The following is a 72,089-nucleotide window of genomic DNA, read 5'->3' as shown; positions in this document are numbered from 1 at the left end:
AGCTCCCGGGAAGGCCTGGGCACGGAGCAGTGGGGAGCGGCCAGCCGAGCACAAGGCACCCTGACCATGGCCGTGGGGAGGGCTGCAGGTGTGGCCTGTCTTTGCTTGGGCCAATCAGCTTTTATTCCTGACTCCTCGCCAGCCAGCCTTCCTTTCCTCTCCTTGTTGCTGCCCCCAGGGACTTGCCAGCTGGATGCTTATCCGTTGCAAAGGACAAAGGCAAGATGTTGGTGGGTATGCGTAGCCCCAGGCCTGGGTGATCCAGGAGGGCACCTGCTCTGTGGTCTCTTACCAGTACTTGCAGATGTCCCAGCAGACCCAGCTCTGCCTCTCGCCCGGGGTGACGGATCGGGGTTCGGGATGTCACACGTCTGGGAACTCCCCGGTGCATCCTGCACCCCTGGGCCACAGGCTGGGCTGTTCAGGTGAAACAGTTGACCTAACTTGTCAGGGCTGTGACGATCGTCCCCTGGTGGTTTCAAGCATCAAACCAGACCCAGGAGGGCCTCAGCCTCCTATGGCTAGAGGAGCAGGTGGATGAGGCCAGATGAGAGATCAGGGCTGGTCAGGGCAGATCCTGCTCCACATAAAGGGGAAAATACTGTTATAAAAGACATCCCAGCCGACTCTAGGATGCCTCCTTCCTGGGGAGCGCGTGGTATGCTTCCCACCGAGAGAGGAAGTGAATGTGTGTGTATTTCCTCAGAGATATGGGCTCTCCCTAAGAGGGGGAACCGGGGGGCTCTGGGCTTCCCCCCTCCACCCACCATGCATTCTGTGAGTAGCCGGCTCCCCCGCCATGAGGGGAACGGAGCCTGAGATGTCCCCGGAGAGCAGATTCCCATCTGAGCAGGCTGAGTCTCGGAAGTGCCTGTTGCCATGGCAAAGAGCCATTTGTGGAGAGCCACGCTGATCACTGCAGAGCCCCGCCCCGCCGGTTACCCTGTGACCCGGCACAGGGAATGGGCTGCATTTTGAAGATGGAGATGCTGAGTCTCCAACCCGAATCTGAGCTCAGTGCTCGGCCTCCCCTTTGATGGGCAGCAGCCCGTGGTCCTGCTTCGTAGCTGGAAACAGCGTCCCTTCGCCGCTCTGTTGTGGAGGGTGAGAGTGCGGTGTAGACATCCACAACCCGTGGGCCTTAGGAAAGAGCCATTACTCTCCGGGCTGTTGCGCGGGGTCCTTGTGTTGGAGCTGCCACCGAATGCCAATCCTGGTCGACTTTGCCCTCTGGGCCTTGCACGTCCCTACATCAAATCCTTGGGACCCCTCAGGGCCAGGGACTGAGGCTGGGCTGTAGTTGTGTTGGGTCAACCAGCACCTCTTCCTTTTTTGGGCTGCTGGGTGGATAGAGTGAGGTTTGGTGTACCCAGGGGCTAGCACAAGGCCTGGGCCTGGGGAGGAAGGGGAGGGAGGAATGGTCGGGGGAGGAGGAGGGGGAGAAGGGGGAAGAGGGGTCATTAATTTCTGTGGGAACTAGAGTGACCAACTGTTTTAGTTTGCCTGGGACCAAGGGGGCTGGGACTTTGAGTTTGAAAACTGAGGGAGTCCTCGGCAGGCGGGGACGGTTGGGCCCCTAGGTGGAAAGCTGGGGTGGGCTGGGGCCAGAGTCAGTGCCTGCCTCCCCGCTCCCCTGAGCCTCTCTGGAAACGCGGCTTTGTGGTCACTCTGTCATGTCAACCCGGGGTGGCCCCGGGGGATAGGTCTCCTCTTCCTTCACTCTGCCCCCGAGTCCCTCTGTGGATTCTGTGTTCCAGGAACTGGGTGCCCTGGGGACCTTGGCAACGCCCTGAGGACGAGATGGCCCCGTTTCACGGGCACCGGCCCATCCCCAGGCGGGGCCCGGAGTCTGTCCCTGAGCGCCGAAGGTCCAAACCAGAGAAGCAGATGCACCGTCAAGTCCAAGGGTGGGGGTGACACCTAAGGAGGTCAAGGGCTTCTGAGGGCGTGAGACAAAGCCACTCAGCAGTTGGGAAAACGCAGAAGCAGAGCCGGTGATCTGGCCATGGGGGCCATGGGAGGGCGAGCTTTGTGAGAGGCGGAAATGGACAGGCAGACAGCAGGAGTCACACTGTCACATGACGTCACGGCTGGACTTGATAGAAAGCGCGCAGCCTAACGGATGACAGTGAACCTCGGCTGTGTGTCAGCGCCGTGCTAGACGGTGAGTGGGACGCCGAGGGGAGTCTGTGAATACAGGCTCCGTGATGCAGGGAATCGGCTCACCTTCTTTATCCCTATTGTCCTAGCACTGAATAAAGAATACCAGGCATTGTCCTAAGACATTTTAAAAACAGGTTTATTGAGATAGAACTCATGTACCATATGATTTGCTGATCCAAAATGTACAGTTCAGTGATTTTTAATATATTCACAAAGTTGTGTAGCCATCATCACAATCAGTTTTAGAATATTTTCATTACACCCAAAGAAACCCTGGGCCTATTAGCAGTCACCTCCATCCTCCCACCCCCAACCCCCCGACACCCCTGACAACTGCTAATCTACTTGCTTTCTCTATAGATTTCCCTGTTCTGGATATCTATGTATATAAAAGCCTAAGCGACCATTATGACCAAATGACCGGAACAACCAGAACAACCGGTCAACCACTCGCTATGATGCGCACTGACCACCAGGGGGCAGATGCTCAATGCAGGAGCTTCCCCCTGGTGATCAGTGCACTCCCACAGCCAACCTCCGGCAGCCCCTCCCCCTGGCCGGTCCCCCCCATCAGCCCTGATTGAGTGGGGGGGGAGGGGCTGCTGGCCAACCTCCCAGGGTCCCTTTCCTTGGCCAGCCGTCCCCTGCCCCCCCGATAGGCCTCAATTGCCGGCCAGGCCGAGGGACCCCACCTGTGCACAAATTCGTGCACCAGGCCTCTAGTTTCATATAAATGGAAGTGTACAATATGTGGTCTTGCGTGACTGGCTGCTGAGCATAATGTTCTCAAGGCTCATCCTTAGTGTAGCATTTGTCAGTACTTCATTCCTTTTGTTTGCTGGATAATCTGTTGTATGGATGTACCAGCTTTTATTTATCCATTCATCAGCTGATGGACATCTGAGTTGTTTCTATTTTTTGGCTGCTATGAACACTGGTGTGCAAGTGTTGTGTGGATGTATGTTCTCAGAAATTTATATATATCACTTAATCCTCAAAACCTGTGAGGTAGGAAATATTATCCCTAAGGCTCAGAGAGGCGAATTAACTTGCCCAAGGCCACACGAATTGTAAGTGGTGGAGTGAGAGAGGAACCCAGGCAGTCTTGCTCCAGAGCCCGTGCCATAACCACTCTGCTATAGTCCCTGGAAGAATGCCTGGCGCGTGCCATAAGTATCAATGGAACGAGTCGCTGAACTAGACAGGGGCCCTGCTCTCAAGACATTCATAACGTGGTTGCCGTCTCGCAGGCAGCTTCTCTCTAATTAATCTCTGCAGTCCTCTCGGGATGGAATCGGAGGGGAGAAGGTTGGCTGGAATCAGCTATTAACATGTTGGATGTGGTTGGTGTCGACGCTTTCACTCGGGCTGCAGGTTCCTAAGGGAAGGAAGGGCCAGCACTGGGGCCTGAAAGATTTGAGAAGTTACAGGCAACTTCCTCTTCAGAAAGGTTAACGGGAAACCTGCTTTCTTTTCTTTCTTTCTCTTTCTTTCTTTCTTTCTTTCTTTCTTTCTTTCTTTCTTTCTTTCTTTCTTTCTCTCTCTTTTTTTTTTTTTTTTTGGTTAATCCTCACTCAAGGATATTTTTCCATTGATTTTTAGAGAGAGTGGAAGGGAGGGGAAGAGACGGAGAGAGAGAAACATCGATGTGAGAGAGAGAGATGCATCCTCACATCGATTGGTTGCCTCCTGCAGGCGCCCTGATCAGGGCGGGCCTGCAAGTGAGGTACGTGCCCTTGATCAGAATCAAACCCGGGACCCTTCATTCCACAGGCCAATGCCCTATCCACCGAGCCAAACCGGCTGGGGCTGCTTTGGTTTTTTCCTAAGTGAGTAATGTTGAGGTTCTTTGTGTGCCGTTAACATCTCTCTGTTGGCAGGTGCTGCTTGCCTGGCTAATCTTTACTGGGGGAGGCTTCTAGAAGCTAGCGCCTTGTGGGTGCAGGGGTGAATTCTTTGGATCCGTGGGGGTTCTCCGCTGGCCAGTCCTCTGTGTGAGCAATCTGGTTCCCCTCCACTGCACACCTAAGCTGCCCCCTCCGGCAGCCACACCTACAGGTCCTTTGGCCTGGAGGCAGCCACCTCCCACCATGTCCGCTGGAGGCCTGAGAAAGTCACACACACGTGGGTGTTGAGGGCACATGTGGGTAGACAGGCGCCTGCCTCGCCTGGCCGCTTCTCTCCAGCCCTCTTCTCCCTGGCTGGGCGAGGCTCATCTGGAGATTAGCCCTATGTGATCGGGTGAGAACCGGGCTCCCCTCGTGTGGCCATCCAACCCCTCCCTCCAGTCTTCTGCAATCTTTCTCGTCACTGGGCTTCGTGGCACAGTGAGAGGAGCTGCCCCTCCTTCCCACATACACACCTTGAGTGAGAGGGAAATTGCCCTCCCAGCCCTCCCTCACCCGGTACAGAGCGACTCCTTGTCCTCATCAGCCTCGGGCCAACAACCAAGCACTTCTTGATCCTCTGATCAAAGCTTCCAGGCCCGCAGGCTCTGCCAAGGGCAATGAGCCCATGCACCTTGAGAAAGCCAGGTGCCTATCAGAACAACAATAAAATCATTCGTTCCTCCATCCCCACCTTCCTTCTTGACTTCTTCCATGGCTGAAGGAATATAAACGGACTTCCAGGAAGTGGCAGGATCCTGCCTTCCTTCCGATGGCTAGAAGGTGAACATGATGGACTCGGCGGCCGGAGCTGCAGTACTAGTAACTACCTTGGGCTATAAAGTAGACTCTACGTGATATTGGCGCCAGAGCAACAAACTAGAAGGAGTCTGGGTTCCTGACAATCATCGAACTGCCTTTCCAACCATGAAGTGTTTGCCTCTGGTTCACGACATGAGAGAGAAACGTGCCCTATCTTGTTCAACCAATCTTGTCAAGCCTTCTGCCTCTCACAGCCAAACCTCACATGCTGAGAGTCGAGCGCTTAGCTGGAGGCCTGCTCTTTTCTGGAAAAAGTATTTTCTTAAGATAATCAGGATTGAAAGATGAGTGGAAAGGAAATGACTCTTGCATGATGACTTGAAATTCTTTTTTTTTTTAAATATATATTTACCAGAGGCCCGGTGCACGGATCCAGAGAATTCACGCCTGCACCCACAAGGCACTAGCTTCTAGAAGCCTCCCCCAGTAAAGATCAGCCAGGCAAGCAGCGCCTGCCAACACAGAGAGGACCGCCATGCACCAGCTACCCTGCGAGTCCTCTGCCCTCTCCCCGGAAGTGCTGGCTCCCAGCCCCTGACAAGCTGGGGGAGGGAGGGTGTCCTCAAAGGCAGACCGAGCTCCCCTTCACTCCCAGGCGCAGGCACAGGGATGAGGTGGAAAGCAGACCACCTGCCCCCACCCAAGTCCCCAGAGCCCTAAACCCAATTGTGATGGGAAAGGGGCGACCTTGGAACCAGAGAAGAGCTTAGCGTGCTAAACCAGGCTGGGCTGAGATTTAATAGCGAAGGGGATCCTAAACCTCTGGAATCTGCCCAAGACCTCGTTAAGGAATGGGAAAAGAAGACTGAAGAGGCTGATTCATTCTTTTACTCATCACATGTGCTTACTACCTACTATGTGCTAGGCACTGCCAGAGGCATCAAGGAGTGGGAGAGACAGATGATGGGAAGTGGGCACACTCCAGAGGCGGAGAGAGAGAAGTGCTATGAGGGACCAGAAAGCAGATGGAGGGAGTCAGCTGCCCTGTCTTGAGCAAGGGCTTCAATGGGAGAGAGAGGGACTCTTGTAACTGCAGGGAATGCTGCTTTAGGCCGAGACTGGCATTTTCTCCTGATTTCCTTCTGGAGATGGCCTAGCCAGGCTGGTGGGGTCTCCCCAGGGGTGTCAAAGCCAGCTGGTTATTAGAACCTTGGATTCCCATGCCCAGCCCTGGGACTCTGATCCAGTTGCGTAGGGGGAGGGGCCAGGGACCTTTCCCAAAGCTCCTCATCTGCTCCTGGTCCTCTGAGGTCTGAGAGCCAGACTTCCTCACTGGTCACATCTGCTACTTCCCAAGCACCTGGTGCACCAAGGAGGGAGTTAGACCCAGAAGGATTGAGAGTTATGCCCGAACCATTGGACTCAGTGGATAGAGCGTCGTCGGCCTGCAGACCAAAGGGTCCCGGTCCAGGGCATGTACCTCGGTTGCAGGCTCCTCCCCGGCCTGGGTACTTGTTGGGGGTGTGCAGGAGGCAACCAATTGATGTGTTTCGTTCATATTGATATTTCTCTCTGTCTCTCCCTCTATCAAAAAAAAAAAAAAAGAAAAGAAAAGAAAAAATCAAAGAATTGAGAGTTCTCACCGTATACCAGGAACCCTACTAAGAGCTTTGCTTGCATACATTTTTAAGAATATATGTAATATTTTCAAGAACACTGAGATAGGTACTATTATTCTACCCCTTTTGTAGATGAGGAAACTGAGGCTCAGAGATAATAAATCACTTGCTTGAGGTCACAAAAGGACGTGGGAAGGCAGGTTCTGTCCCGGGCATGAAACTATGGCCCTACTTTCTCCCTGCAGAGATGAGATCAGCACTTACTAACAAGGGAACCAGCCACACGAGGCAATAATTCCAGGTGGCAGATGCGGGTAGACCATGTGCAACCTTAGATTTCGAAGGCCACAACGAAGCCAGTGAGGTCTGGATATTCAGAAATAAGGGCTGGACCGTCTCCAGCGGGGAGCCAAGCCTGCGAGGGGAGAAGCAAGCAAAAGGCAGCAGAGCACGCCACAGTCGTCCAGAGAGACCACGTGGGCTCTGGCTGGGGAGGTGGTGATGGCACTTGCCGTGGGGATCTGGACCCTCATCCCAGCACAGAGGGAGATAAATGGAGCATGGGGGTCGGAGTTTGCCTGAAAACAAATACCAAACCCAGCAAGCCTAGAGGTATTCAACATACTTAGAAGATTAACTCAGTGCAAAACGGAAATAGACAGAGTTCTCCACCTGCATCTTTGTGATGCCCCATTGACTGGCACTCAGGGACCTGTGTCCCCTCTGTCCCCCACCCCTTGCTATGCCTCTGATCTTTTGCATGAGCTTGGATGTATGTTGTTTTCTGTCTCCAAAGTCAATGAGCTCTCGGTAGCCTTATAATAGTTTGAGTGGTTTCTGATCTCTGCAGTCAACGTATCCCTGTCTAGAATAGAAATGATGAATGAATCTGGTTCCTGATATACGCCAGTTGAGATGTGGGGGTGCATCAGACAGGTGGAACTCTACTAGGAAGCCAGAAATGAAAAGATGGAACCTGAGTGAGGTATTAGTTAAGATAGCTGCTCTGACAGATACACCCTGAAACCTATTGGGCTTAACACGATAGAAGCTTATTTCTCACACCATGGTATGTGGGCGTTCCTGGTCAGGCATCCTTCATCCATGGCCCAGATTCCTCCATCTTGTGGCTCCTCCTTCTCATACAACTCTAGAGTCCCTTGTGCTCAGCCACAAAGCTCAAAGCTGAGGAGATGCAGTCTTCTCTTGAGTTTGGATGTGGCTTCTCTTGCCTTGGTGATATATAAACTAAAAGGACAAGTTATCTAAATCCCTTCACCTCCAAACTCAACACACAGAGGCTGAGCAGAAACAGCACGAGTACAATACATACATGTGTTCAGAAAGAGGAAGGACAGACCGAATTGGCCCCTGACAATTGTGGGCTCCTGCTGGACGAGCTCTGAGGAGGCTGGACCCTGGGTGGAGAGTTCCTTCATTAGATCCCACTCTCATTTCTGGAAGGAGGTCCCTGGCCCATTGTTCGTGTTGGCCCTGACTCCACCCCCTGGGAGATTTCTCCCTGACCATCATCTCTTGGGCTGCGTCTAAAGTGAATGATGGGAAGTTTGCCCTACTTAGAGGCTGTATGTCTTGCACAAACCGACTTCCTGCCTGTGCAGTCTCGGGGCCCCAAGGTTCGTTTAGTGCTTGAACAGTGAAAATCTTTGCTAATTAGGGCTCATCATTTCTTTGGCAATAAAAAACCCTAAAATCGTAGTAGTCTTCTTGGTAGGCACACAAGAAAATGCATTGTGTATGATGTTAGTTATAGGATGTTCAAGAACAGGCACAATGAATCCGTGATGACACTGTGTTTCATTGGATTCCTACAGATAAGAAGACAGAGACTCAGAGGGGCTACGTGACTTGCCTAAAGTCACACAGCCAGCTTGAGCAGAGGCAGGACTAAAACCCAGGTCTCCGAACTTAGAACCCAGGAGCTGCCTTTCATACTTGGCTCTCACAGGGAGTGAACAGACACAGCAGTTTCCAAATGCAGCCTTTTCATTTGATGCTTTTAATTAGCACATATGAAATATGCTGCCAATCTAATTTAATTATGATTAGGTAACCAGAAGGCTGATTATGTTGTAAATTTAGATTAAATAGCTGTTGTTTTCAATTAGGCTTGATTGTAGAGGGCTTTGACACTTTTCCTTGCCTCAAGGAAACTTCATTATATAACTTTCCACTTTGTTCACTTGCATTTCCCCCCTAGGTCTGGGGTGTTAGTAACTGAAGTTCTCAGGGCACCCCCAGTCTGGTGCAGATTTGAACCTCAAACCATCCCATTGGTGGCAAGGACCGCCAGATGCTGCTGAGATGTTGTATTAGGGTACTTTCAGCATGTAACAGGGGACACAACTGAAAAAGGCTGGAACCTCAAAGCGACTTCAAGTCCTATGCAATAAGAAACATGGAGGTAAGGCAGTTCCAGGGGTGGTTAACATACTTCCAGAACTTCCTTGAGGACCTAGGCTCATTTTATCTTCCTGCTCTACCAACCTGAGCATGTTGGCTTCTGACCTCATGCTTTTGACTAAGTCAGTGGTCGGCAAACTCATTAGTCAACAGAGCCAAATATCAACAGTACAACGATTGAAATTTCTTTTGAGAGCCAAATATTTTAAACTTAAACTTCTTCTAATACCACTTCTTCAAAATAGACTCGCCCAGGTCGTGGTATTTTGTGGAAGAGCCACACTCAAGGGGTCAAAGAGCCGCATGTGGCTCGCGAGCCGCAGTTTGCCGACCACTGGACTAAGTGGATGTAGGATGGTTGCTGCAGCCCCAAGCTTCCCCATGTCCCCAGAAGAGGACAGTCCTTCCTTGCATCCACGGAGCCTCTAGTTGGCGTCTCACGACTCCTTGGCCAGGCTTGCAGCCCATTCCCAAGTCAACTCCTGTTCCTAAGGAATCTCCATTGGCTTGGGAAAAAATCTAGATTCATTCTGCAGAGCCTTTCCTAGAATCCATGGTTGCCTGATGCCTGCCTTCAAATGAGTAGAGGCTATGGGGACAATGAGTGACTGTTAGGCTCCCAATGGTCAATGCCTGGAGCCAGTGTGGACACGCTCTCGGCAGGTCTGGCTGAACCCAGCCCGGTCTGCAATATCATGACCAAAGGAATCCAACTGCAAATAATTGCTTCTTGACTCTCCATCAGATAAATGCCATCTCCGTGTTCCTGCGGACTAAGCTTGAGCATTGTCTGTAGTTGCTGTTGGCAGTCTAAGGTATAGTTAAGAAGGGAGAAAGAATGGAAACGAGAGGGCCTTTTATATATTTTTTAAAATTTTTATTGATTTCAGAGGGGGAGGGAGAGAGAGAGAGAGGGGAACATCAATGATGAGAGAGACTCATTGGTCGGCTGCTTCCTGCATACCCCCCACTGGGGATCGAGTCTGCAACCCCAGGCATGTGCCCTGACTGGGAATCAAACTATGATCTCCTGTTTCATAGATGGATGCTCAACCTCTGAGCCACACCAGCTGGACAAGAGAGGGTCTTTTAAAATATGATGAAGGCAAGCTGATTGGAAGGTGAGAGAAGTGTATATGGCTGTGGCCAAACTGCCCTAGTTGTCTCTGGAAAATATTGAGAGATTTGCCTTGGAAAGAAAGAGAGAAGGGGATGGGCCCTCAGCATTTCAGGACTACTCCCAACAGTCCCCCGAAATGGGTATTATCTGACCCAAACGCCACTGTTCTGCTGTACCAGGCTGTGTCTAGGAGTGACCATCCTCTTGCTGGCCGACCACCCGAGGCTCCTGCTTCTCTCTGCTGCCCTGTGTGACCCACTTCTGGACAATGGGGCTATGTGGACCTGGGGTCAGACTTCCTGTGCTCACATTCCAGGGCTTCTCACACCTGACCTGGGGAATTTCCTTCAGCTCCTTTAGCCTCAGCTTCCTCATCTGTCAAACTCTAACTCAAATGTTCTAGTGAGGATGAAATGAAGTAATCCATAGAAAATGCATAGCACCGTGTCTAACAGATAGATAACAAGCAATGAGTATTTGTTATCTTTATCACTGTTATCAGTAACCTTATTATTACTGATATTATTATTATTCATGGTGTCCTGGGCCACATGGACAAGCTGGCCAAGGCTGTGGCTGTCATGACGGCCAGCCTCCTTTGCACGATTGGTTTGGAGGGTGGCTCTGAGTCTAGAGGAAAAACAGCTCCTGGTATGGGCCTCGCACATAGTAAATGCATGGCAGCTGCTAGCTGCCTTCCCTGCCCTAGGATTATTAACCAGCTCAGCGGTCTTCCCATGTTCTCTCCTGTCCCCTTGGGGACATTGTCTTTCCGAAGAGAGGTTTCCATTTTGAATCTCTGCACAGACAGCCTCTGCTTCCTTATAAAACACATTCCTCAGAACGTTGGGATAACTGAATGCGTGCAAGCGAACAATGGAGCCACCTGGTTATAAAAGGCCGTTCCATTCTCAGAAAGCTGAACATATTACAAAATCCTCGATCACAACTGTTTTTTGTCGACAGGTCTTGATCGTATCTTGTTGCCTTTTGAACCTAATTTTGTTCTTTTACTTTGCAATTACACACGTGAGTAACCAAAACCCAGTGCATGGCTGATAGCGATTAGAGTTTCTGTTTGCAGCACTTTTAATGGTTTCCATCTGTGTCTAAATGGGATTAACTTTATAGCTTTTTAAAATCACTGGTATCAGTGCATCCAGTTTTCCATTTTCTACTCATTTTTACCAAACAATAAGGTAAAAACATGCAATTTTCATAAACATACACTGTTTTCCAGATAATCAAAGGGAGCTGCCAAAATTGACCTGTTGGCTGGCAAGAGGCACCCCTGTGCCAAAGCTAAAATGTTTGGGTTTAGAGTATGACAGGCAGTTTTGGGTATACTGTATGAAAATGTCGATTGTGGGAACTCCCTTCTATTTGCTTGATGGGCTGCTGCCTGATTCATGAATCATTCAATGAAACCAATTAGGTCTTCAAAAAAATTTAAGAAAATTTGATTGTGTGTGAAACATGGAGTTGGTTTCTGCCCCTTCTTAAATATGACAAGATAGATACTAACTCCTATCAGTGATTGGTGTGGCCTCTGCCCAGGGCGAATCCATTGAGAGTGTTGGCCCCAAGATCATGAAGCATCTTGGTCCAACCTCCTGGAATGCCAATGAGAATTTCCTGGATTGACTGGCCATGAAAAACCAGGTGTTTTGTGCTCACTGCTGCCAACCACAGACATGCCCATAGGACATGGCAGTGCTGGCTGATGGCAGAGGCCAGTCCTGAATTTCAATCCCGGGAAGGCTTCACTTTCAGACCACAGCTGTGTTAGGCCCAGGTGTTCCCTTCCCCTAAAACTCCATTGGGATTGGATGCACTGGATCGTCCAATGCTGTTTTATCACCCAAAGTGCAAACAATTCCTTTTAATAACCTGAGTTCTCATTTCCAAACTTCTCTGTAGTCTCCCCTGGAACAATCCTTTAGCCCTTTCTCCCTTTACAGTCCCTTTCGCTGCACCTTCTAGAACACTTGCTCTGTGGTCAGCACATTCTTTGTATTGTTTCCTCAAATACTCTCCCATGTCTTTGCCTTAACTCAAAACTTAGCTGAGCACAGCCTCCCTTAGCCCTGAGCACAGCCTCCCTGAGGCCTCTGAGCACAGCCTCCCTGAGGCCTCTGGAGGGGACACTTAGTCCTCATACCCTGCATTTCTCCAATGGGGAGGCGGTCTTGCTGTCCTTGTTCCATTCCATTCCTTCCTTTTCCCTCCTGTGGGCTCCCCTGAGGCTCACACCATTGGATTTTCCCACCACACCTCCTCATGGTGACCATCTCCCGGGTGCTACTACCTTCTCACTTTCACTTCTGGATAACCTTTGTCGTCACGTCCACTCCTGCCGTGAGGGAAATTTCAACAGCCACGTGGATGGCCCTTCAGTCCTCTGACTCTATGTCCCTGGTCTCCTCACCAGGCCCAGTTCTCATATTTGCGGGAAGATAGAAAGGGAGGCTCATCTGTAAGTCTGAATGTTTAAATGTTATACATCCAGCTAACAAACTATTAAATGGCACGTATCCTCTTCCACTTCCTTGCTAAATACACCTTCATATGATGACAAAAAATATGTGAAGTTAGGGTAAAATGTCAAAGATGACTGAATTTAATTGTTTTTGTGTGTCTGGGTGCTCTTTCCAGGAGTTTATCATTAGGATAAGTAATAAAATAAAGTCATGCATAATTAATAAATTATACTTACTCCATAAAAGTTAATTTTTTAAGATTCATCTAAGTAAGTTACTAATTATGTTGTTACAATCAAGACTTGCACATAATTTCTGTTCTTTTGAGAGTAATGACTAATTAGAGAAACTTCTGGGGATATTGTGATTCCTAGGGTGTTTTTCATTAATTTCAAAAATGGGGAAACTGCTGGGTGGCTCAGTTGTTTGAAGCGTCATCCCGTACACCAAAAAGGTTTCAGGTTCGATTCCCAGTCAGGGCACATACCTTGGTTGCGGGTTTGATCCCCAGTCTGGGCGCATATAGGAGGCAACCTTGGTGTTTCTCTCTCGAATAGGTCGGTTCCCCCCGCCCTCCCCTCTCTGTCAACATATTCTCAGGTGAGGGTTTAAAAAAAAGGAAAAACCGTGTTTGGCTGAGGTTGAAACAACTGAAATTGCCAATTAAATTCTTACATTGGAAATGAACCATGAATTTAATATATCATGTTCATGTGATCATGATACATCATGAGTTTAATATATCATGTTTAATATATAACATTTTGATGGGGTTAGGTTGTAATAATTAAGTATTGTCACAGAAAATAGTATAAAATATCTTTATTTTATATAAATTGCTATCACCAATATCAGGAGTTTCATTGTCTCTTAAAAGCAATATCAAGATCCATACAGTATTTTAAATTATTTTCCTTTCAAATCCTTCAATGATGGGATACAATAAGAAAACTGACAAAGCATCATGGTTTTGATCTATACTGGCCAAAAATAGTCTCTATAGAAATTAATTTTGAGAAATTTTGTATGAGTCTTCTTCATAGTTATGCAAACATTTTTGTTTCCTTTAAAATTTTCTTTAAATATTAAAAAATATAAAGAAAATATTTTCAAAAGTGAAATAGACAAACTTAACTCTATATGGTTTTCTTTTGGAAGCAACAGTTCATAACAAGTAGCTGTGGATAGTGCAAATATAAAAGTAATTCCATTTTTCACTGAAGATGACAATTCACTATATCTGAGGATCTTCTAATATTTCACTTAACTCTTCAAGTGCATTTCATCTATCTTGTTTAAATGAAATCAAATAGCTGTAACACAGAGAGTAGCTCCAAGACCAGGAATTAGAACATGCAAATGGACACTTGGCACAACTGGGAAGTGATGCTTTGTTATGTAAGAATCTATTGCATTAATGGCACGTGGAAAGGTTCTCAGAATTTAACTTGTTTTCTCTTTTACTTAAGTGCTTTTGTGCTCAAATCCTCCCTGCACTCTGATATGCCACTGTCTTGTGTGTGGGTGGTAGGTACCATCCAGAAAGGTTGTTGTGAGGATCTGAGGTGTAGAGAAGCAATCCTGATCGCTTAAATCAAACATTCTACCTTTTGGTGCAGACCTATCCTGTTGGTTTCTTGATTAAGGACAGCCATCTTGCAATAGCTCTTCAACCTCATGGAGGTTACCTTTTCTCTAGCCACCTGCCCCATATACCTTTACTTTCTTATCCAGCTAGGAGTTCATGGCAGATTCATCATTTCCATCACTCGGCCACCTCTCCTTCCATTGTACCACCTGATAAAACTCCAGCTTTGTATGAACATGATGATCTATTCCGGTCTATATCAGAGCAGCTGAGTCATCTTTTAAACCTTTCTTTCCCTCACCTTCAATATTTAGGGCATCAAGTCCTGTCCACCCTAACCCCCAAATGAAGTTGCATTCTACTACTTCTTTCTGTCCCCACTACCGTCCCACTGGTCCACACCATCATCATCTCTTGACTGAAGTATTGCCATAACTCTCACATTGGTCTTTCTTTTTACTTTTTCTTTCCTGCAGATCACGTTCTTTAGGGCAGTTGGTTGCCCTTATAAATTGTAAGTCACATCTTCCTTACCTCTTTTCCATTCAAACAGAAACACTGAATCCTCAATTGGACGTACAAGGACATGCATGACCTGGCTATTACCTACCTTTCCTTCATGTGCCATAGCCTTTCCCTCTCCTTCACTCATTTCCAGTCTCATTACCTTTCTTGCAGTTGCTAGGTGATGCCAGATGCCTCCTGTCACGTTTCTTCTGCTTGGAAAGTTCTCTTTCTAACTTGTTGACTGGCTAACTTATAACCAGCCTTTCACCTTAGCAGAAATATGCTTTTTAGGAAGTTTCTCCTTGGTCACCCAAAGTAAAATAATTTTCTCTGTTTTTGCCCTCTCCTAGTAATCCTACCTAATAATAGAGTAATATGCAAATTGACCGTACCTTCGCTACACCCACAAGCCACGCCCACCAGCCACACCCACCAGGAAACCGTCACAGGGACGTTGGGGTGCGGCGGAGGCTTTCCCGGCCTTGGGCACCAGCGGGGAGCCTGCACGGATCGCAGGCAACGACCAGGGGGTCGGCTCCTAAGATCCGTAGCAGGGACGCTGGGGTGCAGCAGAGCCCAAGGCCGCCGCCCGGGGCCAAGCCCCGACCCTGAAAGAAGGCAGAAGGCGGTGGCCACAGCCAAGGCCTGGGTCCCCGGTGCTGGCAGAAAACTGGTGCAGGCAGCCAGGTGAATGAAGGTCTATTGCACGAATCTTCGTGCAAACGGGCTGCTAGTTTCCTTCATAATGCTTGTCATGGGTTTGCCTAATGTGGTTAATTGCTTAATACTTGGCACCTCAGTGGAATGGAAACTCCATGAGGGGCAGAAGCCCTTTCGTCTGTTTACTCCTGCAGCCCCAGCACAGTGCCTGCACAAATATTTGTGAATGACAGAGTGAAAGGGACAGGCCTGCAACAGAGTGCTGGTGGGAAAAGCTTTTGTTCTATAGCCTCCTTCAGCCTAAAATCATTTCCTTCAGCGCCTAACTTCATCAGTTATGGAGAAAACCTGCATCATTATCTCTGTTCCCCAGCTAGGATGGAATTTAGGATTCAAACGATAAGCTGTAAAAGGAAGGAACAAAATCCAATATGGAAAGAAATACCAAATAGAGAATACTCCCCCGAGTGGCTACACATCTTCACTGTAAGCAGTAATCTCTGTGTTCAGCTATTGAGACTAGAGTTATTTACATGTTTCTAATCCTCTTACCTTCTAATCAAGATCATTCCAATAGCTTTTCATTTAGACTTTCAATTGCGTTATGCATTCACAGGCATTTCTTTGTCAAGTGCTGTATTGGTGCCATTATAATCTCCTGGGGCTTAAACAAGTATTCATTCTTCTTACTTCTAATATAGTTCAGCTCTATCAGAGCTACGTTTTTAAGTTTTCCATGCTAATGCCTTCATGCAACTAATAGTAAATTTAAAATGAAAATAAATCACCTATATGTCTGAATGTTGTCTATCACAATCTTCTCTGATTTAATTCGTTTTTACTTGGCTACTTAGAGAGGCATGTACAGTTTTTGGATTTTTTCATAAGACTTTTCTTCTCTTCTTTCCTCTTCTCACTCTCCTCTGAGCAATTGTATTTTACTAAGAATTATGTGAGATAGGATAGGAGAGATGAAAAGAATTATGTGGGATAGGGTTAGAGAGATGAAAAGCTGTAAAAATGGCAATAATAAACTTTGCTTTTCCTTAAGGAAAAATGTATCTCATAGTACAGGCTATGTTTTAAGAGCTGATGAAAGGAAAAAAGGACTGTTGATGTGAAATAAGATTTAAGATAGATTTGAGTTAGTTATGCATTTATTCATTTAAAAATATTGAACATTTGCAATGAAATATTCTGTGGGAAAAGTGACATTAAGGCATTTAAAGCCATACAAATAGTAATTCTTAGTGACAAAGTCTTTGTGCCACACCTCACCCCAAGTTTTAACTATTTTTAGACAATTAACCCCATATATATTTTATAGTTAAATAAACACAAGTTGCCTGGCCGGTGTGGCTCAGTGGTTGAGCATCGACCTATGAACTAGGAGGTCATGGTTCCATTCCCAGTCAGGGCACATGCCCAGGTTGCAGGCTTGATCCCCAGTAAGGGGCATGCAGGAGGCAGCCAGTCAATGATTCTCTCTCATCATTGATGTTTCTATCTCTCATTCTCCCTTCCTGTCTGAAATCAATAAAATATATTAAAAAAAACCCCACAAGTGCCCTGACCGGTGTGGCTCAGCGGATAGAGCGTCGGCCTGCGGACTGAAGGGTCCCGGGTTCGATTCCGGTCAGGGGCATGTACCTTGGTTGCGGGCACATCCCCAGTGGGGAGTGTGCAGGAGGCAGCTGATGGATGTTTCTCTCTCATCGATGTTTCTAACTCTCTCTCCCTCTCTCTTCCTCTCTGTAAAGAATCAATAAAGTATATTTAAAAAAAAATGAAAAAAAAATGAAAAAAAAACCCACAAGTATGTCTTTCTTGATTCTAATTTTGCATAAATATATTGATAATTCATAATTATCAATTGATGATTCATAATTTTGCATAAATATATTGATTAGGGAGGTATTTCTGAAGGGGAGGGAGTGGAGAGGTTGGCATGAGGTTGTGTAATGGATAGGCTCCAACAGATTAGGTACTTGGGCTTATAATGGGCATTGTTGCCCACCCAGCACTCATTTAAACCTCCCATTTTAACCCTAGTTTTTGTTCTTGCATCTTCCCTTCTCAGCCAATGTACTTAAGGAGAAGCTGATCCTACTCTGAATTCCAGGGGTAGGCCTTATTGGAATAAATCCCAACTCTTGCCAGTAAATGGCTCTGGAACACAGGTCTAAATATTGGTTTAGGAATGGGCCAATGAGACATTGAGAGGAAGTTTACTGAGAGTTTTTGGGAAAGAACTTCATCTTGACATTGTTGACTAGGTGTAAGAGGCCTGGGGCCTTTGCTGGCAGTCTGAGGATAACGCCTGCATAAGGGGAGATGAGGACAAAGAGCATGGCAGAGAACAGAGCTGACTGAACTACGCCTTCGCCTTTGCCCTTCCTACACCTTATTATTGAGCCAATGAGTACCCTTGATTTAAAAGCAATTCTTACTTGAGATTTCTATTTCTGGAAGCCAAAACAAACGTTTTATCATATAGGATTCCAATGTATACTTCCTTAATGTTGTTTGTGGTTTGTTTGTTTTTTAAACTATAAGGTTTGGAATATTGTTCTGATTGTAAAACTAATACATGCTCATTGTAGAGAACATAGAAAACGTTGACAGATACCAAGAACCATTAAATCCACTCAGCATCTCCTTACCTAGGTACCTGCTATTAACGTTTGGAATTAGTCTTTTCTTTACATAAACAAACTTACATATATATTTTACATATATATTTATCCTTCTTTAGAGGAACTCACAGCCTAGTGGGAAATAGGAAACAAACAAACCAAAAAGCCAAACAGATTAATATCTGTGACTATGCACAGTTGTAGTAATTATAACTGCCCAATATTGTTGAGTCAATGACTGATGATGGTAACGCTTTTCCCCATCTCCATGTACCAGAACAAATCATCGAAGATTTTAAATAATAACTATTCAGATATGTTTTTAAGTGTAAAATAATAAAGTCTCATAATGTCCATAAAATCAACCAGTTATCAATATGTACATTTGACTTCCCTTCAGTAGATGGTGTTTCTTCTTACTTATGGCAGGTTGCACCCTGTCAGTCACTGCTTTGGCCCAGTCATCATTAGATTTTTTTCATTGTTGGGGAGAAAGACACCTTCCTCTATCCTTCAATGTTCTTTTCACTCGTCTAATAATGAAATATACATGAGAGAGAGTGACAAGAGAAAATAAATCAAATTTAATTACGTATGTACACACAAGAGAGTCAGAGACACCACATACATGAGAGGTTCAGGGACAGAAAGTCCCTGAGCTGAGGATGAAGATGCCTTGTGGCTTCAGAGGGGAGTAAGGTAATATGCAAAATGATAAGATCAGATGTTCAGTAATTAGTAATTTGCCATGCCCTATGGATAGGTCATTGAAAGTTATTTTTGATTAATAACTCTTATTATGGGCAAGGCCCTAATTTTATTTATTATAGGTGGTTAAAGTGTGTGTGGGGGAGACAGAAGTTTCTTTTGAGCCTACAGGATTTCAGTTTTTTTAGCTCAAAATAATCCACTTATCACAAAGGCACATCTTAGGGTGACTCTTTCTGAACTCTGATACCATAGTGGTGTATCTAACCAATTATAGTAAAAATGAATGTCTTATATTGATCATTCTGGCAGTACAATGTGAAGGGTTTAGTGTTTACCAGTGTGCTGGGTACAAATCCCTGAAGTAGGGCCTTACTGGAATGGAAGTCATCTTACCTAATAATAGAGAAACATGTAAATTGACCGTACCTCCACTATGCCCACAGCCAATCAGAGTGAGTATGCAAATTGACCCAACAAAGATGGTGGTTCATTTCCATACATATCTGGGTCCCGGGAACCTCCTTGGCACCCAGGTCATTCCCAGCCAGCCATTGGAGGGGTGGGGGGTGGGGGGGGGGGGGCCCTTCCCAAGCCTAAAGCCTGGGCGGCCCTAGCTGGTGATCAGAGGGGCGGGGGGGGGAGGGGCCGAGTCTGGGATCAGAGGGAAGGGGAAAAAAATCAATGGAAACATATCCTCAGGTGAGGATAAAAAGAAAAATAAAGAAGAAATGTCATATCCTATGAAAGACACATCTTGAAAATACCTAAAGAAAGTGTCATTTTTTCATGGTGAAGGGACTGGAGTCCATGTTGATGAAAATACCTTGGCGGCTGCGGTGACTGACAGTGGCTGCAGCAGTGGGGTGATGGGGCTGGCACCTTCCCCTGATCAGCCCAGTCACCTCCCGCAAAGGGAGGCCAGACTGTGGCTTAGGTCCGCTCCCAACAGGGAGCGGGCCTAAGCCATCAGTAGGACATCCCCTGAGGGCTCCCAGTATGTGAGAGGGGGCAGGCTGGGCTGAGGGACCCTTCCCCAGTGCACAAATTTTGTGCACTGGGCCCCTAGTCTATATATATAAAAGCCTAAGCGACCATTAGGACCGGAACGACTGGTCAACCAGTTGCTATGACGCGCACTGACCACCAGGGGGCAGACGCTCAATGGAGGAGCTGCCCCCTAATGATCAGTGCACTCCCACAGCCAACTCCCATGGCTGGCCAACCTCCCGTGGCTCCTCCTCTGCCCAGCCGGTCCCCGCATCAGCCCCGATGGGGGGGGGGGGGCGTGGCCGGCCAACCTCCTGTGGCCCCTCTCCCCAGCCGGCTTTGAGGGCTCCCCCACTCCCCATGGGCCTCGATCGCTGGCCAAGCTGAGGGACCCCACCTGTTCATGAATTGCTATAGTAGTACCAATCCCTTTATTTCTAAATGTCTTCTAATTTCCATTTTGATTTTCTGACCCATGAGTTGATTGGAAGAGTAGAAATATAGGAGTTTACCTGTTATCTTTTGGTGGTTGATTTCTAACTAAACTACCTAGTGGTCAGAGAATGTAGTTGCTATGATACCAATACTTAGTCATGTAGAGAGACTTGCTTTATGAGCCAGTATGTTTACTTTCTGTAAATGTTTCACATATTCTTGAAAGGAATGTATATATCTGCAGTTATTGAGTGTAATGTTTTACATGTATTCATCAAATCAAGTTTGGTAATTGTATTGTTATTTAAATCTTCTAAGTCCCTTAAAGATTTTTTGGTGCTCTTGATCCATGTGTTAGTTCAAAAGGGAGGCTTTGAACAACAGAAATGTATTCTCTGACAATTCTGGAAGCTAGAAGTCCGAAGTCAAGATATCAGCAGAGTTGCATTCTCTCTGGAGTCTCTAGGGAAGAACCCATTCTTTGTTTCTCCCAGCTTTTAGTGGCTGTCAGCATTTGGGGGTGTGTGTGTGGCTTCATCGCTCCAATCTCTGCCTCTGTAGTCACATTGCCTCCCCCTCTTCTCTGTCTTACCTTCTGTCTCAGATCTCCCTCTGCCTTCCTCTTTCGAGGACCCCTGTCATTGGATTTATGATCCACCTGGATAATCCAGAATGATCTTCTCAAGATCTTTTATTACATCTGCAAAGAACCTGTTTCCAAATAGAGTAACATGCACAGGTTCCAGGGATTAGGACATGAATTTATCTTATGGAGGGTTACCATGAACCCACTGCAATCTAATAGAGAGATGTGTGAAAATCATCTGCTCTGATGGTAGATTTCTTTCTTCTTGTACTTGCCAATTTTTGCTTTATGTCTTTTGTGAACGTTATCAGACACATTTATGCTTTTTATCTCCCTTGTGTATTGAATCTTTTATTATGTAAAGACCTCCATCTCCAGTCACACACCCATCCACCTACCTAGAAAGTCCATTGATGACAAACTCAGCTATTAGTCTGAAAAGACTAATTCTTCCTCCTTCTATTGTTTTTGTTGTTGTGGCTGGGCATAGAATTTTACATCCCCCCCGCCCTCAGTATTCCATTCAATTGTCTTTTACTTAAAAATGTCCCCCCTTAGTTTGTATTCCCAAAATGTCCAGGCCCAGAGAATTAAAAACATGTGCTGATTTTAAAAAAATGTCTTTAATTAATATAAGGGAGCATTGTCTGAAATTCATTCCAAGTTATTGATTAAAAAAACATTCCATTAGGATTGTGCAGAATATATTGGGAAACTATATAGAAAAATGCTGAAACAAATGAGGACACTGAAGTACATTGGACAATTTCTTAGTGGCTGAAGTGATTCTTCACTTCTCACTAATTACGTATTTGTGGAAATAAAGATTTATTATCTGCTAGCTTAAATGTAATAAAGGGTTTTTCTAGGCACTCCTTAGCACCAGTAGTTAGAACGAATCCCACAATAAGCAATTGTAACGTATTTTGATATTACTGCTATTGCTATAATTTGAGAATGCAGAGGAATTTTTAAAAAAGGAGAGTTACGTAATCTTTCTCTCACCCTCAACTCTTACTCTCAATCTTGTAGTCTGATTTGTGAAATAGGGCACGGAGCTTGGTATTTTAAGTTTGCTAAAATTTCTGGCTTCAATGTATAGAGGAGTTAGAAACTTAAAAAAACATATCCATGAATATTTCCAACGCATTGATTTTTTTTTTTTTTAAGTCACCCTGCTAAGTTTCAGTTTTTATTCTCGGTTTTGAGGTTTGGGTGGTGTGGGCTAAGGCCGCGAGCAGCCCCATAAAGGAACGTTTTCAATGGGCGACTCGAGCACTGTGGTGGCTCCCCGGCTCCGTCCCCAAACCAAGGCCGGGCTGCGAGGCCCTGGACGGTGCGAAGGCCCGGCAAACCCGGTGAGCCCCCCAAAACCACCACCGAAAGGGTGGCGGGTGGCACTAGACTGCCGGCTGGGGTTGGCATTCAGCTGTCGGAGGCGGCCAGGCTCTCGGTCGTCAGGGCAACCAGACTGCGAACGCGCGTGCGCAGCCAAACTCCCTTGTGACGAGAGGCCGGGCCGGGGGCGAGGCCGGGCCGGGGGGCGGGGCCGACGAATGCTCACCCCGACCCATCGCCCCTCCGAGTGCAGCCCCGGCCGGGGCGGGGCGAACCCTCTGCCCTATTGCTTGGGGGTGACTCACAGCTCCCGCCCCTTTTCTCTTTGCTTTCTCGCACCACGTGCTCTCCGGGCCGCGCCTCCAGCAGCTGCCCTTCCCAACTGCCTGTTGGAAGCTGCTGTAAAATGTCGTGAGGGGCGTTGCCGCTTTACGGTCGCCTCTCCCAGACGAGCGCCCGGGAGCGCCCACCGCCGTCAGCCCCGTCTCCCAGAGTCAGCCCGGCCGGAGAGTGAGCGACTCGGCGCCCCGCCGCCCTCCCCGCCGCGCCCGTTCCGGCCCCCGGCGATGTGACGGCGAGGAGGCTGCGCTGCCCCCTGGCCCGGGGGTCGAGACGGGCGGCAGGTGCCTGTGAGGCAGGCGGGCGGGTGCTGGGGGCCGGCAGGATGGAGGAAAGCATGGAAGAGGAGGAGGGGGGCAGCTACGAGGCGATGATGGACGACCAGAACCACAACAACTGGGAGGCTGCGGTGGACGGCTTCCGGCAGCCCCCGCCACCCCCCTCGGCGATCCCAGCCCCTGCCCGCGAGCCGCCGGGGGGGCCGCTGCTGGCGGTGCCAGCGGTCTCGGTGGACAGGAAAGGCCCCAAGGAGGGGCTCCAGCTGGGGCCGCCACCGCCGGAGTCCAATGGGGTGATCATGATGGTGAAGAGCTGCGACGCGGCCGCCGCCGCGGCCAAGGCGGTCCCCGCCCCCAACCCCGGCTCCACCATCAACATCAACACCTCCACCTCCAAGTTCTGTGAGTCCCGCCGCCCCCGGCAGCCTCGGCTTCCCTCCTCCCCACCCGGACGCCGCACCCACCCTTTTTCGGAGCAGCCCCGCTTCCTTTGTTTCAGGCCCGGGTCTCCCCTCCCCTCTCTCGTCCCCGCCTCCCTCCTCCCCGCCCCCGTTCGGTGGCTGCGGCCCGGGCGTCTAGGGTTACCTGGCCCCGAGCGGAGCCCGGTGCGCACCCAGCCCGACTTCTGCGGACGCGAGCCTTGTCGCCGCCGGCTGTCACTCAACGCGAGGAAGCTCTGCTCCTCTCCGTACCCCCTTGAAGTTTCACCCTCAAACGTGAGAGGAAAATAAGGCAGTTTGAGTTTCCATAGGGAGAGGCCTTCCGTCTTTTTTTGTGTTTTTTTTTCCCCCCCTTTTTGCAGCCAGAGAGGAAAATCTGGCAACTTCTGTTCTTGCGCTTTTAGCCAGTCTGCGTTAAACAAGTCGGGGGTTAAGAAAGCTGACCGGACCTGCACCCGTTCTTTCTCTTCTCCAGTGTCTGTACACCTTCTGCATCCTAATAGGAACGTGCATGAGTTGCTTCTTGAGTCAACCCATGCAGCGGGGAGCTGTGACATCCGTTCTGAAGCTCGTAATCTATAACATTATTTTCAAAGTCTACACTGATAAGAGTAAGCCATTGAGCATGTGCCCCGATCCAAACTTCGGTTGCGTGTTGGATTTTTTTTTTAGCGATTTGCCTCAACGTGCTGTTGCGGGCAGAAAAAAATTAAGACCAAAAATCTGGAATCCGAAACTGCCCCCGATCGGGAGGTATGCTTACATAGTTAGGGGGGGGGAAAAAGTGTTTTTGCTTTGAGAGGGTTTTTTGGGGGTGTGTGAAAATGGACCATCATAGACAGATTTTTCTCTTCTATTAATAACTGCAGTTTTTGAATGGCATCTGGTAAAGCAACTGGAGATGGCATTTCTAGTTACTAATTTTATCAAACTGCACCAGGAATTGTCCAATTAGCATTGCAGAAAATGATGGCCTTGATTCAGATATATAATCACTGCCTTACACTTTTGTGTGTGTGTGGGAACAGCTCCTAACCATACATCTTCAAGATACTGCTTTAATCAAAGACATTCATGTGTAGGTATGATTGGTTTTAAGTTTGCTAAAATTTCTGGCTTCAATGTATAGAGGTTGTAAAGATTTGTATTTGATTTTTTTCCTGTTATGCATGCATGAGAATAATACTTACGTGTATAGTTAGTTTGTGTGTTGAAATTTGTGTGGTGAAAGTAGACCTTGGACAGAGTGGCAGGGTGACTTACCTAAATGCTGAAGGAAGCTTGCTTTAGTGCTTACACAAAGTTCACTTGAGTTCAAAAAACAACATAAAAAAAGCAGAAATTAGTGAAATTAAGGAACAAGTGACTTGCCAAACCAAAAGATTGTTCTTTGAAAATTAATAAGCTAGACAGACCTGTGTTTAACAAGATTGACAAGGAAAAATGATTGCAAATAAAATAAGTGAAAAGGGGAAATAACTACAAACATGAGATTTAAAACATAATTTTATGAATTTCTGTAGGTTAATAAACTTGAAAGCCTAGATGAAATGTATAAGTACTTAGAAAACTGTAAACTCTGAAAGTTGGTAACAGAAGAAAAAGATAGCTTGAACTGCTTAATAAATATTTAACAAACTGAAATGGTAAAGACCTCCCCTTTCAAAAACTCTGGACCCAGATAATCTTATAAGTGTGTTGCATTGAACTTTTAGATACTAATACTTAATTCATTTTTACAAGTTATTCATTTTTACAAGTTGTTCTGGGAAACAAACAAAAAAAAAGAGATACCAAGTTCATTTTATGAGGTTAGTGAAATATGGGTTCTAAAACTAGATAAGGATAATATGAAAAAATTAGAGATCTGTTGCACTTATTAGCAAAGATATGAAAATCCTACACAGTATACTAGCTTTTAACACACTGTTGAGGCCCAACAGTGTGTTAAAAAATTATGATCTTTAGAGTTTGTTTTAGAAATGTAAGCATGGTTTAACATTTATTTATAATGTAATTTATCTCATTAATAGGCCAAAAGAGAAAAACCATGATTATCTTGATACCATAAAATTATTTAATAAGATCCAGCTCAAAATACAAGATAACTGTGTAAATGTCATTACCAAAAAGCTGCAACAAATAATACTTAATAGAGAAATTTTATGTACATTCACTTCAAGATGGGTAATAAGGATACCTCCATCACTATTACTGTTTAACATGATAAGAAAGGTCCTAGTTAAGACTATTATAAAGGGAAAAATAGGTATAAGGATAGGAAGGGAAATAATGAAATTCATTATTTGCAGATAATATTACATACTTATAAGAATTAGAATCAAGAGAGAAACTATTAGTAGGAGTTTATCAGGATTGGTGAATTAAAGATTAGCCTACAAAAGTTAATAGCATTTACTACACTAGCAAGCAAAGGTAAATATTGTATAAAATAACTAGAGGCCCGGTGCATGAAATTCATGCATGGGGGGGGGGGGAAGGGTCCCTCAGCCCAGCCTGCACCCTCTCACAATCTGGGCCCCTTGGGAGATGTTCGACTGCCATTGGGTGAGACCCAGACCCACCCGGCCCCACCCCTGTCATGTCCCCGGGATTGGGACGTAGTGTCCCTGGCTGGCGCCCCCACCCACTCACGAGTGCCTGCTGTGCAGGCAGCCTCCTGTTGATCGGTCGTTATGGCGTGAGGGCGTCATGACCATTAGCTTATTAGCTCTTTATTATATAGGATAGCAACAAAACTATAAAGTCTCTAGGAATTAACCTAAGAATACATAAAACTTTGAAGGAGAAACTTTAATAAGGAACTAGAAGAGGACCTAAATAAATAGAAAAACTTCATATTCTTGGGATAAGATTACTTATAAGAATGTCAGTTTTCTCCACTTTTAATCTATAAATTTAAAGTGCTGTCAAAATTCCAGTTGGTTTGTCTGACAAATGCGGTCCCCCAAATCTAAAATTTATATGGCAGGCAGGATAAAGCTTGTGAGTAGCTAAATCGGTCTTAAAGGTTTGCTTTAATGGGACTTGCCTAGCAGAAGTTAAAATATTGTTTCAAGGCTGTAGCAATAAAAACTAGTGTAAGAACAAGAGAACAAAAAATAGACCGGGGGAACGAGTTAGAAAGTAGAGACTTACCTGTATATGTTCAGAACTTAAAGGTGGCATCATAAGTCACCGGAGAAAGGAGTGATGTTGTTAGGGAGGTGGTTCTCTACATGAAGAACAAACCTACCACCACAAACAGGATGGACTCTGGATACATTAAAGATCTAAATGTGAAAGGGAAAACTGTAAAATTAATAGAAGACAGTGCTGAAGGTCTTTACCCAACGACAGAGTAGGACTTCTTAAACCTTTACAAACTGATAAAAGTGAAAAAGCAATAACTTTGATTATATAAAAATCAAGGATTTTTATTCAGCAAAAGACAGGTGAAGGAATGAGAGAACATATTAGCAGTGCCTAAAGTTAACCAGGGAATCAATAAAAGGAGGGCAGTGACACCTGTAGAAAAACGGGCAAAGGCTATTAATAAGTAGATGACAGAATAGAAAATCCTAACAAGCATAGAAAGAGATGTCTGAAATTATTAATCACATAATGCAAACTAAAACAGTGAGGCCATGTCTTTTTTTCACCTATTAGGTTGGGAACAGTGAGAAAGCTACATAATGTCAAGTGTGGGTGGGGATATGGGCTAGAGGAGGTGACAGTGTAGTGGACCTGTGAGGTGTGGAGGTGGCCAGGTCACTGTGGACCGGGTAATGAAAGAGCTGGAGAGTCGGTGTAGCTGTGAGCTATGGTGGTGAAAGTGGACTTTTGGGTGGTTAGGTGAAAACAGCTTCTGGTGATCTGTTTTGGAATAGATTTTTAAAAAATCATGTGTGAGCTTGGTCGATGCTTACTAGATGCTAGTTACTGTGTTTTGTTTCTGTAAAGAGATCATATCTGGAACGGCAGCTACAATTGTGGTCACCTGATTTGATTCACTATACATCCTTCAAGAGCTATCTCCTCTGCTCTGGCCAAATAGGCTAGTGCCGTGGTCGGCAAACCGCGGCTCACGAGCCACATGCTGCTCTTTGGCCCCTTGAGTGTGGCTCTTCCACAAAATACCACGGCCTGGGCGAGTCTATTTTGAAGAAGTGGCGTTAGAAGAAGTTTAAGTTTAAAATATGTGGCTCTCAAAGGAAATTTCAATCGTTGTACGTTGATATTTGGCTCTGTTGGCTAATGAGTTTGCCGACCACGGGGCTAGTGAAATCAGAATGCCATACAGTCACCACCCCTGTACCTTGCAAGTCTTTGCATTTACTGAAAGATAGTTCCTCTGCAGTTTCCTCAGGGATATGCTTTAGATTTATTATTTTGGTAGGAGGGGGCACAGCTAAGGGGGTTTACTTGTCCCTTCCTATACTGATGGCCCTTACTCACCCCTGAAGTTGAGATGAGACCTGGAACTTGGGGTTTGGCTCTACAAACTCTCACACCTCTAACCTTATTGCCAGAACCAGCAGCAGCAGCATAGCTTTTTCCTCGCTCTGACCTTCCAAATCTCACGCAGGTGTAATTATTTAGTTTAACTTTTTATACTGTGTCAGTCAGTTTTCTATGATGATAGTCACCAAATCTCAGGAGCTTACAGAACAACAAAGGTTTGTTTCTTGCTCATGTTACGTTAGTGGCTGACAGTTGACTGTGGCCCCTCACAAGTCCTCTCGTTCTGAAGAGCAGCTCTTTTCTGGGTCCCGTCATTCTTGGCAGAGGCAAAGAGAAGAGTGGCCAGAAACATAATGGCTTTTACAGCTTCTGCTCAAATGTCACATCTGCTCATTGTCCAAACGTATTAAACAGAATAGAATGGTTCCGTCTGAATGTGTTGGGGGGACTAGGGTAGGAGGATAAAAGGCAAAGAATGGATGGATGGGAGGGAGTGAGGGCGGGAAGGAAGGAAGGATCTTGAGTTGATTGATCATACTGTGCCGTGATCTCTTGAGAATTATTAACCCAGTGCACCAAAAGTTTCTATTCTCTAGAATTTTCAATTGAACTCCGTGAAATTATTATTTTTTTAAATTTCTGGTTCAAAAATGTGTTAAATATTGACTGTTGAATTGAATGAAATTAACTGATTTTTATTAAATCATAAATAAATTTGCCCTTTACTTGATCAGGTCCTGCCTGCCAGTTTTCATATTGGTAGATTGTTTTACAAGTGGATCACTTAATATATTCAGGTCTTAAAACACACACTGTCCGCAGCCTGTGGTGGTTATTTGGCATCTTCTTGCCTTCCGGGTTAGTGGGAGTCGTGCTGCAGCAAGCATCCCTATGCTATTGATCGACTGGCTGCATTCTGGAATCTTACTGGGGATCTTGTCTTGCCATTTTTTGATATGTATTACCCAAAGTGGCTTTGATGAAACTGTAAGAGACAGACATTGTAACGTTTATGTAAGCTCCAGTCTCAAATCCCTAAAGAGAATTGAATGCTGTTTACCTCCCCCTTAAACTGTAACACTGTAAGTTGTAGACCATTGTAATCACATTTTAAACTGTTAAGTGTTATATAAAAAATGCTGTTGATACCCTTCTGTAATATGTCTTGACAAGGCAAGCTGGCCTTTAATTTTTCTTACACTTTTGTGGACATTTGGCTATTAACCTCTGCAGATAGACTTACAGAGACATGTAATTTGTAGTTGCAGGTGTGCTGTCTAGACATCTGAATGGCATTTTACTCGACAAATATTTATTCTGTATGCCAAGGTAACAGTATAGCCTCTGGTGATGAATGAGACACAGTTTAGTGGAGGAGATAAAGGACAGGTAGTTATAATTAAGTTATGTATGCATATGGTAGCATAGAGGGAACAGAACGTTTATGAAACTGAATGGAAGTTTGTCAGGAGAATTGAGGATGACTTGAAGAGACTTTCTTGCAGAGGGAGCAGGCTGTGCTTAAGACCCAGAGTTGAAATTATTGTTGGAACATAAGGTGTGAGGCACATAGGGCATGGCGCAATTAAACGTGGATAGATAGAAAGGTCTAGAGAGAGGCCTGACCAGTGTGGCTCAGTGGTTCGAGCGTGGGCCCATGCACCAAAGGGTCGCGGGTTTGTTCCTGGCACGTGCCTGGGTTTTGGGTTTGCTCCCTGTCTCCTAGTCATGGGTGTGTGCGCGCGCGGAAGGCAACAGTCAGTGTGTCTTTCTCACATCGATGTTTCCCTCCCTCCCTCCCTCTCTTTCTGAAAGGCAATGGAAATCCTCTGGTGTGTATTAACAACAATAAAAAAGGTCTAGAGAGTGACAGGCATGCGTTCCATGTTAGAGGTAGGATTTTCTTCTATAGGAGCCACTAAAGGATGTCAAGGGAGTCAGCCTGGTGAAATTTGTCTTAGTGTGTTAGTTTAGATGAGAAAGGAGAGAGATTGGAGACCTAAAGACTAGTTAGTTAGTGGGTTGTAATTATTATCGTCTAGACAAGAGATGAAGGCTTGAACACATACAGCAAACATGTCAAACTCAAAGGCTAACACAGGCCAAATAAACAAGGTTTAAGTTTATGTGGGCTGCAAAAAAACAAAAGCTTCAATTTTCATAGAAACGTAGGTTTATTTTGATAGAGACATGCTGAATACAAAGGGCTGAAATAAATGAGTAATCATTAACATAAAATAATAGAACATTTCAATAAAAAGTAATATAGTTTCTTGAACATTAACTTACTATACCAGACACTGAATAACCGCACAAATTAATAAGCATACAAGACATAATGTGGCAATTGGCTGCTAAAATATTCGCTGCTGGTATTAGTGGAGAGAAATGGTGCGCCTGTGCGTAAGGCGCATAAGGGAAATGAATGCAACACGATTATAGTAATCAGTCATTAGTGAACGTTGTAGTTCGTTATTAATAATTATGTATAACAGGGTATTGTAAAAATTAAGTTTCGAAAATTTTATTAAAAAGTTTCTTACATACCGTTATATTGACTGGGCCGCAAAAATATTCGTTGTGGGCCGCATGCAGCCCGTGGGCTGTGAGTTTGACATGCTTGACATACAGCCTTGGAAGAGACGGGTGTCAGATTTTGGAAATATTTGGGGACTAGACTCTACAAAATTTATGGGTCAAGGAGGGAGGATGAAGACTCAAGATCGCTGGTTTGGATGACTGGGAGCTGGCACTACCTTTGACCTGAATGTGGGAGGAGTATAGGTAGGTCTGTGTGTGTGTCTGTCTCTTTAAAGATGTCTATGGACCAGTAAGGAAGTGAGGATTAGTAGGCAATCAGTCAATCTGAGCTTTCTCATTCTGTGCTTTAGAATATTGGAAATACTGAGATGAAAATTTAATTTCATTAGATTTATTTTTCCATTTCTGAGGATTTAAGATTCAGGAAACTCTTTGGACTTAAACCAAAACTTGCTCTTATTAAAAGTTTGTAATTTGAAAACTCCAACTGTGAAAAGACACATAATTAAAATCAGTGGTTCCCTCCCCTGCCTCTTCCATTCCTGGACTTGTTACTCAGAGTCAATCACTTTTAATGCATTTAGTTGTTTCTTTTGATATTTATCTACTCATTTTAATGTGTTAATATTGTTATTCTTTAATTTATCACTTTTATATTACCTATTGACTTCTCATTAAGGTGAGGATTTAGTTCTCACACACCTCATCTCTTCAGTTAATACCATAAGTTTTGGTTCAGTCAATCGACCATTTACTAGGTGTACTGATTAATAATGGCGGATTTTGTAATCAAAGAAAACAATTTCAAGAGAAACATCGAAAGTGCTTTATTCAAAGTAATGTCCATCGCTAGCTACACATTTCCCCCATCTTTTAGGTAATTTGTGGATACTGTCCCAATACAACTTTTCTTGTTTTGAGGCAAACCATTCAGAGACCCAATTTTCCACTTCTTCATACATTTTGAAGTGCTGCTCAGAAAGTGCGTGTGCCATCGATCGGAACAAGTGGTCATCTGAAGGAGCAAGGTCTGGTGAATACAGCGGGTGGGTTAATACTTCCCAGGCAAGATCTTTTAACGGGTCTTTAACTGGTTTTGAAGTGTGTGATGGTGCGTTACTATGAAGCAAAATTACTTTGCCATGTCTTCTGGAACATTCTGGTTGTTTCATGATCAAAGCATGGTTCAAATTGATTATTTGTGGTCAGTAGCGATCAGTATTAACAGTTTCACCTGGTTTTAGAAGCTCATAATACACCACACCTTCCTGATCCCACCAAACGCAGAGCATTGTCTTCCGAAGCGATTTGGCCTTGCAGTCGATGTTGATGGTCGACCTGGATCAACCCATGATTTTGTGCACTTGGGATTCTCAAAATAAATCCACTTTTCATCGCCAGTCACAATTCGATGCAAAAAAAGACTTCCTTTTGTGCCGTTGAAGCAATATTTTACTGATGACTTTTCGGCTTTCCATTTGTCTTTCGCTCAGTTGATGTGGCACCCATATTCTTTCCTTTAAAATCTTTCCCATTGCTTGTAAACGATCGGAAATTGTTTGCTAAGCAACATTTAATCTTTCAGCAAGTTGTTTTTGAGTTTGACACGCAACTTCATCCAATAATGCTTGTAATTATTGGTCTTCAAACTTTTTTGGTTGACCTGGACGTTCTTTGTCTTTCACATCAAAATCATCGCTTTTAAAGTGTTTAAACCAATGTTCACAAGTATCTTGAGATGGATGGAGCATGTTCACCATAAGCTTCCTGAAGTATACGATAACTTTTTCTTCAAAATGAAGTAATGAGTTAAAACTTCTTGCAAGTGCTTTTTTTTGGCACAAAATTCGACATTTTTAAGCGTAAAGATATCTATGATGTTAACACCTTCAGCAAATTTGACATATGAAGTTTTGAAGCTTGCTGTCAATACAACAAAATAGCATACATATCAAATCGCATATATATCAACATATGTGTAACTCCGTCTATTGAAAAAAATCCACATTATTTACTGGTACACCTAGTACATTATGATTACTAGTATGTAAATAGTCACTCAAGGGCCAGGAGTATACTCAGATTACATGTTCTTTCACATAGAAAAAACTTTGGTATTAGTTGCCTTGTTTATACTTCCATGATTTTTGTTAAGCTCATCTTAAAAACGTTGCAACAGCTTCCTCAGATTCACCATATATCTGTCACTGGTGTTTTCACAATGCTCAGTTAATCAGTATTTTCTTTTTGTCTGCTTGTGAAGCTGTTAGTCTTCCTGTTCCTATTTGTTCTTTTTTTATTTTTTTTTAATTTCTTTATTGATTAAGGTATCACATATTTGTCCTCGTCCCCCCATTCCCATCCCACCCCCTTCCCCACACATGCCCCCACCCCCCTGTTGTCCTTAACTGCCGGTTAGGCTCATATGCCTGCACACAAGTCCTTTGGTTGATCCCCCCCTTTACCTCCACCCTTCCCTACCCTCCCCCTGAGGCCCGACAGTCTGGTCCATGCCTCCTTGTTTCTGGGTCTGTTCTTGTTCATCAGTCTATGTTGTTAATTATTTCCCCTAGATGAGTGAGATCATGTGCTATTAGAAATACACTTATAAGAACCAAAAATGAGACAAGCAATAATGGTTATGGTGACAGGCAAATGAATCAGTGTGTAGTGAGTTTCTTTCTGGGCCAACCGTTCTTTTGAGACCCAATTTCAATGTCCAACAGTTCCTTATGTGTACATGTCAGCACTGACATTTCAGTTCTGGATGGTGGACAAATGGTGGTAATGCGGGTCCGACTCTATCTGGTTTGGTCCTGGGCAACCTGCAGTGATGCACCGCTGCTAACTGCTAGTATGGGAAGGCCACGTCAGCGTCTTCCATCTCTGGACTGCTTCTCTTCTGTCTTCATGGCTGGAGTAGTCCTGTCGATTCCTCTCTTGCTGGAATCCACATGGTCTCGGAGTTTTTTTCTGAAAATATACAAACATATTCTCGACCAAAAGTTAATAAAGGAGTATTTTCTATAAATTTGACTGGGGATCCTTTTTCAATTTTTGCCCAAATGGTTTTCCTCTGGCTTGTTTTGTCACCTTGTGTGTTTTTCATGGGTGTCTTGCTTTTAGCCTTACAATTAATTTTCTAAAGTATTAATTTTCTAGATGTAATTTACTTATAGGATATTTTTCCTTACATGATATTCCTCTACTATCCCCTCCTTTTTTGCCTATTTGTTCTTTAGGGTCTCTGCACAGTTGCTACTCAGGGACTTCCCAAATAGTTACCTGATGTCTTCCTTTTTATTGGTGTATTCTGTGTGTATGTGTGTGTTGTATTTAGAACATATCTTCTGAGAAAATTTGTGTGTGGATAAGTTTGTATATATAAAAATGCTGCTTTCACACTTGATTGTTAGTATGTATATAGAAATCTTAACGGAAAATCTTTCTTCCTTGGACTTTTTAGTGTTGTTTCATTGACTTTAAGCTTGCAGTATTAGAATGGAGAGTTCAGATGCCATTTGACTTTTTTTTCCTTGAACATTTCTGGGATATCTATAGTAATAAAAGGGTAATATGCTAATTAGACCGGACGTCTTCCGGACATCCTTCCTGACAAAGCCGGGGCCAGAGGGAAGCCAGCCCGGGTCCAGGGTGCCTGCGGGCAGCTGGAGGAGGGAAGCCGGTGCCGGTAGCCAGGGGAAGGAAGGCATACTCTTGCACGAATTTTCGTGCATCCGGCCTCTAGTTTTCTTGTATTTGTCAATATTTTTCTCCCTTTACATTTTCTCTATTTTCCCTTTTCTCTGGAATTATTACTGTTAGTCAGATGTTGATTTCCTGTTTTCATTCTCTAAGTTTGTTAATTAGTTTTTGCTTTGTTCTGGGCGAGTTTTATTTTCTTAATTATCTTTGTTTTTATCATATCAATTTTTGTTTGTTTTGATCTCTCCTGTCTGAGACTTTGCAAATCTTGATGATCTTTAGCTCTATTAATATTTAAAAGTGAAAAAGGCTAATTGGTAGTTCTGTGTTTGAGAGGGGCCTTTCCAAGTAAAAGTGTGGGCTTCTCTGCAGAACTGCTGCTTTGTGCAGGAAGTGCATGTCTTTTCTCTGCGATTGTTCAGTTTCCGTAAAGAAGGATCTTCCATTTGAAGGGAGAATGATGGGGTGGGTTGGTGGAGCAGGAGAGAAAGTACATTTCTTCTGGCTGATGGCATTCTAGAATTAAAGAGAAGAGCAGGGTTAGATATTTGAGCATTTCTGGTGTTGACTTAAAATCCACAAGCCCTGTGCGACACACACACACACACACACACACACACACACACACACCTCACCCTCACCCCCACCCCCACCCCTACCATGAATCTGTGTCTTCGAATCTCAAGCTTTTATCTTTCAGTTTTTGCACGAACAGTACTTCTCTTTACTGTTTAGTCTTCCAGTCAATCTTCACCTCTCACCCACCAGCTCTCTCTGCCTTTAATTCACACTCATTGTATCCTGTCCTCAAGTCCTGAACTTCTCAGAGGCCTGCAGGACACCTATTAGTGCACTTAATGGTGTTTCTCCCTCAGCACACCTGCCTTGCGCTGCTACTTCAAAGTTAAACTTTCCTGGTCTTAATGCCATGGAAAGATGACTTGTTTTTAAATCTTGCAGGAAATCACAGAATTTTAAAACTGTGGCAGACCTGCATGCTGTTAGTGTGGTTTACACCTGTGTCATCTCAACTGAGTAGATACTTCCGATTTGAATATTTTAGATAGGTTGGAGTTGGAGAATAATGGATGAGAAGCATCTTGAACCTCAGTGACTAATATTTAGAAATCATTGATGTGATAGAAAGAAGCTAGGTAAAGGCTTTGTTTTGCCTGGTATCTCTGCCAGTAATCAGCCATGAACCCTTGGGGAAGTGAACCCCTGAGCTCCCCAGTTTCTGGTAAAACAATAAAATACTGGATGTAGTAGTTGTTAGCTCTGATCTTCTGAGGTAGTTCATAAGACATAAGGTGTCTTAGAGGTTTTGGGTAGTTCTTTTTAACACTAGCTTCATTTCATTGTTGTGAAATAGCTGTCACCTTGGATATCAAAGTTGTTAGGACATTTGTGATAGATGCTTTATTAAACCTGGAGTGAAGAAGTAAGCTAGCCAGGGAATGCGGTAAGCCTGCAGTGTAAGGCTCTAGTTCATTGATGCTTTTTTCTGTTGGGCTTATCCAAAGTGTAAGATAGCAAGAGCCCATCAGAGTTATAGTAATGTCTAGGAGGCACTAGTAAGTCTCTGCAGGTTTTCAGTAACTTCTTTTGTTACTATACTATAGTATTTAAAAAATGATTTTATTGATTTCAGAGAGGAAGGGAGAGGGAGAGAGATAGAAACATCAATGATGAGAGAGAATCATTGATCAGCTGCCTCCTGCACGCCCCCCACTGGGGATCGAGTTTACAACCCAGGCATATACCCTGACTGGGAATTGAACTGGGACCTCCCAGTTCATAGGTCAATGCTCAGCCACTGAGCCAAGCTGGCTGGGCATTACTGTAGAATGTGGACTTTAATTTTCATAGTCATGCTTAGGTAGATTTTACCAGGGGTGTTCCATAGCCTTATTGTGGTTCACAGATAGGACATCTTTTTACATCATTGACAGATGGGTATTTGAAGGTCAGTGCATGTTTGAGTGGCTCCACTGATAACGGAAGCTTACAGAAACCAGGAAGGGAAACCAGTGATATTTGCTTGTTTTGTTTTTATTTTTAAAGATGGACAGACTCATAGTAATTCCTTTTAAAATCATAATTAATGGTTTCTTAGAATCCCTGACCAGGCTGTTTTGGTGTTGTTTAGTTTTTTGAAATGGGATAGTAATTGATTTGTATTTAGGTGATAAAGTGTCAGTGTGAAATCTAAAAGGAATTTGACTGAGGATACAAAATTGCTCTAGTTCCTGTTTACATGTGGTAATAGTAATATTTATTTTACTTTTTACTTTTAGTAATGAATGTTATAACTATTGAAGATTATAAGAGCACATACTGGCCAAAATTGGATGGTGCCATAGATCAGCTTTTAACCCAGAGTCCTGGTGACTATATCCCCATATCCTATGAACAGATATACAGGTAAGTTGGATTTAATTCGCCTGGGTTTGAGAGGGTATATTGAAGTTCATGGCATCCCGAGTATGATAGTATGTATGCATATAATATATAATATATAATATATAACATATAAGATGAGGCTCTAAAGTTATTTATATGTTACACACATGTGGATTGGAGGTTTGATTTATACTTTTTGCTTCAGACTTGGTTTTCAAACCAAGATAGAGTTAACTCCATCTCAGCCTGCCATCCGTGCCATATATAATGCAGAAACGATGGAGGTCAGCAAAAAAGGGCAAAAATATGTACTTTTAGCCTCACAGGGAGATTTTAGCTTAATCTGTCAATTTTTAGTGACACACAGTTCTAACTCTCTGGTTATTTTGTCTCCCAGCTCCTGGTAAACAGAAGCAGCAAATTAGTGAGGAACTGGGGTGGGTATGAGATCAGCCCAGTCACAAGAGGAGGAAGTGACAACTGAGTTGTTCCACACAAGTGAGGCACAAAGAGGTTACATTGCAAATGCTTTTGTGAGTTAGAAACTTTCTACCCATTACACTCTCTCTTCCTTATTTTGACAATCATTAAAATGAGAGAGGAGCTGGTCTATAAGGAGTTACCATAGTCAGACTCTCAGATTATCACCAAGTATTAGATTATCTAGTATTGATAAAATGTGCAGTAGAGTACTCATAAAGATTTATTTGTTGCTGGTGGTAATACCTCTCCCATCTGAACACTGATTGGAGCAGGGTAAATTTTTTTATTTAAAAGTTGTGATTGGTCACTGTTTTTACGCCTGAATTGGTTATTTGACCAGTGGCTGTATATACAGAGTATGCTTTAACCTTAGGCTGAATTACATGCTTCATCATTAACCTAGTTTTTCTGTTTTGTTTCCCCCACAGTTGTGTGTATAAATGTGTATGCCAGCAGCACTCAGAACAGATGTATAGTGATCTGATTAAAAAGATAACTAATCACTTAGAGAGAGTCTCAAAGGAGCTGCAGGTAAAGAACTGATTGTATTGCTTTTTGCTTCCTTGGGATTTTCTGACTGGTTGGAATTAGCCTGTGTAATAAACCTCTGGAGGCTTGTTAATTTGAGTATGAGATAAATTTATAAACATTTTCTAGATGGATATTGACCAAAGCAGCTAATTTTGTAATAGGTTATTATTTTAAAATTTTGACATACATTGTGGAAATTTTTAGGTTGAATATATTTCAGACTTTAACTGATTCATTTATTACCATGTGAATATTTATTTAAAACCTTATTTTTTTCCTGTGAACTTTAGTATTTGGTGGCATTTATAATATAAATGTGTATATGTTAATTTTTTTCTGAAACTTTCAAAAAATTATCTTTGAAGAGTGATTTTCCTACCAGTTTCTGAAATTTGCTAATTATGAACAACTGAAGTCAGAATTTTTAAAAAAATATATATTTTATTGATTTTTTACAGAGAGGAAGGGAGAGGGATAGAGAGTCAGAAACATCGATGAGAGAGAAACATCGATCAGCTGCCTCCTGCACACCCCCTACTGGGGATGTGCCCGCAACCAAGGTACATGCCCTTGACCGAAATCGAACCTGGGACCTTTCAGTCCGCAGGCCGACGCTCTATCCACTGAGCCAAACCGGTCAGGGCTGAAGTCAGAATTTTGTTGATAAACCCTCTTTAGACAAACATCATCCTGGCTGTAAAATCTGGGGCAAGTTGTAGAAAATACTCTGTTTAAGAAAACACTTGGCCTCTTGATCCCTCCAACATCTCTCTCTGCCTCAGTAAGTTTTCCAGTGCTTGAAGGTCAAGTACTATTTTTATGCCAGGGCCAGATCACATTTTAGTACTGGAGTAGAAGTAACATGATGTATAGGAAAGTCACTCAGCAATAAATTATGGATCCACACCACAGTTGGGAAGTACTCCAGCAATTCTGAAATAGCCACAGTTTCTAGAAAGTGCTGTGGTGTGCTTTGGGCTTAGATATTGTTCTTTACTTACCTGTGTGCTGAGTTATCTTAGTCTTATTTAGCCCAAACTGTTGTACTAAGTAGCTTTCTTTTTTTTTTTCTTAATTATAGCCAGAGCATTGTTTATCATAGCCAAATATATACTTTTCCTGTTGTTAGTGTAAAGTGTTTTCTTCATCTTTTTGCCACTAAATACAAGATCATTATTCATTTAACAAATATATTTAGTACCTAGGTATTATATATAAATTGTAGATGAAACCCCTGATCTGTGCATTATAGCTTTGAAAGGTTTACCTACTAATTCTTTTTTTTTTTTTTTGCTTTAAATAATTTTATATTTTTCAGTTACAGTTGACCTACACTATTATATTAATTTCAGTCATACAACCTAGGGAATAGACATTATATAACTTACGAAGTGATCACCCTTATAAATCTAGTACTGATCTGACACCATACATAGTTATTACAGTATTATTGACTATATTCCCTGTGCTGTGTTTTACATTCTCATAACTATTCTGTAATTACCAATTTGTACTTAATGCCTTCACCCTTTTCACCCATCATCCTCAACCCCCTCCTCTCTGGCAACTGTCAAAATGTTCTCTCTCTCTGACTCTGTTTCTGTTATGCTTGTTCATTTAATTTGTTTTTTAGATCTATTTTGTTTGTCCTAAGTATTACTACCCCAGCTTTTTTTTGTTTCCATTTTCTTGAAATACCTTTTCCCATCCCTTTTGAAGTGAGTCTCTTGTAGACAGCATATGTAAGGGTCTTGTTTGTTATCTATTCAGCCTCCATAGATTTTTTTGATTGGAGCATTTAGCCTATTTGCATTAAAGTAATTGTTGATAGATATGTATTTATTGCCATTTTATTATTCATATTTTTTATATTCTTTCTTCATCTTCTTAAAGAAGACCCTTTAAAATTTCTTGTGATACTGGTTTGGTGGTGATGAACTCCGTTAGCTTTTTCTTGTCTGGGAAACTATCTGTCCTTTGATTTTAAAGGATAGCTTTGCTGGGTAATCTTGGTTGTAGGTCTTTGCTTTTCATCCCTTTGAATATTTTGTGCCAATCCCTTCTGTTCTGCAAAGTTCCTGTTGAGATATCAGCTGTCAGTCTTATGGGAGCTCTCTTGTAGATAACGAACTGCTTTTCTCTTGCTGCTTTTAAGATTCTCTCTTTGTCTTTAACTTTTGGCATTTTAATTATGATGTGTCTTGGTGTGGGCCTCTTTGGTTTATCTTGTTTGGGACTCTCTGTGCTTCCTATACTTGTATGTGTATTTCCTTCACCAGGTTAGGGGAGTTTTTCATCATGATTTTTTTCACATAAGTTTTCAATGTCATGCTCTCTTCTCCTTCCTGCATCCCCATCATGCAAATATTGATATGCTTGAAGTTGTCCCAGAGGCTCCTTATACTATCTACTTTTTTGGATTTTTTTTTCTTTTATCCTGATTGGATGTTTTCTGTTTCCTTATCTTCCAAATCTCTGATTTGATCCACTGTTGATTCTCTGTAATGTATTTTTTATTTCAGTTAGTGTATTCTTTATTTCTGACTGTTCTTTATGTTTTCTATTTTTGTTTTTATGTTTTCTATCTTTATTGCAGTTCTTACTAAGTTCATTGACCATCCTTATAACCAGTGTTTTTGAACTTTGCATCTAGTAGATTGCTTGTATACATTTTGTTTAGTTTTTTTCCCCTGGAATTTTGTTTTGTTTTTTTCATTTGGGCCATGTTTCTTTGTTTCCTTATTTTGGCTGACTCCCTGGGTTTGTTTCTATGTATTAGGTAGACTTGCTATGTCTTCTGTGCTTAGTAGTGTGGTTTTATATAGTAGTTGTCCTGTAAGGTTTAGTAGCACAGCCTCCCTAGTCACCTGAGCTGGGCACTCCAAGTCCCCTGCCTCCCTTCCCCTCTCCCCGTACACTATGTACACTTTCCTATTGAAGTTAAGCCTTGATTGCTGTTGGCATCTCAGTGGGAGGGCTTTACCCTTGGGCTGGATTGGCTACGAGGACTGGCTATAACCACCATGGAGGATCAGCTGTGCAGGGGTCAAACCCATGGAGCTTCACCGGGGCTCTGTTGCCTGTTGCGTCCACCCTTTGAGTGTGTCCCTTGTGGAGGAGGTTGGGAGGTGGTCTGAAGCTGTCCATCAGTTGTGCTGGTTCTGGGGCTTCCTGGTAGGTTCAGGCCAAGGTCATCTGCCACGTGTGCCCTGCCCGGGGCCACCTGGCATGAGCTACAAAGTGATCTCCAGATGGCTGCTGCTTGTGCTTGGCTCGGAAGTGCTAAGGAGAGATCAAGCTGCAAACCAAGGCCAACTGCCACTAGTGCCGGGGCTGGGCCCACTTACGAGAGGTATTTGGCTTGCCGAGGCCAGGTGCTGCTTTTTGAGAAATTTTAGGAAAGTCTGCAGCATGTGCCAAGACAGGCTGTTTGCATGGAATAGCCACTGGGAACAGTGGTTTCTTTTGCCTCTACTTTTCCTCCCTTCCCTCTCCGAAGAGGGGACATTCTACTTGTCGGTTAGGGTAGCCCAACTTTTAACTTCACTATTCCTGATAAGCTTAATTAATCACCTTCTCCTTTTTGCTTCTGTATTATTTTATTTGTATTGCTACTATAGTCCTTAGTTTAGCATTTTGACATATATTTAGTTATCAAGCAGGATGTCATCTTTGCCATACTGAGCTTCTTGAGGGTAAGAATCCTGACTTTATAGTTTTCCCTTGGTCTGTTTTAGTTTTGAGCCAAGTTAAGAACTCATTGATAAATGTATTAGTCATAATACTATTGACCAAATGCTTCTAATTCTCCTCCTTCTGGATACATGATAAGAGTACTTCTCTATCCCATTGAATTTAAACTTGGCCAACTGACTTACTTTGTCTATGAATTGTGAGTGAAAGTGAAGTACGTACCCCAAAATCTGAAGCCTTTGAGTTCGGCTGTGCAATTTTCCATGATTCCTTAACCTCCCAAGTGTTCTAGTTGGTAGAGTCACTCTTAACCTGAATCTCTGAGTAAGTCTGACATGGAGCAGACCCTCAAGATGGGCATGTAACATGAGTGAGAAAGAAAGATTTGCTATACATTTTCTCTTAATTTTTTAGTTCATTTAAAATTTTTATTTTAATTGAGGTATAAGTCACATGTCCTGACATTCACCTTTTTTGTTTTGTAAAGTAAGTTTTTATTGATTTTAGAGAGAGAAAGGGAGAGGGAAAGAGAGAGAAACATTTATATGAGAAAGAAATACTGATTGGCTGCCTCCTGCACACCCTCTACCAGGGATCGAACCTGCAACTTGGGCATAGGCCTTGATTGGGAATTGAACCTCAGCCTCTTGGTGCATGGGACGACTCACCCAGCTGAGCCACATCAGCCAGGACACATTCACCTTTTTAAAGTGTACAATCAGTCAGTGTTAGTTTTTAATATAGTCACAAAGTTGTGCAACCATCACCACTAATTTTAGAACATTTTAGTCACCCCAGACCAGTGGTCGGCAAACTCATTAGTCAACAGAGCCAAATATCAACAGTACAATGATTGAAATTTCTTTTGAGAGCCAAATTTTTTAAACTTAAACTTCTTCTAATGCCACTTCTTCAAAATAGACTCGCCCAGGCCGTGGTATTTTGTGGAAGAGCCACACTCAAGGGGCCAAAGAGCCACATGTGGCTCGTGAGCCACAGTTTGCCGACCACCGTCCCAGACTAACAGCCCAGTACTCATTAGCAGTCACTCCCTATTCTTTCCTCCTCATAGCCACTGACTACCACTAATCTACTTTCTGTCTCTGTGAATTTGCCTATTCTGGACATTTCATAGAAAAGGAATTAGACAATATGTGGCCTTTTGTGTCTGGCTTAATTAACTTTTCAAGGTTCATTCATGTTTATGGCATGATTAATACTTCATTTCTTTTTATGGCTGAATAACATTCCATTATATAGTTACTAGAGGCCCGATGCACGAAATTCATGCAAGGGGGCTTGGCCCCCGCCGCTGCCCGCTGCGGCTTCTAGAAGGTCGTCCGGAAGGATGTCTGGTCTAATTAGAATATTAAGCTTTTATTATTATAAATACCACATCTTGTTTATCCAGGCTATGTTATTTTAAGTCACTGAGATTTTGGGGGTTGTTTTTGATTGACATAATACATATTTGAATTTACAATATTTAGAATATCTTGTTTTACCCAACTACCATTTGGGTAATTGAATTTGATGAATATAACTAACATCCTGCACTCTTAAAACTGTCTTAAATGACACTTCCACATTTTTATTTTTGTATACATCTGAATTTGGAAGTCACTAGAGCAGTTGTGAGACATACTCTCCCCATATAATGTTGATGAATCTATGGTATATGTTAATGTATTTTATTGAATTGAGACTATATTTTTACTTTTACCAAATAAAAATGTTCTGATGTTTTGATCTAGTAGCTTTATAGTTAGGAATCCACTAGCAACAGTTTCTTTGTCAGTAGTTTGGAACTTAACACTGTACATTACCCCCAATAAACAGTGTTCAGAGATTTGGTTTCCCGGCCGGAATAGTAACATTCAAATGTTAGGAATAGCACCAGTAGGACCAACCTGAGTTCAGGACCCTGAGGAGGACAGACCACAATGACAGGTGGAAAAGGAAAACGTTGCAATTTTTATTCTCAAATAGGGCTGAATTTAGAACAGTTTAAATGAGTATTTGTCAACTATTTTAATGAAAAAGAAGTTAACTAATTACATGTTAACCTTTCATTTAATAAAAAAAATTGGAGTATTTTTATGTGTTTAAAGATAAATATATCTTGATTGAATTAAATATAATTTGACTCTCAAACCAGTTTATTATTTATTATATTAATGGAAATTAATAGAAAAATAAACCACAATCAGTCAGTATTAGTTATCTTTGATTCACTCTTCAGAGACACCTCCAAATTGCCAACAAACTGAGCCAGATTCTCTAGGTGTTTAAAATCAGAGCAAGGGTTGCTTTGCTATTTGTGTTTTGTCCGGTGGGTGGCAGCATAACTCAACTTGTCTTGTATATTTTTTAAAGGCTATAATATTTATACCTGTTGAACTAAAAAGTATTTTTAAAAACGTTCATTTCCCCAAATATGGTATTTATGCCTTTCCAGAGTGAGGGAGATTTTAGATAATAAGAAAGTTGCCTGTTATCCTTTTTACATAGATTTCTAGTAAAATAAACATTGTTGCCAACTCTTCACATGCATGTTCTACTGAAATTTTTTTCTGAGTAAGTTATTTGGAGATCTATTTATTAATCCAAACTAGAACTTAAAGCAGTTGTTACAGCAAAGTTATTCTTGTCTCAAAATTTGCCAATGAGACACCCTGTAAGTTTACTATCCTTTGAAGGATGGGACGGTGTTTTCTCCTCATAGGCTTAACATAATGCCAGATCCCAAGGAGAAGTCTACAAAAGTAATTACTAGTTGATAAACGGCATTTGTTAGCTTTACAGCTGAGATTACTAGAACCATCTACTTGGTTAGTTCAAACAGCATCTTGAACTCGGAAAATGAAATTTGGGATGAGCAAGAGAGTCAGATCACTTAAATAAAGAACAGTTATTTGCTGTTGTTTATTGTCACAGTGAACCCAATACAATTATGAGTTGTGCTCTTTTTAAAACTTTTTGTTTTGAGACAGTTATGTTCTTAAATTGGAAAAGATATAAGGAAAAAGTTTTCTTTAAAAAATAAGCAAATAGGGTTAAGGTGGTAGATTTCACCAAGTGTTAAGAAATGAAGTAGATAGGAAAGTGAGAAGTTATCCTAGTCCACCTGACTTCTTTGGATATTTTCTGTATTAAGTAACCCTTGGGCCTTTTGTAACCTCTCTATGTCATCTAGCCAGACAGTTTAAAAACTAGGATTAGAACCTAGATTTATCTCATTGTTATATGGATAAGCTGAAGGAATCCTGGATTACAGAGGCTAGACTTTAATTCAGTTTACTGTTTAAGCTATTTGGAAAACGAGGCAAGTCTTATTTTAGAAATAAATGAGGGAGAAATGTCCATATCATACTGGTAGCAACAATAGGAGCAGTTAACTTTGAGAGTCAGGAGAGAAGTGTCTTCTGGACTCCCTTTGACTTCTTTATTGTTACCTTTAATTAGAAACTCATTCTTACAAATTACCTGAGGAGCATCTAATATGTATGTTATAGCTTAAGGCTCCTGTGGTTCATTTACCTTCTATAGAATTTGCCATTTTTTGGATAGTCTACTATGGAAACTGTCTTCACAGCAGGAATGAGAATGGAATGTCAGATGTATCTGGGAGGGAATTCATTTTTATGTGGCATCTTTGTCAGCCTCAGGTGTAATTTATGTTGCTTCTGGAGCCTTGACACGTCTGTCCATTGGCAGAATGCTCTTGTTCTGGAAAGTCATGGAATAAGCCAGTTAGACTAAAAGCATATTACACATTGTTTTGCTAAAGTTAGTCATGTAGAGGCAGATTTTTTTAAAAGGAATTTCTGATTTGTCTCAGAAAATAATATTAAGGATCCTTGAGAGAGCAATCAGGTTCATTTGTGTGTCCAAAATGCCAAAGTCATATTTGGTAATATAGGAATGAATGCTAAAAGATTTAAAATAAAATTTGAGAATTTTTAGCATTTCCATTTGACTTAAAAAAAACACACCTTCAATTTGCTGAAATTCCCCACCTTTTTATACATGATGTATATACCTTTTCTGCCAGGTCATTACGTATATCAATCAGAGTTAATTTATAGACAGTTACAGTTTGTGGGCATCTTTGCATCTAGGCTTTGTTGACTCTTTAATTCTTGACATTGGGTTATAGTTTCTTGATTTTTCGGTGTTTCTTTTCTTTTTTTAAATATAATTTTATTGATTTCAGAGAGAGAAAGGGAGAGAGAGAGAGATAGAAGCATCCATGATGAGAGAGAATCATGGATCAGCTGCCTCCTGCATGTCCCCTACTGGGGATTGAACCTACAACCCGGGCATGTGCCCTTGACCGGAATCGAACCCAGGGCCCTTCAGTCCATAGGCTGACGCTCTATCCATGAGGCAAAACCGGCTAGGGCGATTTTTCGGTGTTTCTTAATTTTTGGTAACTGACCTTTGCTGGTGACAGGCGGGCTGGAGGGTTACCTCCAGCAGTAGACAGTTTTTGCCTTAGATCAGAGAAGGGTCACCAGGTGTAGGGTCACCCTTCAGCAAATGACTTTTGCTTTGTATCTGAGCAGGGTCCAGGGTACTTGCGGCTTTTGTTTATGTCTTCCATTGGCAGCTAACCACCACCTTTTCAGCTCCAGTAGGTGCAGAGCGTGCATGGGCTTCTTCAGGTACTTTGCCCCACCCTCAAACCGTGGCATCTCTGTGCCACCGAGGGCAGCTCTCATCTCTTTCACTGCCTTCCATCTTCTCCCAAAGACCCAGTGGAAACCCATGGGAAAGAGCTGGCCACTAGGTGGGGACTGCCCTTGTGTGAGGCTCTGGGGGATTCTGTGCTGTTAGCTCACACTTGGCCTTTAATGATTCATTCAACTGCTATGGTTTTCTTGCCAGCTTTTATGGCTGCCATCACCGAAGGAGAAGCAGTTCGGATATTCTTTCTTTCCTTAGAGGAGCTTGTCACTCTTTAGAATTCATTTCAGTTGGTTGGGTGTATGGAAAATACAGAGACTTCAGGTCAAAAGATAGATTAGTAGATTAACAAGACTTTTTTTTTTAATATAATCATAAGTGTGGGACTGATGTTCTCATGAATTTCTGCATTCTAAGTGGAGGAGGCACTTCACTGTTCCATTTTAATAACTTTATAATCACTGAATTTGATAAGTCAAGAAATGGTTAAATTTACAGAAAAATTCACTTATAGTCTTAATGCTAATGTTGAAATGTTAGTGCATCATATTTTTACTGTTTTCAGTATAATTGGCAGCTAAATTGTCACTATTGCCATGCAGTCAATGCCTTGTGTTGCATGGTGATTACTGCTCAACCTTTTCTTGAATTCTCTAGACTGCCTTCCCTTAGAGCTCCTCTTTCCTTTGAAGTGGACATTTCTAAATGCTGAACAGCTGCCAGAGCAGCTGTTTAAAGAATCCCCTGAAGTTCTCATTAAAAATATACCTTCTGGAAAGTTTCTGTGTCAGGACTTTGGAGTGTGGCAAAGGAATCAGTCATTTACAAGTTCTTCAGGCGATTTGGAGAGCTGAGAGCTGCAGTCTTTGAGAGTCACTGGGCTATCGAAGAACCATTGATCCCGAAGCTGGTCTTGCTCTTAAGCACGAAGTGGTGCCATTTATGTTTAAATATAAGACTGTGTTGTTGCTGAAGCTACTCACATTTGTACCCCTTAAGTGCTCTGGGCTAGAAGTATCCAGGCAAACCTGGGTAATACAAACAGCAAATCACAGTTTAAGAATCTAATGAAATGGGACTGATGAAATAGACAATGGTGTGTCGAGACAGTTATTAAAATTATGTTGTAGAAATATACTTGACCTGGTAAATGATGATATGTAGCTGAGTGATAAAAGCAGATTACAAAATAATGGAATTCCATATTTGTTACATGCACTGACACAAGAATAGAAGAACACGTTAATGGTAGTTATCTACCCGATGTTAGTAGTGGTTATTTTCCTATAATTGCATTTTTAATTTTTAAAAATTTTAGTGAGCGTGCATTACTTCTGTAAAGATAGATGTTAGTGCCCTTGTAGTGTTTGTTAGATCCTTCCCTCCCACCCTTTCTCTTCCCTATTTCATTTTAACATGGAAAAGTCATTATTTAAAGAAAACAGGAATGTTTTTGTGAACACAAAAGCACATATTCCTAATTTTTCCTGTATCATTTTGGTGGGATGGGGATGGGGTGTAGGTAAAGAAGGGATATAAATAAGAAACTGTGGCCCTAACTAGTTTGGCTCAGTGGCTAGAGCGTCGGCCTGTGGACTGAAAGGTCCCAGTTTGATTCCGGTCAAGGGCATGTACCTTGGTTGTGGGCACATCCCCAGTAGGAGGTGTGCAGGAGGCAACTGATCGATGTTTCTAACTCTCTATCCCTCTCCCTTCCTCTCTGTAAAATATCAATAAAATATATATTAAAAAAAAAGAAAAGAAATTGTGGAACTTGTTTGCATTTTACATCAGCCGTGTCCAATTCAGTAGCCTCTAGCCATATGTAACAAGAGTGTAAAGAGTTCCTGAGACCAAAATATGTGAGAACCACTAGGATAAAACCGTTTCCAAGGTACATTTTTAGAACAATTGCAGATCCATGTGATTGTATATTAGCATTTGTGTGAAAAGGGGTACAAATGGGATACTTGTTTTTTTGTATATACATAAAATTCTTCTGGAAGGATATAAAGGAATTAAGTGTTGGTTCAGTGAGGAAGGAGTGAAAGGTAAACTCTAAACCTTTTTGAACTCATTTGAATTTTAAACCAGATGACTATATTACTCATTAAAACAAATTTTAAAACATTCCTCCTACCAGCCAGATTATACATTTCAGGGAATCTAGGTCTGTTATGAAAAGTTGGAGCAAGTTTAGAGTAGCAGTTATTTTTCTGGCAGCTTGCTTTTTCTTGTTTGAGAAGAAAATGAAGCTTGCTTGTTTCAAGGGTAAAAAGTTTCATTTAATGTCCAAGCCAAATATATTCATGTTGAAATAATGTAAATCAAATAGGTAGCAATTTTCCCAGTGGGGCCCAAAGTATACTGAATTTAAGTTTTAAGGACGAACAATTTGATTAGTTTTTAAAAATAGTTTTTTTTCTAGGTTCCTAGTAAAGAGATTAAATTTATTTTAGGAGATTGTTATAATTTATAGTCCTGTCATTTAAAAGGTTTTGAATAAGTGCTGCATGAAATGTGGAAGCTAAGTAAATGTTCTGACATTTGATTCAGTACAAAAAGTGCTTTTTATTACTCATAACCTTTGGGGATTCTTGAAAAGAATAGCTAAGGAATTCAATTTTATTTATTCTGTCTGCTATTAAGTATGCCTTTTGATCAATGTTCATGCTTTTAACTTTGAAATAGATAAAGTGTCCTTTCATGGAAAGGGAAAATTATTTTAATGCAAAAACTCTTCAGATTTTTCCCCCCAAATAATACTTTTAAAATTTATTTCTTTGAATACTGAAATACCATTTCTAGAGTTCTTTGAAGCACTTTAGAGAAAGATACCGCATGTGTTTCTGTTCATTAGTTATAGTTAAAAGTTTGCCCATAATGTAGGACCATTTCCCCAATTTCTTTAGTTAATAAGGAATGCTTTTAATAATGTTAATGGGTTTTTATGAAGTACTTGACAAATGGGTAGTTAATTCATTAAGTTTACTTACTAGTTGCATATGCATATATAATATTTGCACATGCAAATATATATGCATGTAATATTTACACAGTATTTTCTTTGAATCTAAGCACATCTTAGAAGTAGCACAATTAGTATTTTTTAATTTTATATGTATGGAAATTAAAATTCAGAGTACTAAATGCATTGTGTAATGTCATACAGCCTTGTTACAAGTAAAATAATTTAGATTTTAAAAAGGCTAGATTAGATTTCAACCAGTTAAGTAAAGCTTTACTTAGATTTAAGTAAAGCTCTGTTCTTGCAAGACATGCCTTTATGTATACCTACTATGTTCCAGGCTCTGTGGTCAGCACTGGAGATGTAAAGATAAGACATAAATCTTGCCCTCCAAGGACTTGAAGTTTAGGGACATTGGGAGAAGTGAATAAGTGTGATGGTGCCTTGTTGAGAGGCCATATATCCCAGATATTTATGAGGAAGTGATAAATCTTGAAGGATAAATAGAAGTAGCCAGGTGAATCTGTTGAGCGGGTGGTGTTAAAGACTTTGTTCAAGTAGAAAATACTCAAGGAAGCCTGACAGTATACTGATACCTGGTAACTGCTAGCAGTTCCGTGTGTTTGCTGTGCTGGGCTGTGCACGAGGAAGAGCAGAATATGAATGGAAAGAGGTAAACAGTGTGCCCTAAATTGGAAATGTGAACTTTTTTCTGAAGGTTTTAGGAATGTAAGTAGATGGAAGGACTCAGATTGACCAAAGTTTGAGACTAAGCTCTTGGGCTTGTTAACTGTGGGACAATAGTCAAGGGACTAAATATTTTGAGGCCCGGTTGCTTCATATGTAAAGTGGAAATAACATGCAATTTGCAGACAGTTAGGAAGACTAAGAAAATGTTAAAAAGGCACTAGTGTGCACCAGACGTTTAAGTACGTCATAATGGAAGCTGAATTAGAAGGAGATCCCTTACATGTTCTAAGCTTGTAAGAAGAGCCCTTTGCATTTTGGATTGTGACAGGTCTTTAAACCTGGTTTCCCAGAACGGTCACATTTCTGTTCTTTCTCACAGGCCAGCCCTCCAGATCTCTATATTGAAAGGTTTAATATAGCTCTTGGACAGTATATGGGAGCATTGCAGAGCATTGTGCCTCTTTTCATATATATGGTAAGTTAGAGCTTGGTTTACTGGTCTGAGTATCGGGAGTGAAGCATGTTCTGTTTTTCTTTTACTATATATTATGGTAGAAATAGAAAATAATCTATTTTAGGAATGTTTGATAGTGTTGGCATAGAAGAATTTTCCGTTTTAAAATTACATAAATAATATTGCTGTGTAGACAATTAGGCATTAATATCAGTAACTACCCAATTAGCATTTATTTTATTTCTGCCATATGGAAGATATTGTTCTTGGAAAATAAAGATGTATAAGAAAGATTTCTTATCCTCAGAAAAAGAGAATGAATACATGTATCTAAAATCATGAATGCCAAGTAAGTCATTCTATAAAAAAATAGAACAATAAAATTTGCTTCCATTCTGATGATCTCTCTCATTTGGAAAATTATGCCTTGAGTATAATTTGTAGTCTGTTGACTCTGTTGATTAGTCCTTCCCCCCCTTTAAATATTTAAAGTTGTAGAATCTTAATGTTAGTGTTCCTATTGAATGGAGGGGCTCATTATCCCAATGGAGTAAAATCATTATTCCAATTCCTCTTTGTTTATTAGATTTAAGGAATGGGATGTTTAGGTTGATCATATATTCTATAGCATAGAGATTGCATGTTTTATACCAGTCTTCAAAATTATTTATTCTCCATAAGATATACTTTACTGAAAAAACACACACACAAAAACCACCACAAATGAACAACTAGAAAAAAACACAAAACAGAACACTGGGAGAAATATCTATGATCAGCAGGGACCATTATTTAAGTAATTTATTGAAGATAATTACAGTTGAAAAATAAGCAGTTAAAAATAACGACATGTCCATGTTATTTTAGAGAAAAATCTTCCCCAAGAGACATTAGGTGAAAAAGCAAGATACAAAGCAGTGTGTAATATTTTTCCATTAGCAAGTGTTTTCTTTTTTATTAGGGAAAAAAAGCACATCCACATATTACGTAAGCAGTATTTTAGAAAGATTATACAAAAGTGTCCCTAGTGTAGGATAGGACCTTGGGGAATGGGACAGAGGGTCTGCTGTGGGACAGTTCTTTTTATTGTGTAACCTTTTGCATGGTTTTAATTTTTAACCATGTGCATATTATTTTATAATTTTTTAAAGAGAAAAATAAAACTTGTGTTAAGAATTGAGAGAATCAGCACGTTGTTAACGTTCCTCTGCATTTTCCATTCCTACACATTGAGTTAACATTTACACATGAACAAATTCAATCTTTTTTGACTCGCCAGTCATTCTTATTAGGATGCTTCTGGCTGCTAGAAATAGAAGGCCTGATTCAAAGTGATTTAAATAAGGGAAAGAATTAGCTCTTGTAATGAAATCCACATATAAGGCAGTCTCTAGGGTTGGCTGAATCTGTGGTTTAAGTGTCACCAAGGACTCAGGTTCTTTTTTCTTTCTTTGGTACACAACATCTTGGAACACACCATGTTCTCCTCATGGTGGTAAGATGACTGTAAGATACTTTTCACTCGAGCCTGGGTTTCTCTCAGTTACTGGGCTATCTTGGGTCATGTGTCTATCTTTGAACCAGAGACCATCTCTAAGGAATGCCATAGGCTGAATGGCTTAGACTAAGCATTGAATGGAGCGTATGTTGGGGAGTCAACAGTGCATGTTCAATACCTGCTTTCAGCCTAGATCACTAATAAATGGGGACCTTTCAAAAGGCATATCAAGTGCTTGTCACACAGTGTGTTTCCCTGTGTCTGTACATCATCTCTGTCTCGGTCATGTCAGGTATCTCCCATGTTCTTTTGGAGGTGTATAGTTCATTGCATTTCATCTTTATGTGCTTTTTAACCCCATGCCAGAAAGACGTATAAGTAGGGCAGGGCTTTCTTTTTGTTGTTTGATGTTGCATTTTTATGTTTTGCTTGATGCTTTTATGAGTTGTTTCCTAAAATAATTTATTTTTAGTGTTTCAGTTTTAGACTGATCATTTCCCCTAATGATGCACTGAAAAATAATTTATTTTCCCTTTCAGAATAAGTTTTACATCGAAACAAAACTTAACAGAGACTTAAAAGATGACCTTATAAAGCTGTTTACGGAACATGTTGCAGAAAAGCACATTTACAGCCTAATGCGTAAGTAATTTAGCTTACAGGGGTGAGATAACACTAGCAATGATATACATAATTTTTTGATCAGAGAGCACTGGCACAGCAGAAAGTGTTGAAGCCCAGTTCTGTAGAGAGAGGCATGAGGGATTGAAAATGTGAGTTGAAGGTCACCCAGTGAGCTGGGAGCTGCTTGACCCTGTGACTGGACAGTGCCTTCATATCCGGCCTGACACTTGCTACCTTTCCCCCTTGTGACAATGGAGTAAATATTATCAAGGGGTTCACCCCTAACTTTGTTACTGGTAACTCTAGAAGGAGCTTGGTGTGATATCTTTGAGGTGCACAGAATCCTCTCTGATTTTTACTCTTTAGTGCAAAAACCCTTCCCTCATCTGGCTCTATCATATTTTTTAATTAAAAAAATATATATTTTTATTGATTTTAGAGATGAAGGGAGAAAGATAGATAGATACATGAATGATGAGAGAAAATCATTGATTGGCCAACTCCTGCACATCCCCCATTGGGGATCAAGCCCATGACCCAGGCATGTACCCTGACTGGGAATTGAACTGTGACCTCCTGGTTCGTAGGTCAATGCTCAACCACTGAGCCACTCTGGCCAGGCTAGAATTTCCGTTTTAAACATTATATTTTGAAAATATTTCCTATAGTGCTTAAATTAACATTTGTCTCTTTAAAGTTTATCTATGCCATTCAAAATTATAACTGTCTACTGATGATAAAATCCGAAGGATAAACTTGAACAATGTACCTTTGGCCTTCATATAAATTCAGTGTAACTCACATTGTATGTTTGAAACTGTGAGGTCATTGTTGGCCAAGTGAGATGGCTTCTCCATTTAAAAAAAGGCAAGAACAGAAGGCAACTGCTTGTCCAATTTTACAACCCTGGCATATAGTAAAATTATGCCATGTTTTATGAAGTATTTTGGTTAGTAAATTGCAGGTCTTTGACAAATTAAAAATGAACTGTTCTGTGTCATGAGTATCTTTCGTATCCACTAAATAATGGAATTCATTTGTGTCTGTTAATGATATCACCTAGAAGAATTATTTCTATCCATTTAAAAATGTTCTAATAAAACCTTTGTCCTGCAGTGGATAACCTGAAAGAAAACTGACTCTGTTGTCACGTTCATGGTTCTGTGGTTACTAGAGTCATGAAAGTGAGAAGGATGAGCGAGCGTGATCTCTCTTGCCATTACCTTTAGTTAAAAAAAAAAAAAAGTACATACAGCTGTAGCATTTGGGGAAGTCAGACTGACTCAGAAAGTCAGTCTGACTCTATGATTGCAGTTACTGAAATTACCAATAATATGCCTTTCAGGAAAATTCCAAGAGCCTCAACTATGGTGATTTGGGGGAAAGAGAAATGATTGAGAGAATTACAGAACATTTCATCCCCCAAGTGTACATTTTTTGAATCAGGAACATAATGGGAAGCACTTTCAGCTTCCTCACTAAGTACCATGAATACCAGTGCTTTTAGAAAGGTTTACTTGTTTCAGAACCTCCAGGAGTTGAATAATTTCCATTAGTATTTCAACAGACCTGTACATATTTACTTGTTAGATCGAGCTCTGTTGCATTGGATTTAAAAACAATCTTCAGTGTGTAAGCTCTCGGGTTGTCCTCTTGGGCCGTTCATTTCTTGCACTTGTTTACTCTTCCATCTTTGGGAGAAACAGTAATAGAAAGAGAAACCTTGACAGTAAGTGTTACATCATTTTTATATCCCATTTTGTCTTTTTATTTCAGCTTTACTTTTAGAAGCCCAGTCAACACCATTTCAGGTCACACCTTCAACTATGGCAAATATTGTGAAAGGCCTGTACACTCTCCGACCAGGTAACCCCATGCATCATTTCTTTTGGGGTTGACTTGTTTGTTTGTGGTACAGTTCCATGCCTCTCCAGCAGGACAGTGTTGCTTCTCCCTGTGTTTTCTGAGGCCTAATGGTATTTGGATTGTTCTGGCAAAAAATACTGAGTAGATACTCATCATTGTGAAATGTAAACAAACGACTCCATTGCAGTTATCTCTATTCTAGTGAAAGCCAATGGAAATACAAGAAATAATTTGTAGGAGACACTTGAGATAAAATTGACTCTCCTGTCTGGCATTAATCTTTGTCTTTTTTTGTTAGGGAGTTTCTCCTTCACTTCTGTTCCACACTACAGATATTATGCATAGACATATAAATTCGTAACTCCATCTTCTTTGGACTCTTATGTAACTTGCCAGCAATCACTTGGGGGGTTCTAGAATGTATTCCCCTGGGGAAAGGGGGACTACTTTAATTACCTTTCTTTGAAACTCTTTTGTCATTTGAGGATTCAATGAAATAAGACCTGATCTAAATTGCTTAACACAGTACCTGATAATATAATAAGCATACTAACATGAACTGTTATTACTATTCAGTTGGATTCAGTGGTTATATTAATTGGTGGCTTGATTGTTTGCTTAATTTAAAAGATATGTCAGAATTTAGCTTGCTAAAAATGGAAACTTTCTGAAAATTATACTAGAGGTGGAGTATGATGTCAAATACTTTTTTCTACATTAAACAGTATTCAAATTTAATGTTACTTAAATTTGACCAGGTCTTGCTCCATTCTTCATAAATTTTAAACAAATTATTTGTATAAAGTACTTATATAAAGTAGCAAAAATATATTATTTTATATGTCCAATAAACTGATGTTTTTCTTTTTGTAGTTTCTCAGAATTTTGGCTTTCATTTTACTAAATGCGATGAAATGGCTCCTGGATTTGTCCTTTAGTTCTAGGTTATGAATGATTTGTTTTGTTTTAGTCTGGAAGGCATCCAAGTGCAGTTGGACCAATTTCTGAATTACGCCTCCTAAGTAGGGTGCTTTATCATAAAAGCTCTGGCTTTTATCATGAGTAACAAGTTGCAGAATGAAAGTAATCACTATGGGTAGAAAGACTCATAGATACATGTTCATCTAAATGCTATTTTATCTAAGTTTGAGTTCTTATAATAGGATTCATATTACTTGTGAAGAGAATTCTGTATTTGAGAATTGCCCTTTTCAAAAGGTGAATTTTATCACAGTCTAGCCTTTTGTAACCCTAGGCATTTTCTGAGATACTATTAAACATATTTTGACATTTACATGTCTTGCCTATTGTGTTCATGGTGTATTATTTTTAAAATATAATTCTTTATTAAAAATACTTGTTCCTGGTTTATTAAAACAGTTTTATTCACCTGACGATTAAGGTTAAAATGTTTTAAAAGTTGAATTTTATCTATTTATTTATTTTTGAGTTTTAATTTACCTTTATTTTTTAAAGTATTATAGATGCGCCCCCCCCCCCCCCCGCCCCATTGACCCCTTCCCCAGGCCTTCACTGCACTATTGTCTGTGTCCATGGGTTATGCATATGTGCATATAAGTTCTTTGGTTAATCTCTTCCTGCCCTCTTCCCCTTCCCTCTGAGAATCCTCAGTAAAAGTTGAATTTTAAATGTAAAAGTTTTTTTTACTATGGTGGTTCTCATATGCTGATCTTTGTATAATGAATATATCTGGATCAACCAAAAAGGTTTTCTAAACTCTAGATTCCTGGGCCCTAATCCTTGGAGATTCTGATAATTATTATTATTTTAGGTGTGTTTTCATTTGGTCTCTAGAAGCTCAGCTTGAAAACAGTTGTAGCCGTGCCATCCTGCCCTTCTTCATGTATACACATACTTTTTTTGTTTCTTCATATGTATTTTAATGACCACCTGGAGTTCCATAAAAGGGCAGGTCTGTTTGCTGCCAGCTCACCCTGATTGGTTAGTGGTTCCCCAGAGCACTGTATTGAGACTTTCTAAACCATGTTTGAGCTGAGCTAGATGGAGGGAAATGATTGAGAACATTTGCCATGAGTTTGAACAAGGGGTGAGTGGATTGGCCCCTGCGTCATTTGTGGTCCTTATTTATTTATTTATGTATGTATGTATGTATGTATGTATGTATTTATTTATTTTTTCCATCTCTAACTTGGCTGTTCTGTTGAATTTTTTACTTATCAGTGACTCAGCATTGCACAGCATTAGCATAATTTTTTTTCAAATTTAGAATTATATTTACTCAGATTATTATTTTTAAATTGAGCTCACTGGAATAAATAGAGCTTTGACATTTTATGGTTCTTGAAGTACACAGCTAAGATGTTTTCCAAGAGGGAAAATTTGAAGAGGTCAGATTAAAAGAACCCAAAAGGGTAACAGTGCTCAGTTAGGGCCACCAACAAGGAAGGAGCGTGCTGGTTTCATCACACACCTGCTGCCGGTGCGCATCATTTACAGTTAGAGTTCAGTGACAGTGGGAAGAGATTGTGTTTATTTTATTTGAGTTTTTGTGAATATTAACAAGGCTTTTATTCTATTTATTGTTTTTTATTGTAAATTATTTAGTCCTGTCTTTCATTTATCTGGTCTTAGTGAATTGTAAAAATGTTCCATAATAAAAGTATGAATTAATCATCAATGCAGATATTTCCTTAGACTTCCCTAAGTCTATTTATTTTATTTCTGAATGTTTTTCTTTAGATTGTTCTCTTGATCATTTATCTTTTTAAAATAACTAAATAACGATATAATTATTTTCTTTTAATGTTTACATATATTTAATTTGTTGTAGTTAGTTAGCATGGGTCAAAATAGGGCTTTCTTCAAAAGTACTTACTAGTTCTCTCCAGCGCACTTGTTAAATGTTCATTTCCCATCCATTTTTGTGGACTTCTTTTTTATATGTCTACTTATTACTACCCTCACAGTTCTCTTCTTGGTCCAGTGTATTGTCTTAACAAATGCTTTATAGGGCTAATTTCCACCAAGTCTCTTCCCTCCAATTGCCCCCCACTCAGAATTCAATATATATTTAATTTAATTTGTCTCTATGATTTTCTTAATGAATTCTTTCCTTCCCTCACAGAGTGGGTTCAGATGGCTCCAACTCTATTTTCTAAATTTATTCCAAATATTCTCCCTCCGGCGGTGGAATCTGAACTTTCTGAATATGCTGCTCAAGATCAGAAACTTCAAAGAGAACTCATACAGAACGGTTTTATGAGGCAAGTTTTTTCCCTTTGTGACAAAATAACGTCAGTTTCCTTAGGCCAGTTTGGCTTGGCAGGGGAGGGATGCCAGGGTTCTTAGACGGAAATAACTGTACAAGAGTCGAGCTGTTCCGGGAGAGGTAGGCTACGTATGTCTGGAATGTTGAGACTGGGTTTTGATTTTATGGAAGCTGCTCTTCACTAAATGGATTTTGAAGAAGGCACTTCTCACTGGGCGGGCAGTTACCCGGGCAGCCTCCAAGAGCTCTTCAAACTTTGATCCTCATATTAGTTCTGAACATTTGGAAAAGCGTTACAGAAATTTTATGATCAGTTATAGGTACTTTTATGACTAAACTAGTATAAAGAGGCTTTAGATTCTCTTTCTTATTTTCACTTTTGCCCTAAATTCTAGTTGTTTCTTAAAAAAGAAGGTATCTCTTTAATGTTGCCAGATGTTTATCTTCCTTGGTTTTGACATATACACTTCGCTGATTTCTCTGAAATGTACAATTCAGTATCATGACTATAACCCATAAAATCTTGCAAAGTGCATCTTTTCAACTATAATAAATTATATAAAAACTTTGTGATTCCCTATGGGAAAATACCCTATATGTCACCACATCACTGAAGGGTGCATAATACCTTGTGTTTTCAGTATCCTTACTCTTTACTTACATTTTTATATATCTTCTTTTATTTGGATCCATAGCATTAAAGCAAGAAAGTTGTGGAAAGGAAGACAGCTGGTTTCCTCATTAGGCATAGTGGTGACCACACGCAGTAGTAAGTTGATCATTCCGGCCAAATTATATCTCAGAATATTGGTCTTGACCAAGACCACTGTTACCAAGTCTGTGGTTTCAGCACAGGTTAGGAAATAAAGCGGATAATCTGTTGACCCATGGGTTGGCATTTTTCCCATTTTGTCCTGGTGGCATCTATGCCCATGTGGTAGTGGGGACGCTGAGTAACCACTGTCAGTTTTCACCGGAAAGGCTCAGTGAAGCTGTATGGCTAGAGAGGCCTTTACACCCCCTTTCTTATAGCAAGTTAGGGAAGGAAAGGCCAGTGGGAAATAGATGTAAACAGCTAGCTTCTCTCTCTGATACTCAGTGGCCACGTGTTTCCTGACATTAACTGTAACATTTCTAACAGCAGTATTATTTTCATACACAGAATGAGGCCATTTAATGCCATAGTAGTTTTACCTATTTTCGAAGAGCTAATATATTTGTATGGTTCAAAAATTAAAATGAGAATAAAAAATACACACTCTGAGAGGTTTGTCCCCACCTCTCTCCCTATCTACTCCCACCCCATTAGGTAATCATTTTTTAAAAATTTCTTATGATTCCTTCCAGTGTTTTTCTTAGTGTACAAAAAATACAAAATATGTTTTGATTTTTATTCATTTCTTACACATTTGATTGTGTAAATATACTACAACTTATTTAACCAGTCCCCAGTAGATGGCAACTTGAATTATTTCCAGCCTTTTGCTATCACAGAGAATGCTGCAATGAATAGCCTTGTCCATGTATAATTCTATACCTGTTGCAGATATATCTGGAGAGTGAATTCCCATAAGTGGGATTGCTGGGCCAAGAGTAAAAGCAGTTGTAATTTTGATTAATATTGCCAAATTGCCCTCCATGGGGGATTGTCTGTTTTGCATATGTACCAGCTGAGTTTGAAAGTGCCTGTTCTTCATGGCCTTGCATGTGAAGTATGTTGTTAAACTTTGGGATTTTTGCCAACCTCACAGGGTTGGTTTAATTTGCATTTCTTGTTAAGGGTGAGGCTGAGGATAGTTTCATGTTTGTATTTTTCTGTAAACTGCCTGTTCATGTCCTTTTTTCATTTTTCTATTTGATTATTATTGTTGTTTTTTCTTAGTTTCTAGAAGCTCTTTCTATAGTGAAAAGATTGATTCTTTGCCTGAGATAAGACTTTATTTTTTGTTTGTCTTTTGATTTACTTATGGTGTTGGTTTTTCTTTTTAATTTTAAGTTATGGAGAAGTTTTTATTTATTTTTGTGTAACTAACTTTGTCAGGTTTTATCTTTTTATGGCTCATGTGTTTTGAATTCTGGTTAAGTTTTTCCTTACATATTTTAAAATAAATACAGAATAATCTGAGTATACCTTTTATGTCCCTCCTCCTCCCCCCCATAATATGAGGGGGGAAATCACCATAAATTTGAAGTCTTTTATGCTTATATTCATGTTTCATTGAGTGTTTGCTTTTAATTTTAGAGATGAACTTCCTGGTGTCTTTAACAAACAGCCTTCTGAAAGCTTTTATCTCTGTGAAGCAGTTTAGGAAGTAAGCTCTTGTGAACTTCTCTGAACACCTTGAATTTACTTTCTGAGCAGTGTGGGCAACTATTTAAACACATCCAGAGACATTTCCTAACCCTAATTTTGGAACTGGAATAAGACAATAGGTTGCAGGACTGTAAAGTTTGCTGGGGATAAGTAACTGACTCCATAAATAGCTTCATGCAGCATTGCCCTTGTTGTACATGGACTAACATGGCACTATTTGCCAAGGCCAAGTTGATCATATTCAGGGAAGTGCCTTGGAGTTGAGTTTGGATTTTTTGTTTCTCTTAGTGGAATTCTTTCATACACCTTCTGCCTGAAATTTTTAAATGTTAGTTTTCCAATAGGAGATAAAATTAAAATGTTTTATTTCACAGTCTGAATTGGGGCCATGTCTAGAATTAAGTTAGCAGTTTGTTACACATTTACTATGAGACTTAAGGTTTGCCTCATAAATTATTCTGAGGAATGCTTAGCACAGAGTGTAGGCCCTGCCCAAGCCGACATTCTTGGACTCACTCCGCCCCACTGCTGAGCTGGCCCAGCCCGGCAGAAAGGATGTGCAGCACCTACACATAGCCACTGGGGGGAGTCTGCCTGCACTTCCAGCTCTTGTTCCACGTTTTGCCCCGCCAGCTGTGATGCCTTCATTGATTAGTATTTGGCTAGAATTGTTTTAGAAGAAATTGTATCCACCGATGCAAAAAAACAATAACAAAAAACAAAGCATGTAGTACAGGCTATCTTAACAAGAATTCTGTTATTGGCTATTCTGATATGAGCAGTCATTTTATGGTTTACTAGAGGCCCGATGCACAAGATTCGTGCAAGCGGCTCGGCCCATCGCAGCCTCGGCTGCCTCCCGGCCCCACGGCCCCACCCACTGGTCATTCCGGAAGGTTGTTCTGCCGGCTGGTCTAATTAGCATATTAGCTCTTTATTATATAGGATAGGATGCCTTATCAACCACAATTCCTGTTCAGCTTTGCAAACTATTTTTTCATTTAAGATTATGTTCCACTTACATGATGTATAGAGTCCTGAATAGGCAGTACACAGCTTTAATGTGGGTGGAACAGAGTAAGTCTTTGATATATTTTGAAATAATGTGTGAGGGTTGTAAATATATCCTCTTCTGCATTTAATGGGCAGATTCTCATTTGAGCTGGAGTTATGTGAAAGATATTCAGGTGCATGGTAATACAATGTGGACTTATTTCAAAGCTAGAATGAACAAATAAGCTAAGAGCAACATTTCCTTTTCATCTGTTACCTGCATAATTGCATTGATTATTGTCAGGGAAGACAGACTGGTATCTGTTGTTGTCATATTGCATTATAGGAGATAAGCTCATTTGGGAAGGTCTAACGTGCATGCCCTGAGATGGAGTATCTCATTCAAACCAGCCTGTGGTCCTCTTCAGAGTGGCTACTCGATAGCTCTTAAGGGCAAACAAAATGTACTTTCTGAGTAATTGGTGCCTGGATTCTGAAACAAATAGAGCCAGTAGGTAGGGGGATTGTTGGTCTTCTGGCTGAGAGGGTTACTCTAGATTGGAGCTTTTCCCTTTAGGAGCAGGGTCTGGTTTGGAGCGCAGCTCATAGCTCTCCCTGCTTGCCACGTTAGATAATGTCTTTGGCAGCCTTTCTACTACCTTTCTTTCTCCTGTCAGTCTCACATCTGTATTTTTCTCCTATTATTTCCTGCATGTTCAGTTTTTATTTGGCATTTGGGGGCTGGGAATGTGAGGTTCCAGATAATGAAATTCTACATTTTCCTTTTGATCAGCTTTAACCTGTTTGTTTCAAGAATATTTGGTGAATACTGCTGTGACAATACTAGTGTAAATAGTAATAATGTAAGACGCTCAGCTGGCTTGTATAGTGTTCACAACAGAGATCTTTGAAAAGTGGCATTAGAATATCTGTTCTAACATCCAGATTCTCTAAGCTGCCTGAGGCTAGTTCATGCTAAACGTTGTGCACATTTTCCTCTAAATGCCCAGCCCGGAGAAAAACAAGGGGCCTTTCATTGTGCTTTCTTTCTGCCAGTCATTAAGACTCCTCACCCAGCCTCGCAGGAGGTTTTCTTTTTCCTAGTCTTGAGCAAAAACCAGAGAAAGAAAATGGGGAAATTATTTATGCTTTTACATAAGATCACTCTGGCTCTTGTCTGGACTAAGATTGTTCAGAAGCAGAAAATAATTAACTTGAGCTAGCATTTTAATAATCTGTAGAGGCTATTTATGAATTACTTACTAACTTGTTAATTCAGCAGGTTCTTATTTTCTACTATGTGCTAGACACTGTTCTGGGTACTGGGTGAACAAGGCAACAAAGTCCCTGTTTCTACAGAGCTTGTGCTTCAATGTAGAGAGATAAATAATAAACATGTAAACAATTTATTTCAAATAATAAGTGTTATGAAGGAAATGAAACCGAGTGTGGGAGAGAGAATGAGTGACCAGGGCATGTGTGAGGGGCATTCCAGCTAACCTGGTAATGTCATGCCTTCCAGGGAGGAGACATTCCAGCTAGGGAAGTGGTGATCAGGAGATAGCCATTGGCTAACTAGGGGAAGGGTATTGCAGGCAGAGAAAATAGTAAGTACAAAAGTGCCAACGTGTCTAAGGGGCAGAAAGAGAGCCAGAGTGGCTGAAGTGAGCAGAGCTAGGTAAGGAGGATGGAGAGGTAGACAGGGCCCGATCTCACAGGACTGGGGAAGTGAATGTGAATTGATTTTTAACTGTAATGGAAACCCGCTGAAGGGCTTTAATCGGAGGCATGAAATAATCTTATTTGTGCTTTTACATAAGATCACTGGCTCTTGTCTGGACTAATAGTAAGACTTGCAGTTGTGTAGGGGAGAGATGATAGTGTCTTGGATTAGGGTTGTTGCTGTGGAGTAGATGAGTGTTGGTTTATTTTGGATTATGTTTCCAGAGTGAGGAAAAGAGGGGAATCAAGGATGAGCTGGATTCTGGCCTGAGGAATTGGGTGGATGTTCATTTATTGAGGAAGACTGAGGAAGGAGTGGAGTCAGCAGCGTTCATTTTGGCCATGGTACATTGGCAATATGTGTAAATTATTGGTGATAAGGCCTTTGGACCTGCGTCTGATGTGCAGAGCTGGAGATAGAAATCTGGGACCAATTGGGTATAGGTAGTATTCAAGTCACAGCACCTGTATGATTATTGTTCTAGACTAAGGAGACTTTACAAAGAAAAGTGGCCAAGGACAGTATTGGCCAGAGTTAAAAGCTGGTGAATTGGTCATTATTACTCATGGCTTTGATATTTTAGTCATTTGTTTGAATTGGTCGTTATTACTCATGGCTTTGATATTTTAATCATTTGTTTGAATTATTGTCTGAGAAACTAGAGAGACGAAAATAGCATTTATGGGTAGCATAGGACCTGATCAGAACCTATGATTTTTTAATCTCTAAAGTGGAACTAGAATTCCTTTGGTGTTTGAAGATGAACTCGTTAATGTGTATAAAGGTTCATGTTCTTCTATTGCCACAAGGGTATTCATATTCATTATTAATGAGATTCTGAGATTTTTCAAAAGCTTTAAGCAGTTTTCAGTTTCATAACAGAGCTTTTTAGGGTAAGATTTTGAATTATCCTTTCTAATTCATATTTGAAATTTGCCCTAGTATAAGGTCACGAGGGATGTTGATAAACCCAGGTTAGTCTTCAAAGACATTTTAGTCTGAACTTTCTAGAACCCAGTATAAACTGTCTTTGTAGATAATCTCTCCTTCACTTAATAGCCTTCTATATTTAAAAGACAGCACCATTTAGCTAAGAATATTCAGTTTATAAATGACTCAGTTACTATGTAAGTTTGATATGTGTTAAAATAGGTTGTTGGTTTAGAATTGAAATGTCTGCTGTACTTCCATTATCAATTATGTCAATCCATTTCTCCTGTCGGTCTGTGAAGATGTCAGTCAGTTCTGCTGACTCGCTCTTCCTTTTTTAATCCCCAGAGGTGACCAGTCCCGGAAGAGAGCTGGGGATGAGCTGGCTTATAGTAAGTAATGTGTTCCTTACCCTCTTTGCTGTTTTGTGATGTGGATGGGCACTGGCAGTGGCCGTGCAGTGAGAATAATGATACCCGGAGGGGGCTCATTAGGCACTGTATGTGACCAAGGACAGACTATTCCGCAAGCTGTGCCCAGATGAGGTCCAGCTGCTGCTGGTGGTTCTCAGGCATTTGTCAAGCGGCCGCCAGATTCTGGAGTCGCCTAGAGTGGGACAATGACCCAGCTTCAGCTCCTGATCATCAAACCCCCCTTTCACTCCCCTCAAAACCGCTTTTTAAAAATCCTCCTTTTGGGCGATTGGGAGAGGGGTGAGGACTGTGTGTATAGGCAGGTCCTACCATTGTTAAGTGCTCTCTGCTATTCATACTTTTTCCTGTTTTGATGATTTTTTTCAGACAGCTCCTCAGCATGTGCGAGTTCCAGAGGGTACAGATAGTGACTGTGTTGGATGTACTTTCCTTCCTGCCACAAGGACACACTGGAGCTGCAGAGACTTTTCCGAGCACAGCGGGTCCTGCACTCAGGCGCTCTCACAAGGCTGCTCTCGGAAGAGGATGTCGGACTTCTTTGATTTGTAATTTTAAAAAACAAAACAAAAAAAACTGTCAGTTGCTGCTAGACTCGGGGATGATTTTGAAATGGGACAATCTTCTAATGAAATCTATTAATCCATGAGGAACAGGCATCTTGAAAAATGACCGTTGCTAAGTGAAATCTGGCAGCCCAAATCAGCAGCTTCCTCCAAAAATATAAGAGCAGAAGAATTTTTTTAAGCACTGTTTTATTCATTTGTGGACTTGGCGCTCGGCATATTCATTTCACACATCAAGATACGTTTAGCTTTAAAATCAAGCAGATCATTACAATACAGTATTTTTCACCCCTAACCAAAACAAACTCCTTTAAAAGAGTTGGTCTTTGTTTAGGTTTAGAAAGTCTTGTGAAAGGAAAATGCTAATTCTGCTTTTGCTATCCCTTCTCACCCATTAGTTCACAACTTTTTTCTACTCTGTGCCTTGAGCTTTGTGCACTTTGCAACTCTGTGACCATGTTGTCAAACTCACAGATGCTTCCTGAAAAAGCTTCTGGTATCCTGGATTAACCCTCCAAGATGTCAGGAGTGGCTTCAGAGCAGGATGCTGAGTGAGTGGGAAAACGAAACGCCGCATATTGGTCAGATTGCCCCCGCTTCACCATGGCATATTCATGTTAATGTCAGGGACCAACTCTTACAGAACATTTCCATTCCCTCTGTCACTTAACATGACTCCACCAGCTGCTGTAGTATTGGCATCGCGCTAGTCCAGGCGTGGCCAGCACTTCAGCAATAAAGCTCCCCTTTCAATGTTGAGAATCATCCAACAGTAAAAGCTGGCTCCCGCGATGCTCTAGGAAGCGGATATGGTTATTAAATCCCAATATAATCAGTGGTGTGGGATTCCTGATCCATTTCCTTTTAAATGGGTAGGATAAATACTTTTTTAAAAAGTCTGTAGTCTGCATCTTGTGAACATTGTATCTAAGTCTGAAAAGAAGTAGCACTGCTGTGTTTGAGGCCCCCTTCCGGTTGTGGCCAAGCTGTGTTTTGTTTTTCTACACCCACAGTGCTATTTAGTTGTTTAGACTCTGAAGCGTATTCTAGCTGTTCTTGAAAGGCAAAGAAAAATAGAAAGATGTGGCAAATGGGAAAAAATTTTGTTCTCCGTTCTGCTTGACTCTAAATTGAGCATTATGCTTGAGTCTATTAGGCTATGTCAGACTAATGGTCACCTCTTCAGAGAACTTGAAGCAGAAAAAGAAGACATTAGGGATACTGTCACACTTCTGATTTGCAGGATTTTTTTAGAGTTGCCTCTGCCAATTCAGTTTGTCCTTTCTTTAGGGGGTGGGAGAGAGAAGTGTGATCTTAGGAACAAGTAAGTCATCTAATAGAAGTCCTCAGTGTAAAATTATTACTCAGAGAAGTAAAAGTAAAGGTGGTCAGATTTTATTTTTCTAAGTACTTGTCAACCAGAGTTGATAGATTTTGTGGAGGACTTGAGTTAGACTAATTCTGTGAGTATTTTGGATTGTATTGCTGAACACTGAATTACTGTAAGAATATATACGGGCTCTACCTATGCCCTGAATAGTTGGATTTGCTGCACCAGTAACATTCTCGTATCAAGGAAAAATTCCATTTTACCATGAAGGCCAACTTTTACTTTCTCAATGGACTGCTTGTTGCAGGCTTATAAATAACACCTGCAACTAAAGTCTCTCCTGAGTGGTTTCAATAATACTTCTGCGGAAATAAAATTGGATTTTTAAGAAAAATGTTGATAGGTTCTTTAGTAATTTAATAATATACCCAAATGCTTTTCTGGGAGAGACTATTGTTTGGCCAACAACAGAACTTTCCCTATAAAAGCATTGTATTATGATGTGAATTGGCATTAAAACTTTTGGATGTTTTTGTATTAAGTTAATGGAGAAATATTTTATATTGTCTTTTTATTGTTATAATATATGTGTAAACAAAAAGTGGGCAGAGTCAAATCTGCGAAACTTAGTTTCTCTAAAGTTTTGGGCAGTGACTGTAGCCAGCCCTGGGTCAGGGTTGGTCCTGCAAAGCCAGAGGGAAGGCCCTGTAGGAGGAATCTACACGTTCTCCTGGCGCATGTGACCTCTCCTTTCTCATTTTCACCCCCGAGGTACATTGCAGTATGAAGAACCCATTTCTTTATTTCAAGCCAAAGTTGACCTTGCTCATTTAATTGGGGTTCTTAGCTAAATTCTTAGCTTGCAACACGAGAAGAAATAAGATTGGAACTCCATTTTTGTTTTGACGAAGCATTGTTTGCCAGAAAGTATTTTCTCATGTTTACCTATATTCTTGCCAGTATAGTATGTAGTTTCTCCACCCAGTTGGCTTTTGTGGGGCCCAAGTCAGAAAATTGTACATGCAGGTCGATTGTCAACAAGTTGATTTGGCTAAATTGACTAGTGTGTGTGTGCAGCCTAAATCTAAACCCTCCAAAAGAAAGCCAGTCCAATCACATTGAAGTCCTGGCATGAAAAAGTGTAAATAGATGATAATGGTTTTGAGAGATGGTACTTCCTTTAAAGTTGGCTCGAATCTTCGGTAACAGTGCCCTCTGATGCCCTGTTGTCACAGCTGTACCCTAGCCCAGCAACTGCTTGGTGTTTTGTGGGGCAGAAAGCACGCCCTGACATACATAGTTCTTACGTAGAATCCGTGAGAAGGAACACCAACCAGGGTGAAGGAGTTGTGCGTTATTACATTTTTCCTGTCCCTTTTACAAGTTTGAGGCAGCTCCCCTCCATTTCTTTGGGGTACAGGATGAAAACCTATTTGTGAGTGAGAGAGATTGCAGGAGAATGGATGCCCAAGGCTGTGACCACTGCACGTGCGTCCCCAGCACTGCAGCCCCCTCAAGCTGCCGGTCCCCTGTTCCATGCTTCCCGTCGGGTTGCAGGTTTGCACACATAAAGAATTCCTCAGGAAGAGTTTGCACATACATCACCTTGCAATAGTCTGTACTGACTGCATAGGGATTCGAGCGCCCTTCAGCACAAAGAGAACTTGGGAGTGGCGGTCCGTGCACACGCGCTAGCAGAGGTACGGTGATCCAGCGGAGACGATGGTTTCTGCAGGTAGGAAGTGAGCAGGAGCACTTGTATCCTAGTCTTTCATAAACCCGTTTACTCTCCCGGGGTAACCTTCCAGGTTGGTCGTCCTCTTATGGAGGCTGGCTGTAATTTCTTCTGTATTTACTGTTTTATCACAATTATTTTCATGATTATCATGCAAGAGTTATTGCCCTTAAGCCAAAAGTCAATCTACCTAATAAAAGAGTAACATGCTAATTGACCATACCTTCCTGATGCCCACCAGCCAATCAGGAGTGAGTATGCAAATTAACCCAACAAAGATGGCGTGTTAATTTGCATACACAGGTGCCGAGCGGCCGGGGTGGGGCCATGGCAACGATGCAAGCGTTCAGCACCACCCCAGCCGCTCTGGGCCTCTGGGCAGCATGGGAAGGCGGAAAGGCGGCTCCTGCCAGAGCAAAGGTGGTGCTGGTAGCCAGGGGAAGGAAGGCCCATTCTTACACGAATCTTCGTGCATCGGGCCTCTAATTGTTTAATAAGCAGCTATTGTTAAAATAACTGAACATTGTTTAGGAATATACACTAATCTGAGATACTAAAAATCTTTACAACTAAAAAAACCAACACAAGATAACCCACGTTAGCTATCCAGTCACTGTTTGGATGTTTTCAGTTGATTTTTTTATGGTGTCTCATTGAGCTTCAGAGTATTACGTTTACTTTACTCCAAGTCTAGGCCTCTTAAGGGGACTTTGAAATTTAAGATCAGAATGTGAATTCTGTGACTGACACCTGTAAGAGATTGGACCTTTTTGGTTGTGTTACTGTTTTCAATGTGATTGCATAAGATGAAGTTTATGTTTATCAGAAGTTAAACTAGAGGTCATAGTAGTTCATGGAGAAATGGATTTCTTATTATTTTTATTACCTTGTTGAAATTTGCCTCAAAGTAGGTTTACCGTTGTTTGTATGGAAAATACTACAATAATAAATACTACGATAATTAATTACAAATAAATTATTTTGCATACTCACAACTGTAAACCTGCTTTTGCCCCACCCTGTATGTGAAAGAACCCCTATTATTTTCCAAGGAAAATAATTCCTCATCTGTCCCTGCTGTTTATGAACTAAGTCATTGCCATGTTCCCTCCTCCACTGGCCAAGCCCCTGTTTTGAACCTCTTTCCACAGCCGAGTGACACAAGTGCATACACTATTTCTGCTTATGTTGATATGGCTGTGGGAGAATTACAGAAAATGCTTATCAGAGGCACATTAAGACCCTGTACCCCTGCTGGTTGGGAATTGTCTTCATTTCTGGTTGGACTGGATTGTTTAGGAAAATGTTAACAGCTTACAATTCTGGGAAATTTATAGTGTGGCTCTGGGGCGGATTCTGTGGTTTGAAAAAAATAAATATTTTGTATTGATTCCCACATGTCATTTTAATTTCGTGACTGTGTACTAAATGCACTAAGACTGTGGCTATTCTCCTAGAAGGGCACGTTTTGTTGAACAGATGGCAGTGTAATTGCTGTCATTAGTCCTGTTTGTCACTGTTACAGCCATGCAGTCCAGGGAGATTATTCACATGTGAAGTGGTGGGGAGATATGGCTGGAAACGGAATGCTAATGATGAATGGAAGGTCAAGGCGGACAGGAGGCTTTGCCGCCCACCAGCATGGCCAGAGCGAGGGTGAAGCATTGACGTCTAGTCCCTGGTGGTGCTTGTTTGTTGGAAAGCACGGTAGAGCTTAGAACAAGATGTCCTGCCCATCAGCTCTTATAGATCCAAGCAAAACGAAATGGTGGGTGAAACTCGTGTTGACCGGGGTTCAAAGCCACCGACTTGGGTTCTGACCTTTAACTCTTGGTTGCTTTGAATCAGTCCTTCTGTGGTAGGGTGTAGACTGTCACTCTAAAGCATTGTGGTTAATGAAATCTTGTACAGATGTCCTTGGCCTTGTTCTGCTGATACCTGGTTCACTGGAACTTTGTTATAGTATAGAACTTCATGATTTTGCTCACAGTACATTCATCATGCCTCCTAAGTGATAATCACACTCAGCACACGTCTGTTCTGCCATGTTCATTAGCCTGCAGTGAGTGTCCATCTTGACCTCTCTACCAGTGATGAAAAACAATGTATGTGTATTTAACTATATACATATATAGTATATATACAGATGTGCATATATATGTAGCTTTTCTTTTTTAGACACTGGATACATTGTGGACTTTTAATCAAAACTTCTGATTGGTTTTTTTTGCATTGATTATACCGTGCTTTTTAAAAAAATAAGCCTTTGTGTTTTCTTGCTATGAAATCCGTTATTTCCCCTAAGGTTTCTTTAAATCTTACAATTTTATTTCTCTCGCTGTCCCTTTGCAAGTATCCTTTCCTAGTCTTCTCAGAATGCCGATTCTTACCCTCTTTTTGAATAACCGGAGCTGTGCTGTAATGGTATCTACTTTCTGATGACCACACAGAGCCGGATTTGGTGGCTTTATATTTTCTTTTTCTCTGCATTTAAGTCACCTGACATTTTCCCCCAAATAGGGAGCTGTTCAAGTCTTCTCTTCTATTAGCATTTTTTTTTTAACTGAGCATGAAACTTTTCTACTAGAACCAGTTTTTAGTATATATTTGTTTATTTTCTCAATTGGCCTATTTAGCAATAATCCAAAATTCTAAAACATTTGAACTTCAAAAAACATGATATAGTAGAAAGAACATTACATATATAATATGAGAACAAAAGTTTAGTCTCAACTAGTTGTGTATGTTCTTGGGTAGGTTATTTTTCTGAACTTAAGTTTCTCCATATTAATATTAAACCCACAACCCCCGCCCCAGATTGCTAGTGATAGGGCCTCTATATATGGCAATGGGCTTAATTTTCCAGAAGGATATGACGATTCTAAGCTTATTAAGTATGCACCTAAGTGACTAATAATACTAGTATACCTCAAAATATATACAAAGAAAAAAATGACCACAACTACATGGAGAAATAGAGTAATCTACCAACATAACAGGCATTTTTAACACACCTTCCTCATAATTAATAAATCATGCAGAAGATAAAATTAATGATCATTAAGAGCATAGATTCAAATAACATAGTTACTAAATTTGATCTGATATATATATCTCCCATTGCAACCTCTAATAAGAAAATAGGCATTTTTGAAAACCAAATCTAACATTGTATTTAAAATATAACAAATAACCAAATTGGATTTATCTCAGGAATGCAAATTGGTTAGTATTAGGAAATCAATTAATGTGACTCATCTATTAATGGATTAACATTGCATGATCAGATTGTCTACGAAAATCCAAAGAGCCTGTGAGGCAAATTTAGAAGACTTGAGAGTTTATCAAAGTTGCCAGAAGAAAAGCAATATGCAAATGGCAATTATATTTTCATGCACCAGCTTCAGGCACTAATGGCTTTAAACTCTTTAAACATAATTAACTAAAATTTATAGTAGGAACAAAATATAAAGTACCTAAGAATGAATTTTAATAAAAGGTGTGAGCCTTTTAATGTGAAAATTATTATTTAAAAAAACCACCTTTACTGACCTAAATGTATGGAGAGACTGTGATGGATAAGATCATGTAGGTCTCAACTCTGTCTACAAATTGGGTAATAAATCAATGCAATTCCAATAAGTAATCCCAACGGTTTTCATTGTGATACTTGACAAGTTGTTCCTAAAATATAAACGGAAGAACAAAGGACCAAGGATATCCAAGACATTCCTAAAAAAGAGTGAAAGGAAACTAGCACTCCCCTCAACTGAAAAACCTAACATCAAATAGAGTGATTAAAACAATGCGGAAATGGTACAGAGATTACGAGTAGGTGAATAAACAGGAATAAAGGGCGAGGAAACTGACCCACATGTGTACAGGAACTTGATTTTTAAAAGGACAGCCATCACTGTAGAACATTGTGTGTGTGTGTGTGTGGGGGGAGGGACAGGGGGGAAGATAGGTGATTTATAAATGGGGCACCAGTAATTCTTCACAAAGGAAAAGAACGAATTGGACCTCTACCTTCCACCAGGCACAAAAGTCAGGTGGATTAGAGGATTACATAGGAAACTTAAATTTATAAAACTTTTACAAGGCAATAGAGAAGCAAATAGTTAATTCAAAGTAATTTGTCTACATTGATAGTATTTTGGTTTACCAAACATGCCACAGAGTGAAAAAAGGAGCCCACACGAGTAGGATACAGATCATCACATACGGACATAACCGAGAGCACCTGCGTGCAGATCTGACGTAAGCAGTGTGGGAGAAATGAGCACATAGCACAAGCAGGCATTTCATAGGAGACAGGGAAATGGCCCATAAACATGGAACGATGTCCAACTTCATGAGTTGCACGTTGAAATGCATATTGAAACCATAAATACCGTTTTCTAGCCACCAAATTGGCAGCAACTGAAATGTTAGAAAATACCAACAACTGGAGAGATGGTGCCAACAGGAACGTGCATCTGCTGCTGTGGGCGTGTCGACTGGCACCACCCGCTTTGGAAAACGGTTTTATCTATGACTTTGGACACAGGCATGGCTTACAGCCCAGGATTTATGCTGTTAGAGAAACTCCTGTGTGGTGTCTACACCCAGGACACGTGTAGGGAGTGGTCACAACACCATTACTTGTCATAACCAAAAAGAAGGGAAGGAGAAAGCCAGACGCCATCTACGGTATAATGAGTGAATGAAGTGTGTGTGTGCAATGGAACTCCAGGGGGCAGTCAGGGCAGCAGAGAGCTTTGTGCACCAGCACAGGTGAATCTCAGATCACGTTGAGTAAAAGAATCATGTCGGGAAAAGATAGTCAGCATGGACACCTTTGCTCAAAGTTCCAAAACAGGAAAAACTGTTGGTTCAGGATTCATAAATAGTAAAGGTAAAGAAAAGAATTAACAGCATTCAAGATCATGGTTTCCCTCGGGGGGATGGTAGGGGGCCTCTAAGCACTTGATAATTGGAACATTATGACACGTCAGTTCTCGAGTTAATGTGGCGCATTCAGGGCAGAGCCAAAACAAATGCCAATGAGTTTTAACATCAATTAAAAAACCACCATGTACATTTGAAACTAATGTAATAGGTCAGTTTTACCTCAAAAAAATTAGAAGCCTAAATGCCCAACAATAGGAATTGATTAGATTATAGTGTGCTCATATAATGGTGGCATTAAATGGTCTTGTAGAAGATTGCATAATGAACTTACCGGATGAATATTATGAAAGGAATGC

At 41.3% G+C, this 72,089-nt stretch overlaps 1 protein-coding gene across 3 annotated transcripts; it reads left to right on the top strand.

Annotated features, from left to right (window-relative positions):
- The first annotated feature begins 22,162 nt into the window (after positions 1–22,162).
- Positions 22,163–68,236, top strand: CACUL1 (CDK2 associated cullin domain 1). Of its 3 annotated transcripts, XM_008144355.3 has the most exons (9): positions 22,186–22,921; positions 35,967–36,093; positions 36,984–37,086; positions 49,506–49,601; positions 51,618–51,720; positions 53,479–53,568; positions 56,675–56,813; positions 63,127–63,170; positions 63,579–68,236. In XM_008144355.3, the coding sequence occupies exons 1-9, from the start codon at positions 22,567–22,569 to the stop codon at positions 63,617–63,619; spliced, it is 1,098 nt and encodes a 365-aa protein (XP_008142577.2). In that variant the 5' UTR covers positions 22,186–22,566; the 3' UTR covers positions 63,620–68,236. The 3 variants fall into 3 exon arrangements, with proteins under 3 accessions (XP_054585351.1, XP_054585352.1, XP_008142577.2); XM_054729376.1 differs by lacking the exon at positions 53,479–53,568 and having other exon boundaries at positions 22,163–22,921; XM_054729377.1 differs by lacking the exon at positions 49,506–49,601 and having other exon boundaries at positions 22,185–22,921.
- Positions 68,237–72,089: the final 3,853 nt, after the last annotated feature.

This window comes from Eptesicus fuscus, chromosome 17, assembly GCF_027574615.1.
Source record: "Eptesicus fuscus isolate TK198812 chromosome 17, DD_ASM_mEF_20220401, whole genome shotgun sequence".
Taxonomy (NCBI): domain Eukaryota; kingdom Metazoa; phylum Chordata; class Mammalia; order Chiroptera; family Vespertilionidae; genus Eptesicus; species Eptesicus fuscus.
The sequence above is the reverse complement of the archived record's forward strand: the minus strand, read 5'-3'. Positions and strand labels throughout refer to the sequence as shown.

What these genes read in the sequence shown, in the direction of transcription:
- CACUL1 (XM_008144355.3), top strand. Translation starts at nt 22,567, where the DNA reads ATGGAGGAAAGCATGGAAGAGGAGGAGGGGGGCAGCTACGAGGCGATG. An exon ending in TGCCTCTTTTCATATATATG is followed by an intron (nt 49,602 to 51,617) that starts GTAAGTTAGAGC and finishes TTTCCCTTTCAG; the next exon opens with AATAAGTTTTACATCGAAAC. An exon ending in GCACATTTACAGCCTAATGC is followed by an intron (nt 51,721 to 53,478) that starts GTAAGTAATTTA and finishes TTTTTATTTCAG; the next exon opens with CTTTACTTTTAGAAGCCCAG.